The 72,089-nt window shown below is 38.7% G+C and overlaps 1 protein-coding gene and 1 non-coding gene across 2 annotated transcripts; both read left to right on the plus strand.

The window, feature by feature from the left end:
* Positions 1 to 33,235: 33,235 nt before the first annotated feature.
* LOC141619883 (uncharacterized) lies at positions 33,236 to 33,940 on the plus strand. The gene has a single exon (XM_074436902.1). It carries the CDS (start codon positions 33,236 to 33,238, stop codon positions 33,938 to 33,940), a length of 705 nt encoding a protein of 234 aa, XP_074293003.1.
* Positions 33,941 to 36,578: 2,638 nt separating this feature from the next.
* LOC141624420 (small nucleolar RNA R71) lies at positions 36,579 to 36,685 on the plus strand. The gene has a single exon (XR_012534226.1). It is a non-coding gene; the product is annotated as a small nucleolar RNA R71 (small nucleolar RNA).
* The last annotated feature ends 35,404 nt before the right edge of the window (positions 36,686 to 72,089 follow it).

Raw genomic sequence — 72,089 nt, forward strand, 5'->3', positions numbered from 1 at the left:
TTTTCTACACACATTTCAGAGCTCAGATGTGCAATATATGCCTATATTTCCCTATTTTCTTCTACTTTCGTGTTTTTGTACTTTATTGCAGAAATGTGAAGAATTCAACGGGAAATCAAGCCAAATCCGTCCCCGAGTGACCTGCATTGTAAATGACGTAAAGGAATTGCTTAAGGAACGAGCTTGGTGCGCAATCCAAGGCCCAAAAGACAAGTCCACGAGATTAAAGAAGTCAAGTAGCAGCTCAGCCAGTCGATCGACCAGCCTTGTCAGTCGATCGACCAATGCTCGGGTTCGAAGCTCTTTGTTTTCTTTGAGGAGCGATCGATCAACCACCTTTTCAGTCGATCGACCGGTTTTCTATTTCAGACGAGAATTAGATGACCGTGAATCTTGAAGCCCGTGAAGTCTAGGTTTAGGAAATAAGTTGTTGCGTTGATTGCTATATAACGTAACAGAGAACATCAAGTTTGATATCAAGTTTTTATCTAAGTTTTACATCACAATACAGTACTTTAAGTTTTAGTTTATTTCCGAGTAACTAGGGTTTGGGATATCGATTTTAGCATTGGAATTCTGCCTTTGTTCTTAATCTTTCCTCTGAATTCTCGGTATTGATTCTGCCCTAATCTTAGTTTATTGTTTCGCTTTCATTATTAGTATAGAATTGATAGTTAGTGCCCCAAAGCCAATTATCATATTTTCGTTGTTGTTATTTACATTAAGCATGAATACAGTAATCGTTGTCAGTTTATTTGTTGTTTTTACCTTCACCATGAGTAGCTAAATCTTTAGTGCTAGGATGTAGGCGAATTATGGCATAGGCGGCATTAAATCAGGGAGATCTGTCTCGCGTGTTGGTCGATCGATCGACATTGCGGTCGATCGGCCCGACCTCGTAGGGTTTTACTCGTTTTAATTGAATTTAATCTTGTATTTGACGAGTTGAATGCATGCGACAGATTAGATACCTATTTCGTGGTGACCCATTAGATCGAAAGATAGAGAAAGTTATTTGACCATCAATTAAATCGGCTAGACTGTGCTAAGATCGAAAGATAGGTATAGTTTAGACCATTAGTCGCTTTTCAGGACGAAAGTTAGAATTAGTGACATTAGGGACCTATAGCGAGATCGAGAGATGCTATTTGTTAAAGAGCGGACCGAGAGGACCTCTTTGTTTCCCGCCTTACCTATGTTTGATTCAGACCGACTTAGTTTGCTGCCGCCAAAGCTATAATGACCCGACCATCCTAGTGCCTTTCTTTTATCTGTTAAATTCGTATTTTTAGTTTATTATCTTTGTTTGCTTTTAGTCTTAGACCAATTCAAACCAACCCCCATAATTGTTACCTTTGACTGATCATAAAACAACAAGAATTTACAACTGCCTCCTTGTGGTTCGACCCTGTTACCACTAGCCTAGGTTAGTCTTAATAGGAAATTATAAATTTGATCTTTGGTACTCACAACGACGGGTATCACTTAACATAAAAACAGGAAGTTTTCAGATCTCGGTATTGTGTATAAATGATATTAGGGAGGGAGTATTTATAGTTTCTCTAAAAATCAGGTCAAAAGTTACAAAGGAAAAGAAAGATGTAGTCGGGGAGGCCAAGCCGGTTGACCGGCCGCCGGTGGCTTGACCGGTAGGGAGGCTCCTGTAAGTTTCTCTTCGAATCTTGGTTATCAGATATGCCAGTCAGTTGGCTTCCCGGCTTGGAGTATTCTGTAAACTTCCTTCAAAATCCAACTTCATCACAAGTCATCAGGTACCTCCAGCCGGTATACCGGCTGGCTGGCCGTGCCTTACCCGGCAGGGAGTCTCTTCCCTCTCCAAAAATTCCATCTTGTCTTCATAATGCAGTCCCAGCCGGTGAGCCGGATGCCGGCCTACCGGCTGGTGACTATTCTCTCCTCAATTTCTTACTTGGTTTCGTCATAGGGGTGGTCATAGCTGGTGGACCGACTGCCGGCTCACACCCCCCATTCACTTGAAAACTCAAGTTTTTGGTGAAAACTCAATTTTTTGGTGAAAACTTACAGAACGTTCCCAGCCGGCATAGGGATCGGCCGTCAGTCATCCGGCTGGGACCTCCTCTTCTTCAATTTTTCCAAACTTTTCATGTTAAACATCAGAAGCTTCGCAAGAGTCAAGGGGACTAGTTGCCGGCCAGCCGGTTGGGACTCCTTTTCTTCGTGTATTCTTCTTCTTTTCTAACTTTAAATCCCAACTCCTTCACTTAGCCTTGATTTGCGTGTTTTCTACTTTTACACCGACTCGCCTTGTCAGGATATGGGCTAAGCAAAGGTAATGCTCTTATGTTCCTTATTTACCTAAACGACATTGGTGTGACATCCCGTCACCAAATCCAATTCCACACAAGATGAATATTTGATCCAAATGCTCTCATGTCCTACCTAAATGCATGCAATATTTACAAAAAATGGTGGTTCTTGAGGAACTCCACCAAACCTATCATTTTGGAGTAGCTTTCAAACCGACTCCTCCTCGGGGAGGGGGTCCCCGAGGTAGAGTACTTCTATGGTACCTCTTTTATCTCCTTGGTAATACCACTTCACCCTTTGACCGTTGACTTTGAAGCGTCCACCTTCTTCACTCCAAAGCTCAAATGCACCATAGGGAGAGATGTCCATCACTTTAAAAGGTCCCGACCACCTAGAATGGAACTTGCCCGGGAACACTTTCACCTTTGAATTGAAAAGGAGAACTAGGTCTCCCACATTTATCTTCTTGACAACAACTTCGGCATCATGCCACTTCTTTATTTGATTTTTATAGATCCTTAAGCTCTCATAGGCTTCCATTCGCAATTCCTCTAACTCACTCATTTGGAGGAATCTTGTTTCACTGGCCGCATCAATATCAAAGTTCATGTCCTTCAAGGCCTACCATACCATGTGCTCTAGTTCAACGGGTAAGTGACAAGCCTTGCCATAAACAAGCTTGTATGGTGTTGTCCCAATTTGAGGCTTATACCCACAAGACATCTGATAGCTTTTAGGACCAATCCTTTCGGCTTTTGTTAGTTACCTTCTCCAATATTATTTTTATTTGGCGATTAGAAACCCCCACTTGCCCACTAGTCTGTGGATGGTAGGCAAGGGCGGTCTTATATCGCACTCCATGAGATTCAAAAAAAGCCTTGAAGGTGCTTTTTCGAAAGTGAGAACCGCCATCGCTTATGACAACTCTAGGGGTTCCGAACTTTAGGAAGATTGTGCTCTTAAAAAACTTCATCACTACCTTTGAATCATTAGTAGGAGATGTTACCGCTTCAATCCACTTGCAAAAAAAAAAAGCGACGGCCACCAAGATGTATTCATTCCCACGTGAGTTTTGAAATGGTCCCATGAAGTTGATTCCCCAACAATCAAATAGCTCAACTTCAAGGATGTTATTGAGCTGCATTTCATTTCTTTTCCCAATGTTTCCCGTCCTTCGGCATGCATCACACGATTTCACCAAGTAGTGAATGTCTTTGAACATGGAAGGCCAATAGAACCCGCTTTGTAGCACCTTGGAAATTGTTCTTGAAGTAGCCAAGTGTCCACCATAGGCTGAGTTATGAAGCCTATCAACTATATCAATGCCTTCCTATCTTGACACACATCTTTTAAACATTTCGTTCTCACACTTTCGGAACAAGTAAGGGTCGTCCCAAAAGTATGTTTTAGCATCATACTTCAACTTCCTTCTTTCTCTAGCATGAAGTTCATCCAAAATGAACCTAGTAACCAAATAATTTGCCAAGTCCGCAAACCATGGCACCTTTCCGCTTATCACTATTATGCTATCCTCTCTTAGCCATTCATTTATGAACCCATTTTCATCTTTTATTCCATGATCATCAACCGTGAGTCTTGACAAGTGATCGGCCACGACATTTTCGGCCCCGGATTTGTCTCTAATTTCAAGATCAAATTCTTGAAGTAGCAAAACCCACCTCAAGAGTCAAGGCTGCGCATCCTTCTTCACCATCAATTGTCTCAAGGCGATGTGGTTGGTGTAAACCACCACCTTGAACCCCACGAGATATGGTCGAAACTTCTCAATAGCATGGACAATTTTTGGATGTGGGGATTCGGATTATCCACGGGTTTGAAAATCGTTTGGAGTCACCACCAAATTTAAGGAAATTTGAAAACATTAAATGCGGTTTGAGTTCGTTGTCGAAATTACGTGATGGGAAGTTCGTTAATAAAACACCCACCCCCGCTCGTTGCAATAACGGCCTCTACTAAGGACTACGATGGCTAATTGGATAAGACTACGATCGTTGTATGAGTATGCAAAACACCATTTTGATCCTATCATGTGAGCTTGGTTTCTAATCGTTTAATGCATCTAATCTACTTTGTCCAAGTGATTTAGCATGTGAGGTTGATTTGAACTACGCTAACAAGCATTCACAAACATGGCTTAGATGGGAATGGGGAAGCCATTGGAGAACTAGCTATTACAACCCAGACGATTCTCGTGTTGCAAACAATTAAAATAAAGATACAACTTGAGCTAAATACAATTGCTAAAACACGACACTTGACTCACTTTTAGCAAGCCTATCTAGGTGCCTCAAAAACCATGCCAATAATAAGCCCACGACTCACATAGGACTTCGTCCTTAGCCTTATCATTATTTGTTGCACTCACTTCGATTTAATTGATTAAATACTTCAATTTAATCAATTAAAACAAAGGTTTTGTAAAATCATTTTGACTCAAAATAAAATACTTACTAGACCCATATTTTAAAGTACAAATTACATTGATTTGAAATAATTACAATAATTAAAACGATTAACTAACAATAACAATTGAAATAAAACCGCAATAATTAAATAAGACAAAGAAACCGAACCAAGCTCGGCACGAAAACCGAGATGACACACGGCCATACGCACGGCCTAAGGGAGTGGTCAACGTTGACTATTCTCGTCATCGAGTGCAATGAATTGGATGCTAAGCATGCGCAATTCAACTAGCGATAAATCATCATAGAAAAGATGAATTCATTAAATACTTTAAAGAACTTCATTTAAAATCCTATGTCGGTTTTGTATGACCTATGAATGTCTAATTCATTAATAGGCTTTCTACATATTAATTTGGCCAAGTTGAGATTTAACAATTGATAACGATACAAATAAACATGCAAGCATCATTAACCAGTTAAACATGCGATGTAATCTAACTATTCATAATTAAAAAAAACCAAAACATAAAACATTTGAAACAAAGTAATTACTTCGTAATTTAAACATTAAACATGTGAGATCGAATTAAACTAATTAAAATTTTATTTTAATTGATTTAAAACATGTTATCGTCATATAAATACAAACAATTTCATTAAACATGTTAATTATTCTAACTAAACATGTTATCGTCATAAATTGGAAAACAAGCATGCGATTAATATACTATCTATTCTAAACAGCAGTTAATCCATCATCAACATCATAATTATGAAACATTAACTAATGAAACGATAATTAAATGACGATAAAAAAAAACGAGATAAAAAGAGGCCTTAGGCAGTGACATACACGAGTGAAAGAGAGGAGAGACGGGATTTTATGCACCCTCAACTTACATGTAGATCTGGACACCACACGGGATCCCGTATGCAAGCTTTGCTATAAAGGCGCGTCTTCGACGGTAGTAAAACAAATTGATTTTGAAAAGCAATGAACAATTCGAAAAAAAGAAAGCAATTTCTCGAAAAAGATGCACTTCGTGCAACGATCTTTGACTGACGATTGTGACTTCGTTTCTTAACCAAAATTTGTTCCGAAAGATGTTCTGGAATCCTTGCGTTTCAAAGATGTGAACTTTAGCAAAAAAACAGAAGTAAAAATTCGCTTTGAAATGATTAAAAACGAACGGAAACAGGTGATGTCCACACTATTTAAAAAACACGATTTATGCTGTACTTCATACAAAGATTTTCAAACGAAGATTGTGACATCGTTTCTTGCTCAAATTTAAATCCGAAAATGTTCTGGAATCCTTGAATGACAAAAATTCAAACCTTAGCAAGAAACATAAGTGAAAACGGTTTTAAAACAAAGTAAAATGGACGAGAACAGTAGCTGTCCAAAACGTGGGAAGACACGAACATGGAGCAAATCGATGCTCTAATGTTCGTCTAATCCTTTCTATGAACCTTATGCTTTGTTTCTGGGTGTGAGAGAATTTTGAGGTAGATTTTTACGTGAGGTTGATGCTGATATGCTTAGGGTTTCTAGCTCTCAAAACCGTGTATGTGTGTATGCTTCTTTTCTTCCTTTTTTTTTGGAGTGTGAGGCTTGGTTTATATAGGAAACGGAGTAGGGGAGCTAGGGTTAGGTTATTTAGCAGGTGTATGGTTGGCTTGTGGAAGGGGGAAGAGAGTTGGGAGAGAATAAGGAAGGTGGAAGAGATAATTTGGTTATGGAAAGGATATGATTTGGAGGATTATTTCGGTTGTTATGGAGATTGTGTCAGCTGTTATGGGAGATAGCTTACTTGGGGAATAATCTAGGGAAAGATAGGAAAGGGAGTAGGGTTGGACTGAGCTTGCAAAAAGGGACGGAGGAGGCCCCTGTTTTGCCGTGCAAAAAAGGGTGCGAGTTTGGGTTTATGGGTGCGGGTTTTCGCTGGGTTTGGACGTGGGCATGGGTTGGGTTGAGTGTTGGGTTAATGGGTAAGGTGTGAGTGTTGGGTTGATGGGTAAGGGTGGGTGTTTTGTAGGTGTTGGGCTCGGGCAAAAACAAGGGAAGGAGGGGGGTTTGGTGTCGGGTTTGGGAAGGAAAAGGGGAAGGGAAAGGGTGTTGGTAGTGGGGTTCGAATCCGGGATGTGTGGGGGGATAGGTCGTGTGAGAGCAAGCTCGAAACTCGTGCCAAAGTCCGTCCAAAAACGACCTAAAACCGTCTTAAAAATCGAGTTAAAAACCGCTTGAAAAATCTAATTTTTCAAATTAAATAAAGCGATAAAAACACGAAAAACCGTCACAATCTCATTTCAAATAAATTTAAATAAAAAATTTGAACAATAATTTATTTTTTAAATAAATTATAAAAGTTTAAAATTTTAAATAAACTTGAAAAATATGAAAACAGAAGAAATAAATTTCATTTATTTCGAAACAATTCAAATTTCATTTAAATTATAAAACCGTCAAATGACGCTTGTCTAACATCACTAAACGAAATCCACTAACGAGCGGTGTAAGTAAACATGTGTCCTATCATCATCGGGTGTTTTGTCGGGATTTCTGTAAATTCCTATATCGACGGATACGGGTATCTATAGAGCCCCCACTTTGACTGAGGCTTGGAAAAGGCGAAAGTCAAAGTATACCCCAGGTCCCTCTCGACCTGAGGATTCCGCGGGTCATTTAGAGTCTATTAGACTTGCGTATGTAAGCTCGCCAGCCATAATAAGAGATCATACCTGAAACTTTGCTGGAGATTGCTTTTTGCTTCTGTTGCATTAAATCACCATCGTTGGTCATCAACCCATAAACTTGCATATATTGCAGATTGAGCCTTTTTCTTAGGCGCCTACGTATCCGTTGTGACGGAATCAAATCCGCATCGTAGTTCGGCAAATATTTGTTTTTTTCGAACTTCCAGCTTGCGAAGATGCGACGTATGAATCATAAATACCCTCGGCTTGCGAAGAACAAACGAACCAACCCGAATAAAACCATCAGCCTGCAAAGGAGTCATAAAAAAAGTACACCCCTGGCTTGCAAAGGAGTAGTAGAATGAACCAATATACCGTTCTTCGGCTTGCGAAGAAATAACGAACCAAATTACATCTTTGGCCTCCGAAGAAATAACGAACCAAACTACACTGTCGGCCTGCGAAGGAATAATCAACTGAACCAAATGAAACCCTTGGCCTGCAAAGGACTAACGAATCGGAATACACCCACGGCTTGCGGAGTAGTAACCAACTAAACTGGATAAAATCTTGAGCTTGCAAAGGGGCGACAAAAAAAAATTTTACACCAACGGTCTGGGGAGGAGTAATCAAATGATCTCTAGCTTGTGGAGAAATAACCAACTAAAGCTCCGGCTTGCGGATTAGCAACCCAAAATGATCCTCCGGCCTGCGGAGAAGTAGAAAAAATGATCCTCCGGCTTGCGGAGAAGTAACCAAAAATTTCCCTCCGGCCTGCGGTGATGAACAATTTTCCCCGGCTTGCGGAAATGATTTCAATGGGCCACTAACTTGTTAGGAAATGAGCAAATTAATCTTCGGCTTGTGAAGAAAGCCCCCATCTTGTGAGGAAATAAACAAATCAATCTTCGGCTTGCGAAGAAAGCCCCCAGCTTGTGAGGAAATAAACAAACCAATCTTCGGCTTGCGAAGAAAGTCCCCAGCTTGTGAGGAAATGAACAACTCTTTCTTCGATTTGCGAAGAAAGTCCCCAGCTTGTGGAGACAGGAACATCATTAATTGGCGCTTGGCCCAAAATTCGTCGTGCTTGGCCCAAAGTTATTCGTTCGGTGGCGCTTGGCCCAAAGTTCAACATTCGGTGGCGCTTGGCCGTATATTCATCATCTGTTAGCGCTTGACCCGAAATTCATATGTTGGCGCTTGGCCCGAAATTCAATATCTGTTAGCGCTCGGCCTGAAATTCGATATCTGTAGGCGCTTGGCCCGAAATTCGTCATTTGCTTTTGAAATTTCTGTTTAGAATTGGATCATTCATGTGATGATTTTCATTTGTTTCATCTTGATAACGGCCTCTGAAGCTAATGGCTTTAGAGCCCCCAGTTTGCAGTGGGTCTAAAGTTGAATACTTTAGAGCCCCTAGTTTAAGCATACCTGTTGTACTTTTGACACATATCATGGCAAATCACATAGGAATCATTTTGAATTTTTGAAAGCATAGATGGGTGCTCGACCTGGATCATAAACATTTGAATGGATAATGGGCCAGTGACCCAATCTGCTAGGCACACTCGACAGTTGAATGCTGACCATGATTGACTTGAGCTGGGACATACCCCTAAGTGTGCAGGATCTTTCAGAAAGAAAGACACATGGTTTGAACTGGAAATGGGCAGAAGGTATCGTAATCTCCCTAATCAAAGTCTTTGTCGAAATGTAGACCAACTATCAATTTGAACATCTTTGCCAACACCGTTAGATAGAGCCCAATGCAAGACTTGACAACTACTCACCTGAATCTCGATTCTTATCCTAGCCTAAACCGAGTACTAAGACTAACACAACAAAAGTGGCTTCATTTGGACTTGGCTAAGACCAGTAAGAAACCGGCAAGATGACAACTAAGATGATGGGTGGATTGAATCCCTTATTCTGAAAGACTGCCTACGTATTCACGTGGAGCAAAATCAAATCCGACATAGTTCGATCTATGGTGCATAAACTCGGCATCTTGTTTGTGTGTATGCATTCGAAGGTTTCACCTAATATATCATGTCGTATCCCGTTCTAGCCTGTAAGGTACCGTCAAATCTCGTGTCTGGGGTTAGGTGTAAAAGGCTTGGATATTTTGGGATGTGGAGCTTGGTAATAACAAGTTTGAATGGTTAACCATCATTCTGAAGGTTTTTTTTGTGGTGCTAAGGCCAAGGGCTATGGCTGCTGATGTGGTTGGAAATGGTGTCTCGGGTTTGATGAAACGCGAGTGCAAATGGGTGGAAAACGATGTGGGTTCAAATTTTCATGTCTGGACCTTAAAGGCGTGGGTGTAATGGAACAAGCTAGATGAATCCTCAAAATCTTTGACTATTCCCTTGCAACTGTCTCGAGAAGGACTTAGGAGTAGAAAGGTTACGAATGGCACTAACTTACTATTTTGGCTTCGCCCCATAAATTTTGACTAAAAGTGTTTTGGCACTTAGTTTCTTCTTCACATATCGACTCTTGGCTTTTGTAACTTCGACATTCAACCACGAGCCTTATGGTACTCGGCTTCTGCTTTGCACACTCATTATTGGCTTATGTAACTTCGACATCGGCTTCTGACTTCTGCAATTTCGACATTCTTGACCACTCATTTCTGTAATTTTGACATCTTCGACTACTCATTTATGTAACTTTGACATCTTTGAATACCCACTTCTGTAATATGCCATCTGCCACAACCTGCTTCTGTAACTTCGTCAGTTTTTTATTTTTTTATTCTCTTTTCTTTTTTCTTTCTTCTTCTTTTTTTCTTTGTCTTTTTTTTGCATTTTTTTTTTTGCATTTTTTTTTTATTTTTTTCTCATCTTTTCATTCTTTTTCATCTTTTTTTCTTTTCTCTTCTCTCTTTGAAAATGGTCTTCTACTCATTCTCCTATTCACAAATGGATATACCTTGAAAATTAGGCTTCACCAATTGAATTGGATCAGAACTAACAATTCCTTGTTAGAACGGGTTGGTCTCTTCTCTCATCGAGATGGGATCATTTTGTTGGGGAATGGGCTTGCTTTCCGTCATCGATATGGGAAACAAGGAACTAGTCCGTGTTTGTCATAGAATCATCTAAGAGTTTGTCATAAGCACTGGTTCTGATGGAGACTTTCTACCGCCAGATATGAAATAGGTAAACGAAACATACACGGGATCCTAAGATACCCTACCATTTACAACGGAATACATGTTTCTACCCAAGGTCACCCTTCGAGTGCGTTGTGCATTTTCATTGATTTGATAATGGAAACGGGATTGGAAACAGGATCAATTTCATTGATACTAGAAGGAGTTTGATATGTTGTATAAAAAAAAAAACCTTAGACTCGACTCGGACTAAGACTCAAATGTAGATTCCGACTCATAATCATTAACCTCGGTTTTGAACTTTTCTCCTTTCAAGAGTCGACTCAGATGCTCGGTTTGAAAAACGTTGGCCCCCTTTTGCAACTCGGTTTTGACTTCGGGAAAAACTATGTTACTCGGTTCAAAGATCGACAGAGTTTTGACGCTATTTGTAAATCGACAGAGATTTCACTCTAACTATCGAATCGGGATGCAAATGGACTGGACAGGATTTGACTTGAAACTGAACATTGTGGTTCATTTGTGAAAGATATAATGCAATTGGTGTTGGATTTGGGTCTTCGACTCAAATGGACCTCGATGTAACTTGAGTGGACTTGAAACAAACATGGTGGTTCGTTTGTGAAAGGTTCATTTGAATGGGTTTGGGTCTTCGACTCAAACTGGCTTGACATGAACTTGGATGGACTTGGCTTAGACTTAACCTATGAACTTGATGACTGTCTAAGACCAAGGAAATGAACCACACGGTTCATCTGTGAGGGGTCGAATGTGAATAAGGTGCATGACTCGGGTTTTCGACCCTATATGAACTATGACTCGACTCATATAATTGACCATTGACTCAAACTTGACTCAAAGACACTTTGATACAGGAAATGAGCTAAATGACTTACTTGTAAGGGGTCACATGGGAGAGGGGTCTAGACCTGACAAGGACTATGACTCAACTCAAACAACTTCTTGACTTAGACTTGACATCGACTCAGTGTAGCTAATCCGTGATTGAACCAACTTGGTTCATGGGCTCATAAACAAAAACGTCTTAGGTGTCCTAGAGGGCATTTTGTGGTTTGACTTTGACCAAAGGGTCGACACACTTGACTTGGACCCAAGAGGTGACTTGGGTGACCCACCAGGGTCGTGTTCTTAACATGGTTCACTTGAACCCAAGACATGACTAGGCTTGACTCGAAACATATTCTATGTTCAGGAAAAGTGAGAAATCGTTTCGGAATTAATTTGAAAATGGATGATTGAAAACGAGATTTTAAATGGGCAGCATGCCGGCTATAAAAAGCTCATTTTGGTCGAAAACCTATATCTATTTCGGCAGCATTCTGAGTTTGAAAACATGCTTGATTTGAAGACTGTTATCGAAAAACGGTTTTGACAAAAACAGTTGAAATTTTCGAAAAACATGGAGGATGATTATGTAGCACATAAGCATTCATTCGCATATTAATCGTGTATGAACCTAGACTCTTCTAAGTCTCGGCCGGCCTTCTAATTTGGTTCTATGCCAATGATCCACCTTATCAAAGAAAGTCAAGCCTCCCATAAGCAGCAGTGTGCAATATGGTAAGAGCAAGTACCTAGACATCTCGGCGTTATCATCTTGATACTTAAATCAGCATTGTGGACGTCACCTCCTAACCACTGAAATTGATCCAATGGGTTAGGTGGTCCTCCTAAAGTCTTAAATGGGTGATGCATGTGTGCAAAACGATTCATAGTGTTTGTCCTATTAGCCATCATTTTCTTTTTCAAGTTATAACTCCCTAACAGAGTCGCCAAAATGTGGATGTGGGGATTCGGATTATCCACGGGTTTGAAAATCATTTTGAGTCGGCCACCAAATTTAAGGAAATTTTGGAACCATAAATGAGGTTTGAGTTCGTTGTCAAAAGTACGTGATGGGAAGTTCGTTAAAAAAACACCCACCGTCGCCCGTTGCAATAACGACCTCTACTATCATGTCTACAATGGCTAATTGGACAAGACTACGATCGTTGTATGAGTATTTAAAACACCATTTTGATCCTATCATGTGAGCTTGGTTTCTAATCGTTTAATGCATCTAATCTACTTTGTCCAAGTGATTTAGCATGTAAGGTTGATTTGAACTACGCTAACAAGCATTCACAATCATGGCTTAGATGGGAATGGGGGAGCCGTTGGGGAACTAGCTATTACAACCCAGACGATTCTCGTCGACTCGATTTACAAACAATTAAAATAAAGATACAACTCGATTTAAATACAATTGCTAAAACACGATACTTGGCTCACTTTTGGCACGCTTATCTAGGCGCCTTGATAACCGTGCCAAATATAAGGCCACGGTTCACATAGGACGTCGTCCTTAGCCTTATCATTATTTGTTGCACTCACTTCGATTTAATTGATTAAATACTTCAATTTAATCAATTAAAACAAAGGTTTTGTAAAATCATTTTGACTCAAAATAAAGGACTTACTAGACCCATTTTGTAAAGTACAAATTACATTGCTTTGAAATAATTACAATAATTACAACGATTAAATAACAATAACAATTGAAATAAAACCGCAATAATTAAATAAGACAAAAAACTGAACCAAACTGGGCACGAAAACCGAGACGACACGACCATATGAACGGCCTAAGGGAGTGGTCAACGTTGACTATTCTATTCATCGAGTGCAATGAATCAGATGCTAAGCATGCGCAATTCAACTAGTGAGAAATCGTCATAGAAAAGATGAATTCATTAAATTCTTTAAAGAAGTTCATTTAAAATCCTATGTCGGTTTTGTATGACCTATGAATGTCTAATTCATTAATATGCTTTCTACATATTAATTTGGCCAAGTTGAGATTTAACAATTGATAACGATACAAATAAACATACAAACATCATTAACCAATTAAACATGCGATTTAATCTAATTATTTCATAAATAAAATAAACCAAAACTAAAAACATGTAAAACAAAGTAATTAATTCGTAATTAAAACATTAAACATCTGAGATCGAATTAAACTAATAAAAATTTTATTTTAATTGATTTAAAACATATTATCGTCATACTAATATAAACAATTTCATTAAACATGTTAATTATTCTAACTAAACAAGTTATCGTCATAAATTGAAAAACAAGCATGCGACTATATACTATCTATTCTAAACAACAATTAATCCACCATCAACATCATAATTTTGAAACATTAATTAATGAAACGATAATTAAATGACGATAAAAAAACGAGATAAAAAGAGGCCTTAGGCCGTGACATACACGAGTGAAAGAGAGAAGGAGAGACGGGATTTTATGCACCCTCAATTTACATGTAGACTTGGAAACCACTCGGGATCCCGTATGCAAGCTTTGCTATGAAGGCGCGTCTTCGACGATTGTAAAACAAATTGATTTTGAAAATCAATGAACAATTCGAAAAAAAGAAAGCAATTTCTCGAAAAAGATGCACTTCGTGCGACGATCTTTGACTGGCGATTGTGACCTCGTTTCTTAACCAAAATTCGTTCCGAAAGATGTTCTGAAATCCTTGAATTCCAAAGATTTGAAATTTAGCAAAAACTATAAGAAAAAATCGATTTTAAATGATTAAAAACGAACGGAAATAGGTGCTGTCCACACGAGTTAAAAAATACGATTTATGTTGTACTTCGTACAATGATTTTCAAACGAAGATTGTGACTTCGTTTCTTGCTCAAATTTAAATACGAAAGATGTTCTGGAATCCTTGAATGACATAAATTCAATGTTTAGTAAGAAGCATAAGTGAAAATGGTTTTAAAATAAAGAAAAATGGACGAGAACAGTAGCTGTCCAAAACGTAGGAAGACACGAACAAGAGAGCAAATCGATGCTCTAATGTTCGTCTAATCCTTTGTATGAACCTTATGCTTTGTTTCTGGATGTAAGAGAAGTTTGAGGCAGATTTTTACATGAGGTTGATGGTGATATGCGTAGGGTTTCTAGCTCTCAAAACCGTATATGATTGTATGCTCCTTTTCGTCCTGGTTTTTGGAGTGTGAGGCTTGGTTTATATAGGAAACGGGGTAGGGGATTTAGGGTTAGGTTATTCAGCAGGTGTATGGTTGGCTTATGGAAGAGGGAAGAGAGTTGGGAGAGAATAAGGAAGGTTGAATAGATAATGTGGTTATGGAAGGGATATGATTTGGGGGATTATTTCGGTTGTTGGAGATTGTGTGAGATTGTATGGGAGATAGATTATTTGGGGAATAAGCTAGGGAAATATAGGGAAGGGAGTAGGTTTGGATTGAGCTCGTAAAAAGGGACGGAGGAGGCTCTTGTTTTGCCGTGCAAAACAGGGTGCGGATTTGGGTTTATGGGTGCGGGTTTTCGCTGGGTTTGGACGTGGGCATGGGTTGGGTTGAGTGTTGGGTTAATGGGTAAGGTGTGAGTTTTGGGTTGATAGGTAAGGGTAGGTGTTTGGTTGGTGATGGGCTCGGGCAAAAACAGGGGAAGGAGGGGGGTTTGGTGTCGGGTTTGGGAAGGAAAAGGGGAAGGGAAAGGGTGTTGGTAGTGGGATTCGGACCCGAGATGGGGGGGATTTGTCGTATGAGAGCAAGCCTCAAAACACGTGCCAAAGTCTGTCTAAAAGCAACCTAAACCCGTCTTAAAAATAGAGTTAAAAACCGCTTGCAAAATTTAATTTTTCAAATTAAATAAAGCGATAAAAACACGAAAAACCGTCACAATCTCATTTCAAATAAAATTAAATAAAAACTTTGAACAATAATTTATTTTTCAAATAAATTATAAAAGCTTAAATTTTAAATAAAGTTGAAAAATATGAAAACCGACGAAATAAATTTCATTTATTTCGAAAGAATTTAGATTTCATTTAAATTATAAAACCGTCAAATAACGCTTGTCCCGCATCACTAAACGAAATCCGCTAACGAGCGGTGTAAGTAAACAGGTGTCCTATCATCATCGGGTGTTTTGTTGGGATTTCTGTAAATTCCTATATCGACGGATACGGGTATCTACACAATTGCAAGCATTTCTTTCTCGGTTGTGGAGTAATTGCATTGAGCTTGATCAAATGTCTTGCTTGAGCAGTAAATGACATGGTGTCTCTTATCCACAACTTTTCCGAAAACCGCTCCTACGGAATAGTCGGAAGCATCAAACATGATCTTGAAAGGGAGACTCCAATCCGGTGGTCGGATTATGGGAGCTGTCACTAATGCAAGCTTAAACATATTAAAGGACTCAAGGGAAAGTTGATCAAATACAAAAGGAGCATCCTTGAGGAGAAGTGAAGTTAACGGTTTTGAAATCTTTGAAAAGTTTTTGATAAACCGCCTATAAAAGCCGACATGACGAAGAAAACTTCTCACCCCTTTCACATTTGTAGGGGGTGACAAGTTTTCTGATGCGTGTCTTTTATATAAGGTTTTCACCTCATTTTTACACGCATTTCTGTGCTTTTTATGTAGCATCTGGCTACAAATACCCCCGAATGTTCTACTTTGGTCCGTTTATTGTAATTTGCAGGAATTGACCAGAGAGGAGCTAAATCGAGCCTTAATTGTCCCAATTGTATGCCTTCATGGAAAATAAGGAGCTGGAGCTTGGAAATCTAACACCTGGAAGACGCATGAGCTGAGTTTGGGAAGCAATTCAAGTCCTAACGTACCTATGTAGCTCGATCGAGTGGATAACTTCTATTCGATCGAGCGGTTTCATGTGCTACTGATAATTTCCGCCTAATCATTCATGGGCTTTTATAATTAGTCCATAGATTAGGTTTTAGAGTGGATTTTTAGTATAAGACTGAGGGAGAACACTACGTTACTCTCTCTCTCGGCACTTCGTTTATTTTTGGGGATCACACTTTGTCACTGTTCTTGGATTTTACTCTTCCTCTACACTTTGTTACTCGGATTCGGTATTATCAATCTAGTTTATTTCTCAATTTTATTTACTGCTTTGAATCCTTCTTCTCTTGTTGTTATAATTGCTTAATTGAATTCTTATTGTTCCATCATCATGTTCAGTCTTAATTATTTGATTATTGTAATTGTTAATCCAACGATTATGAGTAGCTAATTTCCCTATGCTAAGACTATAGGGGATCCATAATATGAAGGGAGAGTAATCGATTTACTAGGTTAATGCTGGTACCGTCTTTGTTGTTTAAATACTACAATTAATTGTAATTGCCTAATTGAGTCGACGCAGTTAGACCCTTATTCTTAGTGAACCTTGACCTGGACCGAAAGGTTGGAAGAGGCAGACTAGTGGCGAACAATAGAGTATTGCAGCGAGGGCGAAAGTTAAACTTTTTACACTTTAGGGTGAATTAAGGACCGAAAGGTGACGTTCGCTACCCCTTAGACCGTCTTTCGCATTGACTGGGACCTAGATTACTCGACGGATGATTGTGGTGAACCGTTTGTCTTAGCTGTTCTCCTTTATATGTTAAACTCCTTCCTTTTATTTCTCTTCTCCTTGTTCTTTTTAGTTTAGAAATCACATTTTATAAACCCCCAATTTGGTTGCTTGACGAACTTAGATTCAGCCGACAAATTCCTACCTCTCTGTGGATTCGACCCGACTTCCCTAGCTATTTTAGTTGGAGCCAGTTGGTTATTTTTGACAGGTACGCGACAGCCGTGTCAAATATTGGCGCCGTTGCCGGGGAGGTGGCGCAAACTTGTTGCTTTAATTAAGTTTGTCTCTCGTCTCAGGGAATTTATTCCTTGAGGCGGATCTCATTTTTGCAAAGCTTTGATTGGTTTTGCAGGTTAGTTGTTGCTTTGAAAGTTTAATTGCCAAAATGCCTACGATTACAGAGCATATAGAGCCATGTGGTAGATGTGGCGAGGAAGGGCACGACCTTTATGAATGTATGGCAAGTGTAGAGCGCGCCCTTGCTTATAAGAAGTACAAGCAAGGGGTCCCTTTCTCTCAGCTATATGAAGAGATAAAGAGCGTCTCTGCCCCCTCCACGCGAGCTCCTCTACCGATTCCTCCCTCTGCAAACGAACAAATTGCCGAGTTAAAATCCATCATGTTGAGTATGTCAAAGATGTCACAGCAATCTGAAACAGTTATATCGGAATTGAAAGAACAAGTCGCGCAGTTGACACTCGCGACAGACCAAGCCAAGCTTCTTCCAGTTTGTGATCCGGTCAGTGCAGTGAATTTTCAAAATGACCTCATCCATGAAGAAGACGAGGTTTTGATAGCTGATGATAACTCGGATGATGATTTAGACGAGTTTTTGAAGGAAATACTTGCTGCGTGTGCTGTAACCACTCGATCGAGTGACTCTTCTACTCGATCGAGCGGTTTTAATCATCCAGTCACTCGATCGAGTGACTCTGGCGGTCGATCGAGAAGTGCAGAATTCCAAGTTGGTCGATCGAGTGGTAATCTTACTCGATCGAGCAATCATGCTGAATAAACCACTCGATCGAGTGTTGAACATGGTCGATCGAGTGATAAAAGTACTCGATCCAGTGCTTTAAGTAGCGGAAATCCTAATTCACTATCTAACACCGCCACCGTGTCATCTTCCCCTGCTGTGGAGACGTCACGCATTGATAAGGGTAAAGAAAAGGTTGCGGGACCGCTCATCGCTACCAGGGTACCCTTCCCAAGTCGTCTGAAGGACGCAAAGATCGAGCAACAGTACGGTAAGTTTGTGGACATCGTGAAGAACCTCCAGGTAACTGTCCCTTTTTCCGAACTTTTTACTCAGGTACCCACTTACGCTAAGTTTATGAAAGATATTGTGACGCGTAGGAGAAATTTGAGTGAATTTGAGACGATTTCATTTATGGAAGAGTCTAGTAACTTGCTGTTAAATAAGGCCCCTCCAAAAATGAAAGACCCGGGCAGCTTTTCTATTACTTGTGTCATAGGCAATATGGTTATTGATAAGGCCCTTTGCGATTTAGGTGCCAGTGTTAGTGTCATGCCCCTTCCTGTCTGCAAGAAACTGAAGATGAGTCATTTCAAAGTGACTAACATTACCCTACAGATGGCTGATAGATCTGTTAGGAGACCCTTAGGTGTCTTAGAGGACGTGCCTGTGAAAATAGGCAAGCTCTACATCCTAGTAGATTTCATTGTTTTGGATATAGCTGAGGACACTCGAACCCAAATTATCTTAGGAAGACCATTCCTTTGTACAGCTGGGGCTGTTATTGATGTCAGACAAGGGCGTCTGACTCTTGCAGTAGGGGATGACGCTATCACATTCAGTTTGCCCAGTACTTTAGCCCACCCAATGATAGAGGACACTTGCTATTCGGTCGATATCATTGATGAGTCTATTTATGACTTCTGGTCGGGTTCTTTTATGAGGGACCCCCTAGAAGCTCTTATGCTTTTTGATGAGTGTGCAGATAGCCGAGACGACGATGACGCTGCGTTAGATTTGCTTGTTGATGATTTAGACGAGCATGAAGGAGAGCAGGTGGAACAAATGATCAGCACTCTTTGCTCCATTGAGGTAAAGGTACCGGAACGTAAGCCTCTCCCTTCTCATCTTAAATATGCTTTCCTAGACGATACAGAGCAATATCCAGTCATTGTCGGCACAAGCTCGGTGATGAGCGGTGACCTCTTTGTTAGCTGTACTTAAGAAAAACAGGAAGGCAATGGGCTATTCACTGGACGATATCACGGGGATTAGTCCCGATATTTGTATGCACATGATAGAGCTGGAGGAGGATCATAAGCCTTGCAGACAGGGTCAGCGCCGGCTGAACCAGAAGATGCAGGAGGTCGTGACGGCTGAGGTAATGAAGCTGCTGGATGCAGGTATTATTTATTCTGTCGGTAATTCTAGATGGGTGAGTCCAGTACAGGTAGTCCCGAAGAAAGGAGGGACAACTGTAGTTAAGAATGAGAAGAATGAATTAATACCTACTCGAGTAGTAACCGGTTGGCGGATGTGCATAGACTACAGACAACTGAATGCCGCCACTAAGAAAGATCACTTTCCCCTTCCTTTTATTGATCAAATGGTAGAAAGGTTAGCTTCTCATAAATTTTTCTGCTATTTAGATGGGTATTCAGGGTTCTTTCAGATCCCTATCCACCCAGACGATCAGGCTAAGACTACATTTACCTGTCCTAAGGGCGTTTTTGCGTACCGCAGAATGCCTTTTGGTTTGTGCAATGCCCCTGCCACCTTCCAAAGGTGTATGATGGGGATATTTTCAGAGTATATTGAGTCTATCATGGAAGTTTTTATGGACGACTTCAGTGTATATGGAAGTGATTTTTCTAATCGTCTGTCTAACTTGAGAAAGTGTTGTTGTTATTTTGTATTGAGGTTAACCTTGTGCTGAACTGGGAGAAGTGCCACTTTATGGTCAACGAGGGAGTTGTCTTAGGGCACTTGGTTTCTGATAGGGGAATAGAAGTTGATAAAGCGAAGGTGGAAGTGATTCAGCAATTACCACCTCCTGTTAATGTTAAGGGGGTGAGGAGCTTCCTTGGTCATGCCGGCTTTTATCGCCGGTTTATCAAGGATTTCTCCAAAATTGCTAAACCACTTACACAGTTGCTGCTTAAGGATGCCCCTTTTGTGTTTACTGATGCTTGTCTTTCTGCTTTTAACAGGTTAAAGCAGGCCTTAGTCTCCGCGCCGATCATACAGCCTCCCAACTGGGACTTGCCGTTTGAGATCATGTGTGATGCGAGTGACTATGCACTAGGAGCGGTGCTTGGCCAGAGGAAAGACAAAGCCTTGAATGCTATCTACTATGCGAGCCGAACTCTGGATGAGGCTCAAGTGAAGTACACTACCACTGAGAAAGAGCTGTTAGCTGTATTTTATGCCTTAGAGAAGTTTCGTACTTATTTAGTTGGGTCAGAAGTCACTGTTTTTACTGACCATGCAGCTTTGAGGCATCTCCTTGCTAAGAAGGAGGCTAAACCACGGCTACTGAGATGGATACTCCTTCTTCAGGAGTTTGATTTGCAGATCAAGGACAAGAAAGGAGCTGAGAACGTGGTGGCTGATCACTTGTCGCGGCTGGTGCGACAAGAAGGGGAAGATTCTCTACCTATTGATGATTCTTTTCCTGACGATACTTTAATTGCTGTTATATCATCTATTGTTAACCAAGAACCTTGGTATGCAGATATAGCTAACTTCGTTGTCAGTGGCGAGCTGCCGCCTGACCTCTCTCATCAGCAAAAGAAGCGTTTTCTTTATAACGCTAAGCAGTACTTCTGGGATGACCCTTACTTGTTTAAGGAATGTGCAGACGGTCTCTACAGACGGTGTATACAGCAGTGGGAGACCAAAATAGTACTAGAAGGCTGTCACTCCTCTTCATATGGTGGTCACCACGGTCCATCGCGTACCGTGGCTAAGGTATTTCAGTCTGGTTTTTGCTGGCCTTCCTTGTTTGCTGACGCTAAATCTTTTGTTTCAGCTTGTGATGCTTGCCAACGATCAGGGAACATTTCAAAGAGACATGAGATGCCATAAAACGGCATCCTAGAGGTTGAGGTTTTTGATGTCTGGGGCATTGATTTCCAAGGACCGTTCCCCTCCAGTAAAGGTAACTGGTACATCTTAGTAGCTGTAGACTATGTGTCAAAATGGGTTGAGGCAATTGCTTCACCCCATTGTGATGCTAAGACCGTGATAAAGATGTTCAAAAAGATCATATTCCCTCGTTTTGGTGTCCCTAGGGTCGTCATTAGTGATGGGGGGATGCATTTCAAAGAAAAGAAACTCACTTCCATACTGTCTAGAGTTGGTGTCCAACACCGGCGTGGTTTGGGGTATCATCCCCAAACTAGTGGTCAGGTAGAGGTCTCTAACCGCGAGTTGAAAGAGATCTTGTCGAAGGTAGTTTCTAAATCACGGAAGGACTGGAGTCTTAAGCTAGATGACATATTATGGGCTTATAGAACTGCCTTTAAGACACCAATTGATGCGTCACCCTATAGGCTAGTTTATGGGAAATCGTGTCACTTACCTGTTGAATTGGAATGTAAGGCCTGGTGGGCAATTCGTGAGCTTAATTATGATCCTAAGTTGTGTGGTCAGAATCGTCTTTTGCAGCTAGATGAATTGGAGGAGTTTAGGCTCAATGCCTATGACAGCTCGCGCATTTACAAGGAAAAGACGAAGAGATGGCATGACAAGAGAATCCTACCTCGGGAGTTCCATGTTGGGCAAAAGGTGCTGCTGTTTAATGCCCGGCTGTGACTATTTCCTGGTAAGCTGAAGTCCAGATGGAGTGGTCCTTATACGGTGACAGCTGTTACCAAATTTGGATATGTGGAGCTCGAAGATTCCGAGGGGCGTAGATTCAAGGTGAATGGCCAATATGTGAAGCATTACCACGAGGCGACTGAAGCAGACAATCGCGTTGAAGTCTTGCGCTTCGACGAGCTCGACGCACCAGTTAATTGATGCCAGAAAGGTCGTGCGGGACCTCTTAAACCAGCGCTCTCCGGGAGGCAGCCCGGACTGTTTTATTATGCTTTTGTCGAACCTTTTATTTTCCCTTGGCTTTACATTGAACTTTAGACACTGCTTTATGAACTTCCTACGTTGTTCTCTTGCTTTTTATGCGTCTTTTGCAGGTCCAGTACTCGATCGAATGATTTTGTGTTCGATCGAGCACTTTCTGACGCAGCTGTTACTCGATCGAGTAATATGCTCCTCGATCGACTAGATTCAAACCCGTGCTTACTCGATCGAGTGGTTCTTCACTCGATCGAGCTCTTCTAATGCACTGGTTCACTCGATCGAGCTGTTCCAAGTGCTCGATCGAATGGTTTCGACCTCCAGCTGTTGTTTTACGTCTGTGGAGCCACTGCTTGATTTCCTTTGACCTCCCATGTTCATGGTCGGTTTGGGGAGGTCCCTCCTTACGACGTTTTATAAGTTTTCCGACTCCACTTTTCCTTTTCCTTTCAGTTGCATTTCTTTCCCTATTTTTAGTACAATGAGGGCATTGTACGGTTTGGTTTGGGGAGGTATGCATCCATATCTGTGTCTGCATGTTTCCTTGCATTTATGCTTCCATATTTATTATTTCCGCATGCATTGTTGCTTGTTTCATAAAATTCAAAAATTTTCAAAAATTTCATGTTTAATTTGAGTCGGAACGTTTGAGCATTGACGCTACTTTGAACCCTTACTTGAGCCCTGCATACTCTTGACATTTAGTTGGCGTGATTATGTGCATAATCTACGAGTTTTTTGTTTCTCCCTTATCTGAACGAATAGACTTGATTCATTATATCGGCAAGCTACATTACATTCTGAGGTTAGAGCCTTATAAACTGGTGACATTCATGACCGGTTTCATTTAGGATGTGAGTAGTACTCTCTCTAAGACATGTAACATCAATTTGCATAAGCATGAGTCTAGTCTTCTTAATACCTGTATGCATTCGGTCTGTGGATGGTGACACGTGTTAGGAGAGGCAGTCCCCTTTATTTTATTCTACCCATGAGCCTCACATAGCCAAATCGCCCTTTTTGTCCCATCAACTACTTTCTAAAATACTTCCTACCCTAGCTGAACTAGTAACGAGTAGTTCTTGGAATGTTTATTGTAATATGGTTATATTATCTGATTTCCGAAGATGGTGGAAGAATTGAAGGGAAAGAAAGAAAGAAGGAAAATGTCGAATTGTTGAAAAAAAAGAAATGAAAAAAAAAAAAGAAAAAAAAATGAAAAGCGAAAAAAAAAAATGCGAAAAAGAAAAGAAAGAAAAAAAAAGACAGAAAAATTACATATGAAAAAGAATGAGAATTGTATGATGATCCACACTCCCATGCCGTATCTGTATTTTATGGGGAGTCGACGACCTTTGGTGTTTATGAGCTTAGTGCATAATTCTGCACCGTTTCATTTTGCTACCATGAGTACGAAGTTGGGATGCAGTCTATATTTGGATCCGTTGTTGCTAGCCTGGCTATTAACCCCACATATCCAAATTCATTTTAGCCCCTTCTTACCCATTGCCTCACTTACCCAAATGTAAGTCCTCGGCACGTGTCTTGGTCATTAGTATGGTTGGAATGCATATGTACGGTTGTAGAGACTCTATTCATGTTAACTGCATGCATGTTCTTATAGGTCGAGTTAGGTGAGTGTCTTACTTCTTCCTATCTTTCACATATATACTCACCTTGTGCCTGATTTTGAGGGACGAGCGACCCGTGAGAGTCCGATATCTTTTGAGTCTTGCAAGGTCGACGGTTCAGTAAGTTGAAACATTGATTTAACTCGTTTGTACTTTTCACTGCTACTTTGTCATGTTATCGCATTAAACTGGTTCTAGTGGATGATTTGTAGCCGATGCGTTGGTCCCGTTCCATTGTTCATCCTTAGTTGCATTCATATTTGCTTGGGGACAAGCAAAGGTTTGGTTTGGGGAGATTTGATGCGTGTCTTTTATATAAGGTTTTCACCTCATTTTTACACGCATTTCTGTGCTTTTTATGTAGCATCTGGCTACAAATACCCCGGAATGTTCTACTTTGGTCCGTTTATTGTAATTTGCAGGAATTGACCAGAGAGGAGCTAAATCGAGCCTTAATTGTCCCAATTGTATGCCTTCATGGAAAATAAGGAGCTGGAGCTTGTAAATCTAACACCTGGAAGACGCATGAGCTGAATTTGGGAAGCAATTCAAGTCCTAACGTACCTATGTAGCTCGATCGAGTGGTTTACTGCTCGATCGAATGCCTTTTTTACTCAAGGTTGATCGATCGAGCAGTTTGAGTGGTCGATCGAGGAGTTTATGCAAGGGGTGCTCAATCGAGTGAGTCATTACAGCTCGATCGAGTGGTTTGGTGATAATTTGCTCGATCGAGTGGATTACTTCTATTCGATCAAGCGGTTTCATGTGCTACTGATAATTTCCGCCTAATCATTCATGGGCTTTTATAATTAGTCCATAGATTAGGTTTTAGAGTGGATTTTTAGTATAAGACTGAGGGAGAACACTACGTTACTCTCTCTCTCGGCACTTCGTTTATTTTTGGGGATCACACTTTGTCACTGTTCTTGGATTTTACTCTTCCTCTACACTTTGTTACTCGGATTCGGTATTATCAATCTAGTTTATTTCTCAATTTTATTTACTGCTTTGAATCCTTCTTCTCTTGTTGTTATAATTGCTTAATTGAATTCTTATTGTTCCATCATCATGTTCAGTCTTAATTATTTGATTATTGTAATTGTTAATCCAACGATTATGAGTAGCTAATTTCCCTATGCTAAGACTATAGGGGATCCATAATATGAAGGGAGAGTAATCGATTTACTAGGTTAATGCTGGTACCGTCTTTGTTGTTTAAATGCTACAATTAATTGTAATTGCCTAATTGAGTCGACGCAGTTAGACCCTTATTCTTAGTGAACCTTGACCTGGACCGAAAGGTTGGAAGAGGCAGACTAGTGGCGAACAATAGAGTATTGCAGCGAGGGCGAAAGTTAAACTGTTTACACTTTAGGGTGAATTAAGGACCGAAAGGTGACGTTCGCTACCCCTTAGACCGTACTGCATTGACCTGGGACCTAGATTACTCGACCAGATGATTGTGGTGAACCGTTTGTCTTAGCTGTTCTCCTTTATCTGTTAAACTCCTTCCTTTTATTTCTCTTCTCCTTGTTCTTTTTAGTTTAGAAATCACATTTTATAAACCCCCAATTTGGTTGCTTGACGAACTTAGATTCAGCCGACAAATTCCTACCTCTCTGTGGATTCGACCCGACTTCCCTAGCTATTTTAGTTGGAGCCAGTTGGTTATTTTTGACAGGTACGCGATAGCCGTGTCATTTTCTATCACCGAAACTTTTGCTCCGTCAACTTCTATCCCCCTCTTCGATATGATGTGACCAAGCACAACTCCCTCTTCTACCATAAAATGACACTTTTCCCAATTGAGGACTAAGTTGTGCTCCTCACATCGACTTAATACATTAGAAAAATTGACAAGACCATGATCAAATGAGTCTCCATGGACACTAAAGTCGTCCATGAAGACCTCCATACTCTTCTCCAAGAAATCGATGAATATGGCCATCATACACCTTTGAAAGGTGTCTGGTGCATTACACAACCCAAATGACATTCGCCGGTAAGCATAGACTCCAATGGAGCATGTGAATGTTGTTTTCTCTTGGTCTTCCGGGTGAATTGGGATTTGAAAGAACCCGGAATAACCATCGATGAAACAATAATAGGCATGCCCCGGCAATTGTTCAAGCATTTGGTCTATGAAGGGGATTGAGAAGTGGACTCTGAGGGTGACAACATTTAGTTTACGGTAATCAATGCACATGCGCCACCCGGTAATCGGACGGGTAGGTAGGGAAGTTCCATCCTGTTGTTCAACAATGGTTACCCCACCTTTCTTAGGGACCATGTGGATGAGACTCACCCACTTACTATCCGTAATTTGGTAAATAATTCTCGCCTCCAATAATTTCAAGACCTCGTTTTTAACAACCTCCGCCATTTTCGAGTTTAATCTTTGTAGACCTTCTACACTAGGCCGACTTCCTTCCTCTAACACAATCCTATGCATGCAAAGACTCAGACACAACCTTTTTATGTCATCAATGCTATAACCTAATGTTTTTCTATGAACTTTGAGAACTTTCAAAAGTTTTTCTTCTTGAATAGCATCTAGGTTAGCATTGATGCTAATCGGGTAAGCCTCTCCCTCACCAAGAAAGGCATACTTAAGTGAGGGAGGCAAAGTTTTGAGTTGTACGTTAGGAGGGAGTAAGCCCTCAAATTTCTTGAGCACTTCATCATCAACTTCTTGATCTTCATCCATCTCCTCATCATGGATGATAATTTGGAAGGCTTCTTCCATTTCCGACTCTTCCCTATCCACTTCCTCAACTACTTCATCAACGATTTCATGTGTGCATGCTTGGTTTAGCTTTGGTCCTTTCACAAGATTACGAAGGTTAAATTCAACTTTATCGCCCTCTATTCTAAAGGTTAGCCGCCTATCTTTCACATCGATCAACACTCCTCCGGTAGCTAAGAATGGCCTACCGAGGATGATGAGGCAGGGTATGGCTATCCTCTGTAATATCGAGGACAACAAAGTCGGCGGGAATAATATATTTTCCAACCTTGACGGGTATGTCCTCAAGTACCCCCAAATGGCGTTTGACGGACCTATCCACCAATTGGAGAGTTATGCTAGTCGGGACCAAATCATACATACCAATTATCTTATAAACTTTCAAGGGAAGCACACTTACACTAGCCCCTAAATCACATAGAGCTCTAGATATGGGAACACCGCCAACTACACAAGGTATTGAGAAACTTCCCGGATCACCAAGCTTATGTGCCATTTTGTTTAAAAGGAATGCACTACACTCTTTATTCAACGCCAACATTTATTGCTCACCCAAGGTCCTCTTTTTTTACAAGATATCTTTTAAGAATTTGGTGTAGGGTGGCATGTTCAAAATCACCTCAGTAAAGGGTAGGTTGTAACACCCGCAAATTTTCTGTTTTGGCATTTATAATTTAATTAGCCATTTTATTATTTTATTTATATTTTTAATCCGTTTTTATAAAAATGCGGCTTTACATGCCTAATAATGTTAATATTAATAAAAATATCCGTCTTAAGTTTGTAGTAGGTTTGAGACGTATTTTAGTGGAAAATCGACTCAATTAAGGGTTTTGGGCTTAGGATGACCATTGAGCCTTTCTTTTATTTCTTCCCCTCCACCAATCCTACACTCCAAACTCTATCTTCTTCCTTCTACTCTAAAATTTCAGCAACTTTCCTCAACAAACAAACATAAAACACCATTTCTTCCATTTCACTAAAATCCCCATAACTTGCTCAATTCTTATCCGAATCAAGTGATTTTTGCGTCTATCGTCTCCTCTTTCCGTTCTCCATCCATTCCAACTTTCCTCTTCCCCTTATTCTGGCCGTGCATATAAGGCACGTTTTTCCCCCCGACTAAATCGTTTTCTTTGTGTTTAGGTGAGTTCTTGGACAACTCGGAGTAGTTTTGAGTCGGAAGTGTTTTCTTTGAAGAGCTAAAAGGTAACAGTGATAGGTTACTCGACATTATGTTGAATTTATATGTATTTATGTGGTTGTTTACTCATTTAGTGAACAAGTTTACATTTTTACTTGTGTTTGTACCATGTTTGTATGTGACGGTTTTATACAAGTTTTACTTATCTATTTTGAGAAAAGATGGTACCTTTAGATTCATGGTGAAGTGGGTAAATGAATTAGGTAGTTTATTTGAATGGAGATTACATGTTTCATGCTTAAAATTTTGTCTTAAGACGGCTTCACTAATTGTCTAGAAACCATGTGTATAGGTTGTTGATGGGTGTGTTTTGTGGACTGTTTTTGAGTCGGTTTCTTGGGTGATTTGAGCCAAATTGTTAATTCCCGTCTCTTGTGTATATACATGTATGATTTGGGTAACTAGTATGGACGAATACCACTTTACTCGTGCTTAGAAACCCGTCTTAAAATCACCCGTGTTGGACTGGACACGTGTCATTCCTGACCGAGGCGACCACCAATGCTGCTGAAAGTATGACAGATGGACCGGCGTCGAAAAATTAGGTGGTTTTGCCACTTGAATCACCCGATTCGGAGTCCGTATGAGTAAATGGCGACCGTTTTACCGTTTCAAGTTATATAAATATATATATCCTTGTGTCTGATGGTTGTTTATGCTTTTTATTCGTATCATGACTCAAGTTTTCCCTTATTGACTCGTATATGTTTATGGGTTGTTCGGATTTTGGTTTGTTTACGTTTTGTCTCGTGTTTCTTATTAGTTAATTCATTTGTTATCGGTTATTTATACTTTGTTCAAGTAACATGTACATGTGAAATAAAATGTTTATTCATGATAAGAAAGCATGAAATGATGTTATATGCTTCATATTTGAGTTCATATTCATTTCTTTACATTTTGCCATGTGTTTTGTATTACTTGTTCCATTTTGAGCTCAAGTGACATATAAATATGAAATATAAGGTTTATTCAAGTTATATAAGATTGAAATGGTATTATATACTCCACATATGAGTTCTTATTTGGTCATGGTCGAATCTTTATCAAGTTTCAAGTATGAAATGACTTAGTATATTTCATTTATGGGTGTACTTACTCATTTCCATGTTTCCATCATGTTTCAAGTATGAGTGATTTATTTTAAGTAACTACTTGTAATGAGTCGTATTCTTATGAAAATGTCATAATGATATACCGTATTGCTTGATATACCCTTACGCCTTACTTGTGCCGTTCTGCCAAGTATTGGTTTGCGCCGCTCTCGTGCCGTTCTGCCGGGAGTTCGTTGATTTATGTTTTTTCCCGCCCCTTTCGGACTGTTCTGCCGATTGCGGGATACCTCATATCGTATTCTGGTGACAATGCCTTTATGTTATACATTTTGCTTGACTTGTCTTTACGCCTCTTTCGGACTGTTCTGCCGATTGTGGGTTTAGCTCATATTTTCCGCGTCTTTCGGACTGTTCTGCCGATTGTGGGTTCTCGACTTCCGTTACGTCGATCGAGTCTTGATGCGGATCGCTTCGCCACATGTCGAATCGGGGACCGTTCGCCCGAGAGTCGGCGATTTATACTAGGACTGAGTCTTGGGAGTACCATTGTCGTCCTACCAGGGGAATTATATATTTATATATGAGTAGTAAAGGTCTTGCTTGGTTATAGATATCGGTGTTTGTCTTTCAAGGTAAGAGTTATGCCTTGTGTTGTTTGTCTTGGTCCTATCGGATACTAGGGGTGAGCTATAAGCCCTCTAGTTGCGATATGATCGTCGGGATTGATGCTCCCATCCGTTCTTATGGTGAGATGCAAGCCATAAGTATGAATGTGACATTAGTAGCCACGTGCCGTACAATGTTTGCTAAGAGGTTTTCCAAATAATGGCTACAGTTTCCATTCTTGTAATTTACATTGGTTGATCCCTTACCTAACTGCTTCACATGATTCGGATTCCAATCTCATATCTATGTTGTAATTCTTTGAAATACGTGCTTTTGCATGAATGATCGTATTCTTGTCTTTCATGTTATTTGATTGTCTCACATGAATAGTTGAATCTTTATTATGCTAAGGTTGGTCTTTCTTGTTCCATCTCATTTAATTGCCATGTTTAAATATAAACTTGATATTCATGTCTTTCGTAAGTATCTTATATGACTTACCTGTTTTAGTTCTTTGTTATGTTCGTTTTGACATTTTGTGGTTGGGAGAACCTTGAGTTACTCCCCACTGACTGTGGCCTTCATGTTTACATGAATGACAGGTATTAGTTGGTGCATTCATGGGGGAAGACATGTGTGAGCTAGCAAGCACTTTGGCCTTTTAGTCGGTTTATTAGTATTGTTTAGACTCACCTTTTATTGTATTGTCATTCGAGGGATATATTTTCCATCACCTTGACTATCACGTTTGTATAATTTAAACTTTATTTACGCATTCTTTGTTTGTGTTTGGTATTTTAATAAAACCGCGCTTTAAATTTTAAAAGTTTCAAAAATTCCCTATTTTTCCGCTTGAATTTACAACTTATATTTTCCGCGTTATCGCGGGGTGTCACATAGGTCACCTCAAGTTTTTCTAAAATTTCACAAAATTTTGTGTACTTGAAGTTTTCTCTAACTTTAGAGATCTAGTGGGATAGGGAATGTTATTGACAAGTTGAGAGTTAGAGGATACCTTTGGAGAAGTTGCCTTACTTGTTACCCTAGTGGATGGTTGTAGAAACACTTCCTCGGTAGCCTCCTCACTCACCTCCTTTGTATAAGGGAGGTCCTCAACTAAGCCATCATCATCTTTGTTCACTTGAGTTTCCCCGGTTGTAGATGCTCCACTTGTTGTCTTTCCTTTCTTGGACTCGCTCATCCTTCCCGAAGGAGTCATTGGTGGGCTTTCCCCGCCACCATTTATTACTAACCGCTTTCTTTTTGGATCAACATCAATTTCTAGATCCTTATAAGGGTCTTTAAGTTCAACCCACTCCTCAAGACAACCCCATGGGCTTGGTGGTTTAGCGAGGCATCTTTTGAGCTTTGGCCTTGGGCAAGTAAACCATTCGGCGGTCTTTGAGGGTTTGCTAAAGCTTGGGATGCCATCCGGGCCTCCATTTCTCTCATCTCCCTTTGAGTAGCACTTGACAAATTTTTCATCTCTTGGTTATGAAATGTTTGCATGTTCTTCATCATTCTTACCATTTCACCATATGATGGCTCACCCATTGGTTCTTGGTAGGGTTGGTTAGCGAAAGGAAGAGGGAACCCATAGTCAAAGCGATTGTTTGGGCCTTGATTGTTGTTTTGACTTTGGTTTCCTTGGTAATTTCCTCTAGGCCCTTGTTATACCCTTGTTGTCCTAGGAAATTTTGATTAAAACCTTGGTCTTGGAACACTTGATTCCATCCTTGGTTTCCTTGACTGTACCCAAAGTCTTGGTGCCCTTGATTTTGATTCCCAAAGTTTTGGTTTTGATTGTTGTTGAACCCTTGATTTTGGTTCTCAAAATTGTTTCCAAAGTTGTTCCTTTGATTTTGCCCTCCACCCCTTGGTTGAGAAAATCCGGGTGGGTTGGTGTTTTGAGCTTGTGGTTGAATATGTTGTGGGTTTTGCACATTAGTACTCATGTAGCTCATGTATGGGTGGTTCTTCATACCCGGATGGTAAAAATTCGATTTTGGGTTATAGTTGTTTTGGTTATTGTAGGAGGGCCTTGGTGGCCCCATGGGGTGTTTTAGCTTTGGAAGGCATTAACATCTTAGACATTCTCTTCATCACCCATGTTATATGCATTGTTAGCACATACATCAAAGGTGTGACCCATCTCTCCACGCAACTCACAAGAAGGTTCCTGAACGACCTCCTCCATGGGAGGACCATGGAAACCACATGCTTGATTCACTTGATTCGTTGTCATTTCCTCAAACTTCTCTGTGAGAAGATCTAGCTTGGCATTTGCTTCGGCATTAGAATTAGAATAAGAGATTCTTGCTTCAAAAAAAAGGAAAGTGATGAGAGAGAAAGTTAGAGAGATAAAATTCCCTCTAAATTAGGTTGCTTTTTGATCAAGCAATGGCTAGATCCAAAAAAACCCAAAAAATCATCACAAAAATACGCAGAATTCAACTCAAAAAAATACGCAGAATTCATCTCAAAAAAATCAAAAACACGATCCTAATGGATTAAAATCCATCAATAAGGGGAAATCTCATCAACATCAACTTCAATTCTCCTCTCAGGAGTTTGAATCTTACTTGGAGGAGATTTTGGAGGAAGAGGAGATTCCAGTAGACGACGCCGTTGAAAATACTGTTGAGGATGCTACGCTCGTTCAAATTACGCAGGCTGATGTTGCTGGTGAGGTTAATTTCTGGTCTACCTCTGTCTATTGTTTCGTTCTTGGAGCAAACCCTCCGAGCTCTGTTCTTACGGGGTTTGCGAAGAGGGTTTGGCAGGGACAGGGGATGGATAAGATTTCGTTCTTACCTAATGGCATCTTTCTTGTGCGATTTAAAACTAAGGCTCAACAACAATTTGTGCTGAATAATGGTCACTTGATGTTTGATAACAAACCGGTAATTGTCAATGAATGGAAACTAGAGACGTAATTAATTAAGCATGATGTTAAGAAAATTCCGATTTGGATGAAGTTGTTTGGGTTGGATGTTAAATATTGGGGGCTTGAAAGTCTTAAGAAGTTGTCTGGGATTATTGGAAATTACATTAAATGTGATGATTCCACGCTTCATAAGAACTTCTTAGGTTTTGCCCACATTATGGTTGAAGTTGAAATTGGACAGAAATTCCCTGATTCTATCAAATTTTTGGATGAAAATGGTAAGACTCAAACCCTAAGGGTGGGGTACGACTGGTTACCTCTCAGTTGTACTGCCTGTAAAGGGATGGGTCACCTTGCTGAGCAGTGTAGAAAGGGGAATGAGAAGCAGATGGTGAAAAGAGTCTGGAAGCCCAACCCAGTGGTGGTTCAGCAACAGAAATCTAAGCATGTTGCTGTCCAGAAACCACAGGTTCAGGCTAAGACTACTCAGAAGGAACCGGTCTTGTAGGTAGTCCATCCTGTCTCTGCAACTGAGACTATGCTGACTCCTGTTCTGGTTCAGAAAACACCCCTGGTGGAAAATTCTTTCCCTAGGCGTATCATAACCAAACTTATGAGGAATGACACTGGCAATAGGAGGACCTTCTCTTATAATGGGCTTTCTGTTATGGAATCCCTGTCACAGTCCTTACATAAGTCTCGGTTGGGGATAGTTGGAAGTATGAGGCATGAGAAGGGGGAGTCTAGTAAGGCTACTTCTGAATATGGATAAGATAGGAATGTGGAACATTAGAGGGATGAATCTCCCTACTAAGCAGCATGAAATAAAGAGATTCTTGCTTCAAAATAAAGTAGGTTTGTTTGGCTTATTAGAATCAAAAATAAAAACCAAAAACTGGAATAAAGTCAGAATAAACTTGTGTGCAGATTGGGCTATTTGCACAAACTCTAGTTTGCATAAGGGAGGGAGGATATGGCTCATTTGGGACCCAAACTCTTTTGATGTAGACATATGTGATGTTACAGTTCAGTGAATACATGCAAAAATTCATGATAAAAGTAGGAAGAAAGTTTTCTGTATGACTGTGGTTTATGGGTTGAACCAAGCTCATGAGAGAACTATGTTATGGAATAGTTGGAGGAGTTACCATAGTATGATCTCTGGTCCTTGGCTGGTGGGTGGTGATTTTAATGCAGTCATGGCTAGGGATGAGAGAATAGGTGGTGTACCTATTTCCAATGCTGAGCTTCAACCAATGTTACAGGCTATTCAGGCTTGTAATCTTGCTGATTTGAGTGCTAGGGGATCCTTCTTCACTTGGTCTAATAAGCATGAGAGTGATACAAGAGTTTATAATAGAATAGACAGGGTGTTTAGTAATGCTGATTGGAATGATTTATTCCCTGATGGGTATGTTCATTTTCTCCCAGAGGGCACTTTTGATCATTGCCCTTGCCTGATTCACTTGGAGGTTGAGCAACAAAGGAGGGGGAATTATTTCAAGTACTTTAATATGTGGTCATTGGCACCTGGCTACTCTGAAATTGTCAGGAATGGATGGCAAAAGGATTGTCAGGGGACACCTATGTTCAAGGTGGTCACGAAATTGAAGGGTTTGAAAAAAGGCTTGAAGGACCTCAATAAAGAGCAATTTGACAACATTGAAAATCTTACTCAAGTAGCTGAAATAGCCTTGGGTAATTTCCAGAAATTATTAAGAGATGATCCTTTAAATGAACAGTTGTGTCATAATGAGAAGGAATGTGCCAAAGGAAGTGACTGACTTAAAGAAGGCAAGGTTGCAGTTTCTTAACCAGAAGGCCAAGTGTGACTGGATGAAACTTGGTGATGAGAATACTTCGTATTTTCATGCTGCAATAAGAAGAAGGTCAAAAAATAGGGTGTTTCAGATTAAGGATATGGACAATAAGCTGTGTTCTGATCCTTTGTCTATCCAGAAGGCTTTTACTAATTACTATCAAAAGCTGTTGGGTACCTCAACTGCAGTACTTCAAGTTAACAAAAAATTGGTGCAAAAAGGAGCATGTTTAACTGAGAGGCACCGTGCTATTTTAAATGCTCCAGTGACTACTGAGGAGGTAAAGAATGCTATGTATGCTATACCAGGGACTAAGGCCCCTGGTCCTGATGGCTATAGCAGCCAGTTCTTTAAAGATAACTGGGAAGTTGTGGGTTTGGATGTGATAACAGTTGTGCAGGATGCTTACCATTCTGGGAAAATCCTGAAACAAAGCAATAACACGATTATTACCCTTATTCCAAAAGTAGAGGTGCCTGAAACAGTAATGCAGTTCAGGCCAATTGCTTGCTGCAATACTGTTTACAAATGTCTATCTAAGGTGATTTGTGGAAGATTAAATCAAGTGTTGCCAGATATCATTAATCCCTCTCAAAGTGCTTTCCTGAAGGGTAGGGATATTGTTGGCAACATTCTTATCTGCCAAGATCTGGTCAAGCTATATAATAGAAAAAGTTGCTCTCCTAGAATGCTCATGAAAATTGACCTACAGAAAGCCTATGATTCAGTTGAATGGGCATTCATGAATGACATGATGCTTGCTACTGGGTTCCCTGACCATTTCTGTCAACTTATTATGCAATGCATCTCAACCCCTTCTTACTCTTTATCTCTAAATGGAGACATCTTTGGCTTCTTTAAGGGCAAACGTGGGCTCAGGCAAGGAGACCCATTATCTCCTCTCTTGTTCACTTTGTGCCTGGAGTACCTGAGTAGAGTGTTGAAGGTTGTTCAGAATCACCCTGACTTTAAATATCATTCTCTGTGCAATAGGATTCAATTATCACATCTCTGTTTTGCTGACGATCTCATGCTGTTTTGTCATGGAAATAGAGCTTCTATTGCCTTGCTCATGAAAGCTTTTTCCTACTTTTCCAAAGCTACTGGCCTCTCTATGAATAGAGGAAAATCTAATTTCTATTGCAATGGGGTGGATAGCAGCTTGGTTAAAGAAATAGAGGAACTTACTGGAATGCAACATGGCTCTGTTCCCTTCAAATATTTGGGAGTTAATGTTTCTTCTAAACGTTTATCAGTTTTGGACTGTCATTACTTAACTGAAAAAATTGTTGCCAGAATAAGAAGTTTGGGGTCCAAGAAACTGTCCTATGCTGGCAGACTGGTGCTCATACAGCCTGTTTTAAGCACGTTACATAGTTATTGGGCTAGGATCTTTATCCTCCCTAAAACTATCATTGGTAAGATTGAATCTATCTGCAAAACTTACCGCTGGCATGGGAGTGATCAGAAAGAGAGTCTTGCACTAGTGTCTTGGTCTCAGGTCTGCAAGCCTCTGCAACAAGGTGGTTTGGGTTTGAGAGATCTGCATTGTTGGAATATTGCTGCTATTGGCAAATATCTGTGGTGGGTGGCAATGAAGACTGATCATCTCTGGGTCAAATGGGTTCATTTTGTATATATAAAACAGAATGGATGGCAAGATTATGAACCAGGTGTTGGGAGTAGTTGGGCTTGGAGGAAGATATGCCAAGTCAAGAATATTTATAAAGCTTACTTATTTGGTTCCTCTCAGGTAGAGCATTACACTCTCAGGCAAGGCTATCAGTGGCTTAAACCAGATGGTGCTAAAGTCAGATGGTATCCTTGGATGCTCAATAGTTGGATCATTCCTAGGCATACCTTCTTGTGTTGGCTAGTGGCTCAACAACGACTGCTTACTCAGGATAGACTGCTTAGAATGGGTATTATCCAAATCAACTGTTGCTTTTTATGTGGGCTTGAGGAAGAATCTCATGAGCATCTCTTCTTTGGATGCATTTATAGTAAAATTTGTCTGCAGTTGGTGAAAGATTGGTGCCTGTGCCCTTTACCTGATGCTGGCTGTATCAAATGGTGGATTGAATGGAGACATTCTTCTGCGTGCAGGAAGAAAATCGTGGCAGTTATTATGGAAGCCTGATGGCTCAGATATGGCATTGCCGTAATCTCAGCAGATTGGATGGACTGATTTGGCATCCTAATGTTTTATGTAGTAAGGTCAAACATGATGTTGTAATGAGACTTGGACAGTGTGTCATTAAGTCTAGAAATAGTAGAGTCATTGGCTGGGTTAACTACTTAACTTCGGCTTAGATAAGTAGTGAGAATGGTTAGCTGATCAATGTTGTATGGCGTGTGGGACATTTATATTTCTAATGATAATACTTACATTTCCCAAAAAAAAAAAAAAAAACAGCTACTTATCCTCAAAGCATTTCCTCTTGACCCGTAATTAGCTTCCGAGTCAACCATTTTCTTGATGAGGGCCGAGCCTTCGGCATCTCCCAAATGGTCAAATAATCCCCCCGCGGAGGCATTTACCATCTCCTTAATTCTCGGTAATAGAGTTTGAAAGAACGTTTGAGTAATATACCATTCGGGAATGCCATGATGTGGGCAACGGGCTATAAGGTCTTGGAACCTATCCCAAGCTTCTCCCAAAGATTCTCCATCTTCTTGTTGAAATGTGGTGATTTCGTTTTGGTGCATGGCGGTTTTAGAAAAGAGGAAGTACTTGGCAAGGAATACCTTGGCCAAGTCATCCCAAGTAGTGAATGTATTTGGTGGGTGAATGTTTAGCCACCGGTCCGCCTCGTCTCTCAACGAAAAGGGAAACAACATTAACCGCAAAGTGTTTTCGGGCACTCCATTTCTCTTCATCATTGCAGTTTTACCCTTGAACTCCCTAAGGGGAGCATGGGCATCCTCATCAATGTTACCGCAAAAGCAATCCTTATCAATCAACCCGAATTAAGCGGGGTGGATTTTGAAGTTGTTAGGAGCCAAGGTACCAAAGTTGATTGGAGAAGCGGAATCATCCGGGTTTGGCCGGTTATGGTCTCTTAGAGCGGCCATTTGTGGTTCAATAAGAGGTAGATTTGGTGGAGGTTGAGGTATTGTGTTTTGGATTTGGGTGTTGTAAAAGGAGTTTTATTCAAAAGGATCAAGTGTGCCGATTGTTTACACTTAAATGGTGGCTTCAAGGTGCATTTGGGTGGATGTGCTAGCTTGGTTAAAAGTTGCCAAGTTGGAAATCCTAACCCTGGCTAAGGTCCTTGTCCTCAAAGCTCTATAGAGCCTTTCCGGTTCCGGGTCACTAAGCAAAGGTTTACCGTCTCTTCTAGGCATACACATCAACAAATAGTTCGTCTCCTAGTGTTTTTTAGACACTAGGGAAGAGCAATAACACAAACATTCTACAAGAAACAAGACGCTACTCAAACAAGCAAACAATAACACAATGAGTAAAGCCTAGACTCTAACTAAGTAAAATCTAACACCATCCCCGGCAACGCCGTTTTGATGAATGATTTTTGTCGTCAATTCTCACACCAAAAACAATTTGCTAAACTCCTAATTAAAGTAGTATAATTAGGGGTCGTTCGCAAAGATGGCGGGGACTTGTACTTAGTTTGTTCAAATCGAGTTTAGCCTAAATAATCGAAAGGGTTTGTTTAACTAATTAGTAGAATGCAAAATAATAACATGAAATAAAGCAAGACAATAAAAGAGATGAGTTTAAACAAATTTATAAAAGCTAAGACTTCCGGGTTCACTTAAGTAAGGTAGAGGTGATTATAGGTTTAACAAGTTATGGGTAGTGGTTTGGCCTAGGTTTAACAACTAATTCCTTAGTAATCCCAAAATCTTTCACAAAGTTTTCACCTTGCTTCCAATTCTTCATACACACACTATCAAACATCCCCTTTTCATTCTCAATCAAGTAGATGTTAAGCATTTATCAATAAAAGGTTTGAACTTTCATACAAACATTTTATCAAACACTTTAAATGCATGTGTATAAAGACCAAACTTTTATCCACAAACCATATGTTAACAACTCATATTCACCAACTTACCCTTAACCAAGACCCCCCTAAGTCTTAGAGAGGACTACTCACACATAATAACAATTGACATGTAAATAAATGAAGAAAACAACATCAACATAGCAACTAACATAAACTACTTCAAACAACAATTAAAATGAAAAATGAAATAGAAATGTAAACAATTGAAAACTAAAGTAAACAAGGAAGGAAATTATACCAATACTTAGGAAAGATTTAAGCTTTGGATTATAAATGGAAGGATTTCTTCAAATCTTCAATTACAGCCCAACTACTAAGATGCAAACTATTGAATTTTACTAGATCTAAACTAAATTAAGGAGCAATAAAGGAATAATTAGGGAAAGATTAAATCTTGATTATGGAAAGCTTAACATAAAAATAGGAATTTTTCAGATCTAGGGTATTGTGTACAAATGAAATTAAGGAAGGGGTATTTATAGTTTCTCTAAAAAATTAGGTCAAAAGTTACAAAAGAAAAGAAAGATGTAGTCGAGGAGGCCCAGCCGGTTGACTGGCCGCCAGTGGCTTGATCGGCAGGGAGGCTCCTGTAAGTTTCTCTTAAAATCTTGGTCATCAGATATGCCCAGTCGGTGGGCCGACTGCCGATGGGCTGCCCGGCTGGGAGTCTTCTGTAAACTTCCTTCAAAATCCAACTTCATCACAAGTCATCAGGTACCCCCAGCCGGTGCCCTACCAAGCTGGGAGGCTCTTGTATCTTTTCTTTTTTTTTTTTCTTCCTTGGCTCAATGAGGGGGATTCCCAGCCGGCAGACCGGTTGGCGACCAAGCGGTTGAGGCCCTTACTCAACGCTTTCTCCCCTTTTTTCTCAATGCCTTGTTCAAATCGACCTAGCTTGCTCCCATTTCTTCATTTCCGTCTCAAATCCTAAAAAACGAGACACAAACTCATAGGACGAGAAATTGGGACCCAAGATGAAAGCAAAGGTATACAAACCGTCTTAAAACATATAAAAAATGCATAGAAAGAAGGGGGACAACATGGCAAATTACGTATGTATCAGTTATATTTGCATATACCTTAGAGGCTTTGGAGCGGTTTTCGCCTTAGTTGTCGCCATTTCTTGTTGTCTAGTTTTTAACATTTATTAGAGTCCACTTTTATTTTTAATTGGGTTGTACTATTTGGGATTGTCATTTGAATCCCTTAACTTGTAACTTAATTATCTTAACTATAACTTATCTAGCTTCTATTCATAACCATCTACAAAAAAGATGTTTGACCTAGAGAGAGAAAGAGGCTGCCGTCTTCTCTAAGGATGATCATAACATTGATTTTGGTGCAATCATGGCTAAGAAATCAACTATTACTAATAACACTAAACAACTTACAAGTACAAATTAATATGTTACATTAAGTGCTATAAGATCTGAGAAAAATAAAATATTGAAGGGTCCGGATGTTGATGTTATAGGCAAGGGTAGGAACATCCATGAGATCACTGGAATTCTTGAATATCAATTGGAAGATGGCATGGTGGAGGATGTGGAAGAAGAATCTGATTCTGAAAGTGAACCTACATATCAAAACAAGGAAGATGAGATCTGGAATCAACGACATGGTAGAAAAGTAATGCAAATTGTGGAAGAGGATACAAAGGACTTACTTCAATTGTCGGATGATGATGTTCAAAGTGAATTAGATTATTGGCAACACGCAGTATTTGGCTTTATTGTGGGGGCAAATCCCCCATGGCAGATGAAGAGTCTATCGATCCGATATATTTAAGAGAGGAAGGGGGGGGGGGGGGTGAATTAAGTATATGTAAATGTGCCTACTTTTTCGATTTGTCCGTATGAGCGTGGTGTGTTAATTAATTACTCTAAGTTTATGGATTAAACTCGACTAACAAACTAACAATTCAAAACTTAAATAACGAGATAAAGAAAGATGCAAAGGATACACGATATTTGAAGTGGTTCAGCTTCACACGTCGAGGCCTACGTCCACTATTCTCGATTTATAATTTTAGTTCCTTTCTACGGATTACAAAATTATCAAACCACTCGTACAACTAACTCTAGTTGTAACTGAATTGAGTACCGTTAAATACTTGGTTTTGTCTATCTCACGTTAATAAGAAAGTGTTTGATTGTTCTTCTAGTGTTCACAAAATGAACGAGTAAGAAACAATATTTAAGCGCTATTATCTTAAACGATACTTAGAAATAATTGTAATATAAGATAGTACACGACTTTTCAAAAACAATTTTAACTTGCAAAAAGAATAATAAACTTAAATACGTTTGCAAAGGATGTTTTATTCGAATATTGAAAAGTAGTTTAAATGAATTATTATGTGTAGTATTTATAGTAGAGAGAAGATCTAGGTTTTCTTCTAAGAAACCCTAGATGCCGTGTGGATTGTTGCACAAGGAAGAAATTAGGTTAAATCTAATTTAATCATTTACAACTCATAAACTCTTGGAAGATAAGAAAGAATAAAATAAAAATAATACAAGGAGATAAGAAATCTCTAACAAATATTATTTTGATTTACCATGATTTTTATCCAAGCAAGAAAAAGATCTTAATCCATTTTTTTATTCTAATAAAATCTTAATAAAAGAAATGGGATAAATATAAGGAGATAAAATATCTTTAATAAATATTTTATCTTAGATCTTTACCTAAACCCTAGATATGGTGAGGATCTCGTGTAGATTAAGGAAGGAATTAGATTTATCTTCTTCCTATTTTAATTCAACAATATTTTAGATAAAAGATATAAAATAAATATAAGGGGATAAATATCTCTAATCAATATTTATTTAAGATTTTTACCATAAAACCCTAGATACCATATAGATCACGTGTGAAGTATATAGTAAGTAGGAGATCTAATCTTATTTTTTAACCTAGAAATATCTTAGTAGAAGATATGGAATAAATCTAAACATCTTTAATAATAATCTTAGTTAGATTTACCCTAATCTTTACTTGCACATGGAATTTCACACGAGTAGGAGACGGCTCATAAGCCTACTACATCTAACGTGAAACCCTAGTAAGGTATTAGGTTAAATAAATTAGGGTTTAGATAAGAATAAGTAGAAAACCCTAGTTAGTCACCAAGCAACAACCCATAAGTTGTCACATAAGTCGACCAAACCAAAAGGTAACTATCTATTCATAACAGAATTTAAGTACAAAGTTCGATACAGTATAAAATAGGTTTGTCATTTAAAGAATATAAAGATAAGATTTGAAAAACTATTTTCAAAACAATTTTAAAGCTCAAGTCGTGAGTTTTCATTACTGCAGCTCAATGTTATAGCTAAATCACCTATAACTTTGAGTTTGGTAGGCAATGTTAAAACCAAAACAGGTATAACTTTATTTACCAAAATCATTTCTTTAAATACCGTTATAAGACGATGACCTACTCTATCTAATCTTCCTGGAGATCTTCAATGTAAGATTCATCTCTTCAATTTGATTATGAGCTCTTCGCCTCCTCTTGAGCTTCACTTGATCAATACTTGGGAACATAATCTTTAAACTTGATCGTTGACTTTGCTACTTGATCATGAAATCTTCTTTAATGTGAACTTGATCAACCAGTAGCTTTACATGGGAACTTAGGTTGTTTACTTGAATTCACTTGGACCACAAATCATCATATTGGTAAATTGTAATTAAGTCCAATCTATAAAGACTAACAAACAATTACGAACAACAAGTATATATAATTTATAACACTCTTGTCATCATCAAAACATAAACCTATATGGCTATAGGGTCAAACAAATTCCCTCTTTTTGATGATGGCAAGTCTCATGTGATTTGTGACTAAAGTTCTAGTTCCCCCTCAACTTAATACTATCGAATTATAGTTTGTAGAACGCAAGGTCTCAACATTTATGATAAAAACAAAGCACCTAAAGGACCTTAATAGATTAAAGGTCTTGACAAGAGCAAGCTTAGGCAAATACTAAATCATGATCATTTTTCCTTCTCTTGACTTCATATAAAAGACGAGAACAGACTGAAAACACCTAGAATAATATTAACCGAGGCAAGAAATTTTAAGCAAGACAAGTGTTATAGCATAAGAACAAATTCAACGTACGCAAGCCCTAAATATAAAGTGTGTAATACAAACCAAGTTGAGTAGAAATTTTGTAAGAGAGAATGAAAATAGTCACTCACCTAACTACGACCTACAAAAGCATGCATGCAATCTAACATGATAGATATCTCTAGTGACCGTACATATACACTCCAACCAAGTGAGGTCCAAAACACATGCCGAGGACTTACATAGTAATGTGAGGTGAGGTAATTGGGTAAGAAGGGACAAAATAATTTGGATATGTGGAGGTAAAAGCCAAGCTAGCACCGATCACAACCAAAAGTAGCAATATTCCACTTTCCAACCCAACATGAAGGATGATGCACCATGCCAAGTATGCCACAAACTCACTCACATCAACAAGTACTTCTTCTTAAGTAATATAGAAATGATAAGCATAGGAGTAATAAGAGATTTCGGCCTTTCCATCTTTTATATCATTTTTCTCCTTTTTTTTTTGTTTTTCACATTTTTTTTTCATTTTTTTAGTCCATCTTTTTCTTCCTTCCTTCCATATCCATCACAAAAGCAACAAAATTGACACCAACAAAATTTCCAAACTCACCAACAAGACTAGCTTGGTCAGGGTAGGCCATATGGAATGTAGTTGAATAAATGGGTCAAAACAAGGCAAATTTAGCTAATGTGAGGTTAGTGGGTAAAACGTAAAGGAAGGGTTGCCTCTCCACATGTGTCACCACCAAAAACTCGAGTGTATAGAGGTAATAAGAGACAAATTTCTTGCTTATGCAATTTGATGTTTGATGTTGAGCGAGTCGTTAACTCCATCAAACACATTTATATTCTCAACAAACAACTAGATAGTTGTTAAGTCGAGGTCGATCCACGGGACGGTGTGCTTTGGGTTCTAAGTCTATCTATCTCAACTTATGCTAGTGTCACAATTGGTTTAGGTTTGTAGTTGTATTCTAAGCTACAACAAGGAAATGTAAACAATTAAAAAAAAGACAAGTAAATAGAAATGAAGATGTAAACAAATGATTAAAGATACTAGGGTATCATTGGATCATAGGAGAATCATGGTAAGATAGCTTAAATGAGTCACATAGATGCAAGAAATTATTATTGTCGGAATCAAGTTAGTGTAAATCTTACAATTCCTAGGGAAACTTAGGTCTCGGAGTCGATTCGGTCAAGACTTTACAACACCTACAAGTCGAGTTGGTTTTCCCTATTCATGATGAGATAACATAAATGAGTCCTAGGAAGATTTGGGTCCCGGAGCCGAGTCGGTCAAGACTTTACAACACCTATAATCGACTTAATTCTTCCTATTCAACTATATGCATGGTCTAACAAAACTTGAGTTGGTTTATGTCTTACAAGTCTTGTTGAAAGAATAGGAGAATCATGCTAGGTTGTCAATCAAGCAATTCATCAAACATGACATGTGCATAATTTGAAAGTACATTAAGCAAGCATTCATATGACATCATTAAGCATGAAATTACCCCATAATTACTCCCCTAATCCCCCCACTAACCCTAGCTAAGAGACTACTCACAAAATAACATGATTATCATGCTAATAATTGCGTCACACATCATAACATAGGTAAACAAGATTATTAAGCAAGATATTAAGCAAAGGATTAAGAAGTAAGTAAAGATATTAAGAAAGTTACCAACTTGGAAAGTAAACATGAACATAAATAAAGGAGGATCCTTGTATAAAGATGAAAATTTGTCACATAGTCTCCAAATACATACCCATGAAATCAAAATGTAAACTATTGAAGATTGAAAGAACAATTGTTGAAAGATTGAAGTGCTTTGGGGAAAGATTATAGACTAATCTACTCCTAATCTAATCTAAGGAGGCTTAATCCCCACTATGAGGACTTTATTCCCACTTAGAGACTTTATTCCCACTTAGAGGACTTAATCCTCAATTTATTACAAAGAGAGTATATATATAGTGATACAAGGATTAGGTTAACTAAGGGCTTAAATGACGATTAAGCCCTTTAATTTACATCCAAATTAAAGCCTTGCAAGTCCTAGGAAGGGACGCTCGACCTCTTACTCGAAGATAATCGTGTTGTATGGGGAGACGCCCGACCTGGCATGGGGGACGCCCGTCCATAGCTTGAGGACGCTCGGACCGTCTTTGGGTCACCCGTCCTCAAGGGCTTTTCTTCTTCTTCTTCTTCTTGCTTGGCTGCCTCATGATCCGTGGGGATCATTGAGGAACCGTGGGGGTCCTTTGTCATTGCCCATTTCCTTATTTTATTGACTTAGGCCTTTAGTGTTAATCTCCTCTTCGTTGCTTGGTCGTTATATGCTATCAATTTAGCTCCGCTTCACTCCATCTAGCCAAGTTAGTGCTCTTCTCCTAAGGACACCAAACCTCATAGAATATGCATAGAAGGAAGATAAAGACAAGAAACGACTCTAATACATACTAAAAAGCATAGAAACTAGGCTAGTTAGGGGACTAAATATGCGTAAATAGGAGTCACATCAATGTTACATGCCATGTAAGGAGTACTACTCACATCCTAAATGAAACCAATCATAAATGTCATTGGTTTATGAAGGTCTAATTCTTAGAATGTATAAGTTATGAACAAGAAATATGGTTTGTATACAACACAAAATATAACAGACTAGAAAACGGAATATTCTCATAAGATAATAAAATACTATACAAGAATATACTTGCAGCGGAAAATACGGACACAAACATACAATCTCGTTTTAACTAGTCAGTCATACGGTTTGGAAATATTTATGATAGTTTAGGTGTCACCGATTAAACCAATTTCGAACCGCAAAGTCTTAAAACGTGCTCTAGCCAACGCCTTTGTCAAAATGTCAGCCCACTGTTTTTCAGTGCTACAAAATTCAAGTTTTATGTTCCCCTTTTCTACGTGGTGACTTAAGAAATGGTGTCTAATATCTATATGCTTAGTACGTGAGTGCTGCGGTGGGTTCTTAGAGATAATAATAGCACTCGTTTTATCGCATAAAATAGGAATGCATCCAACGTTCACACCATAATCAGATAATTGTTGCTTAAGCAATAAAAGTTAAGAACATACTAAGGCAGCAGCAATATATTCGGCTTCAGCAGTAGATAAGGCAACTGAATTTTGCTTCTTTCACCCCCAAGAAAAAATTCATGGTCCAACAAACGTAGCGATGCCGGAAGTGCTTTTTCTATCAAGCGAACAACCTGCATAATCTGCATCTGAATACGCTATGAGATCGAAATTACACTCAAGAGGATACCACAGATATAATTTAGATGTACCAATTAAATACCTCAAGATTCTCTTAACTTCTTTCATATGTGATTCTTTAGGGCACGATGGAAATCGAGCATATACGCATACACTAAACATAATATCTTGACGACTTGTAGTTAAATTAAAAAGTGAGCCAATCATACCTCGATAAGTCATTCCATCAACAGATTAACCATCTTCGCCTCTAGTTAACTTCGTATCTGTGACCATTGGAGTGGCCTTTGGATGAGAGTTTTCCATACCAAATTTATTCTCTTGTTTGTTGGATTTGAAGCCCTAGGAAGAATTTGAGTTCTCCCATCATGCTCATTTCAAATTATGAGGTCATCAAATCTGAAAAATACTTACACAACGAATTATTAGTTGATCCAAAAATAATATCATCAACGTAAATTCGTAGAACTAATAAATCGGAACCCTCGTATTTTAGAACATGGTTTTGTCAACAGATCATCTTTTAAATCCACTATCGAGTAAACATTTAGACAATCTATCGTACCAAGCCCAGGGAGCTTGTTTAAAACCATATAAAGCTTTATCTAATTTATAAACGTGGTTTTGAAACTTTTCATCCAGAAATCCAGGGGGTTGCTCTACAATGACTTCTTCATTCAAATAACCGTTAAGAAATGCAGTCTTATCGTCCATTTGAAATAATTTCATTCCTTTGTGAGCTGCAAAGGCTATTAATAATCTGATAGCCTAAAGACGGGCAACGGGAGCAAAGGTCTCATCATAATCAATCTCTTCTTGTTGATTGTAACCTTGTACAACCAATCTAGCTTTGTTTCATACAATAACTCCCATGCCATCCCACTTGTTTCTAAACACCCATCTTGTACCAATAAAAGACAGATCGTTAGGTCTCGGAACTAAGTGCTAAACTTTATTCCGTTCGAACTGTTGAAGCTCTTCTTGCATAACAACAATCCAATTAGGTTCAGCAAGAGCTTCTTTTATATTGGTTGGTTCAATGGTGGAGAGAAAGGAGTAGCAGAAGCAAAAGTTGTTCAACGTTCTACGAGTTTGAACTCCCTTCTTTAAACTTCCAAGAATACTCTCCATGGGATAAGAATCCTTATATCTCCATTTCTTAGAAGCTAGAGGCACATCATTATCATTTGAACCGGGTTCACCATCTTCGAATAACTGAGATCCAAGATTTGTTCCCCCTGAATCCAATCCTGGGGTTATAGCAGAATCAGGTATAACTCTGGATTCTGTATCTTGGTTTGGATTCGAAATTATAGCTTCATTAGTTATAACTTCAGTTTCCAAATTCTTGTTTTGAGAGGAGGTTATAGTATCTTTTACTATAGTCTCAACTCTCTTTCTCTTGTCATTTAAAGGACTTCCAAGTTCATCATTATTGCCTTCAATTTCTTTATATTCCTCATCTAATTATGGAGGATCATCTCTAGATAGACGGAAATCAGGTTCATTCATATCTTCTTCCTCATCCTGTTCAGCTTTATCAAACGTATTATTCTCATCAAAAATAACATGAACACTTTCCTCGATGCATAAAGTTCTTTTATTAAAAACTTTATATGCTTGGCTATGATAAGAGTATCCAACGAAAACAGCTTCGTCACTTCTGGGATCAAATTTGCTTAATCCTATTTTTGCCATTATTATGGACGGAAAATTTACTCCCGAAGCAACGTGGATGAGAAATGTTAGGTTTTCGTCCTCTAAGAAGCTCATAAGGAGTCTTCTTAATGATAGGTAAAATCAAAGTTCAATTATGAACATAGCATGCAGTACTAATAGCTTAAGCCCAAAAATTACGAGCTAAACCACTACACAATAACATACTACGTGCCATATCCTCAAGGGTTCTATTCATACGTTCAATAACACCATTTTGTTGTGGGGTTCGTGGTACAGAAAAAATTGTGACCTACACCATTTTCCCTACAAAATTCTATGAAAGAATGATTATCAAATTTGGTGCTATGATCGGTACGTATAGAAACTAATTTTGATTTGTACTTATTTTGTACAAGCTTCGTTAGAACTACAAACTCATCGAAATTTTTATCTTTTGAATTTAGAAAGATAGGCCAAACATACCTTGAATAGTCATCAACTAGAACAAAAACATACCTGGATCCGCCTTTACTTCTTACCTTCATTGGGCCACATAGATCCATATATACTAGTTCTAGTGGTTCTTTGATGCTTACCACTCTCTTAGGTTTGAATGACTATCTCACATGTTTGCAACGAGCACACAAGTCACATAACGTTTCTTGGTCAAATTTGGTTGACGACAACCCTTCAACCAAATCCCATTTCTTGAGTTTATTCAGAATTGTAGAGCTAATGTGAGCAAACCTTTTGTGCCACAAACACGGAACGTCTAAAGTAGATTTCATGCATGTAAACGAGTTAATAGGAATTGTATTCAGATCAATCATATAGACATTCCTTTTACGATGTGCTTCAAGAATACCACTACTTGTTCCTTCAATTATTATTCGACAAGTATCTGAATGAAAAATAACTTTATTTCCCTTGTCGCATAATTGAGAGATACTGAGTAGATTATGCTTGAGTCCTCTAACAAGGTAAACATCACTAATTGCATGAGAAGTAGAAATACTGACCTTACCAACACCAACAACCTTAACTTTCTTGTTATCTCCAAAGGTAACCTTACCTCCATCAAATGGTTCAAGTGAAAGAAACAGATTTATATCTCCAGGAATATGCCTTAACCAACCGCTATCAAGGTACTATAGATTATTTTCTTTCATCACAACCTGCAAAGAGATTAAATACAGTTTTTAGGTACTCAAGCAAGGTTGGGTCCTTTAATGTTAGTCACCCTATAGATTAGATCTTTTCTAACCCAGACTTGTCAAATGGTTTTTCGTTTGATAGATGGATGGTTTTTTTTGGAGGTGTCATAGTCTTAGGATAAGCTCTAGGTAACTCTTGTGGTTGCTTTTCAGGTCGTTTCAGAGGAGCCTTAGTCTTATAAGACTCTTTAGGCTTCTGTGGTTGTTTAGGTTCATTGTTCTTTTTATTGTAATTAAAACTCATATCATAGAACCAACGAAAGTTATTATTTTTTTTCATTTAGGTTTGGTTCATCCGTAGGAATATCATTTTCTTCAACTACTGTGTTAATTGCTTTAACAAATTGAATGCCTTTCCTTAAATCTTGTACGCGTTTAACACAGTTGTCTTGAATATGTCCCGTATGACCATAGAAATTACAAATCAATTATTCAGGTAAATTAACATATTTTCTCTTCCTGAAATCTCGTTCGAAAAGAGTTTATTTGCATTTAGAGTGGTCTCTACGACCATAACACTCATGTCCTAAACCCATTTTCATATTATTATCTGATTGCTTAGTTAGAAAATTTAGGACTTTCGTGCTTCCTTCCCATTTGTCATGAAACTTCCTAGCATGTAAGAGCAGATCATTTAAGGATTGAATTTCTTTTAAACATTTGGAATGATCCAATTCTACATCTTTAGAGGGATTATTCTCTTTATAGTTGTCACGAAAATCTTGGACACTTTTGTTAAGAACTCGTACCATCTCAGAGTGTAGCTTCTTAATGTCAGATAGTAGAGTTTTAGATTCTTTCAATTGTTGATTAAAAGAATCTATTTCCTTCTTTTGATCTGAGACTATAGCTTCTCTAGCTGTTGCCTCAGATTCTATGAGCACTTTGACATTGCTCAATTCTAAGGTTATAGCTTTATTTGCTATAACCTTGGCTTGAAGATGTTTAATGTTGAGTTTTAGTTCTGAGGTTATAGCTTCATTAGCTATAACTTTAGACTCAAGAGCTAATATCTCAGCATTTGTCGAATCTGAAGTTGTAGCTTTATTAGCTGTAACTTTAGATTTAAGCTTCTTGGTTTTAGTGTTTAGAAGGTGATTCTCTTCTGCAATATCTAGAATCTGTTCTTTCAAAGCTTCCAGTTCCAGATCTTGTTCGTGACACTTATCAAGAGATTGCCTGAAGAATTCTTTTAACGCACTCTTAGATAACTTTTTGACTTGTTTTTTAAGTTCAAGATAACTTACCTCCTCTTCTTCATCTTCTGAGTCAGATTCACCTAGAAGACAGTACTCTGAACTTTAGTCCATGCTATCAACATCGTTGTCGAAAATTAGGTCAAGACTAACACTACTTAGACAAAGATTAGCAACATCTTCATCTTCAGTCCATAATTCTTGCCATCAAAGACGGGACACTTTAGATACTTGGAATCCATTTCACACGTGTAAGGCAACGGAATAAAAACAAAAAAATAAAAAGAGATAGACGAATCAACCTCTTTGCGATTAGGCAATCAAGAGCACGAGGCTCTGATACCAATTGAAGAGTCTATCGATCCGATATACTTAAGAGGGGGGTGAATTAAGTATATGTAAATGTGCCCACTTTTTCGATTTGTCCGTATGAGGGTGGTAAGTTAATTAATTACTCGAAGTTTATGGATTAAACTCGACTAAATAACTAACAATTCAAAACGTAAATAACGAGATAAAAAAATATGCGAAGGACACACGATATTTGAAGTGGTTCAACTTCACACGTCGAAGACTACGTCCACTATTCTCGATTAATAATTTTAGTACCTTTCCGCGGATTACAAAATTATCAACCCACTCGTACAACTAAATCTAGTTATAACTCAATTGAGTACCGTTAAATACTCGGTTTTGTCTATCTTATGTTAATAAGAAAGTGCTTGATTGTTCTTCTAGTGTTCACAAAATGAACGAGTAAGAAATAATATTTAAGCGCTATTATCTTATGACGATACTTAGAAATAATTGCAATATAAGATAGCACATGACATTTAAAAAACAATTTTAACTTGTAAAAAGAATAATAAACTAAAATACGTTTGCAAAGGATGTTTTGTTCGAATATTGAAAAGTAATTTAAATGAATTATTATGTGTAGTATTTATAGTATAGAGGAGATCTAGGTTTTCTTCTAAGAAACCCTAGATGCCGTGTGGATTGTTGCACAAGGAAGAAATTAGGTTAAATCTAATTTAATCATTTACAACTCATAAAATCTTGGAAGATAAGAAAGAATAAAATAAAAATAATATAAGCAGATAAGAAATCTCTAACAAATATTATTTTGATTTACCATGATTCTTATCCAAGTAAGAAAAAGATCTTAATCCATTTTTTTTATTCTAATAATATCTTAATAAAAGATATGGAATAATTATAAGGAGATAAAATATCTTTAATAAATTTTTTATCAAAGATCTTTACCTAAACCCTAGATATGGTGAGGATCTCGTGTAGGTTAAGGAAGGAATAAGATCTATCTTGTTCCTATTTTAATCCAAAAATATTTTAGATAGAAGATATAAAATAAATATAAGGAGATAAAATATCTCTAATAAATATTTATTTAAGATCTTTACCATAAAACCCTAGATACCATATAGATCACGTGTGAAGTATATAGTAAGTAGGAGATCCAATCTTATTATTTAACCTAGCAATATCTTAGTAGAAGATATGGAATAAATATAAATAACCATAAAGATATAAAATATCTTTAATAATAATTTTAGTTAGATTTACCCTAATCTTTACTTTCACAAGGAATATCACACGAGTAGGAGACGGCTCATAAGCCTACTACATCCAATCTGAAACCCTAGTAAGATATTAGGTTTAATAAATTAGGGTTTAGATATGAATAAGTAGAAAACCCTAGTTAGCCACCAAGCAACAACCCATAAGTTGTCACATAAGTCGACCAAACTAAAAGGTAACTATATATTCATAACCCAATTTAAGTACAAACTTCAATCTACTATAAAATAGGTTTTTCATTTAAAGAATATAAAGATAAGATTTGAAAAACTATTTCAAAACAATTTTAAAGCTCAAGTCATGCGTTTTCATTACTGCATCTCAATGTTATAGCTAAATCACCTATAACATTGAGTTTGGTAGGCAATGTTACAACCAAAACAGCTATAACTTTACTTACCAAAATCATTTCTTTAAATACCGTTATAAGACGATGACCTACTCTATCTAATCTTCCTAGAGATCTTCAATGTAAGATTCATCTCTTCAATTTGATTATGAGCTCCTCGCCTCCTCTTGAGCTTCACTTGATCAATGCTTGAGAACATAATCTTTAAACTTGATCGTTGACTTTGCTACTTGATCATGAAATCTTCTTTAATGTGAACTTGATCAACCAGTAGCTTTACTTGGGAACTTAGGTTGTTTACTTGAATTCACTTGGATCACAAATCATCATATTGCTAAATTGTAATTGAGTCCAATCTATAAAGACTAACAAACAATTACGAACAACAAGTATATATAATTTATAACACTCTTGTCATCATCAAAACATAAACCTATATGGCTATATGGTCCAACAAATTCCTCCTTTTTGATGATGGCAAGTCTCCTATGATTTGTGACTAAAGTTCTAGTTCCCCCTCAACTTAATACTATCGAATTATAGTTCGTAGAACGCAAGGTCTCAACATTTATGATCAAAACAAAGCACCTAAAGGACCTTAATAGATTAAAGGTCTTGACAAAGAGAAAGGTTAGGCAAATACTAAATCATGGTCATTTTTCCTTCTCTTGACATCATCGAAAAGACGAGAACAGACAGAAAACGCCTTGAATAATATCAACCGAGGCAAGAAATATTAAGCAAGACAAGTGTTATAGAATAAGAACAAATTAAACATACGCAAGCCCTGAATATAAAGTGTGTAATACAAACCAAGTTAAGTAGAGATTTTTTAAGAGAGAATGAAAATAGTCACTCACCTAACTACGGCCTACAAAAGCATGCATGCAATCTAACATGATAGATATCTCTAGTGACCGTATATATACACTCCAACCAAGCGAGTTCCAAAACACATGCCGAGATCTTACATAGTAATGTGAGGTGAGGTAATTGGGTAAGAAGGGACAAAATAATTTGGGTATGTGAAGGTAAAAGCCAAGCGAGCACCGATCACAACTAAAAGTAGCCATATTCCACTTTCCAACCCAACATGAAGAATGATGCACCATGCCAAGTATACCACAAACTCACTCACATCAACAAGTACTTCTTCTCAAGTAATATAGAAATGATAAGAACAGGAGTCATAAGAGATTTCTACTTTTCATCTTTTATATCATTTTTCTCCATTTTTTCCCTTTTCACATTTTTTTTTCTTTTTTTTAGTCCATCTTTTCTTCTTTTTTGGTGGAAATGTAAGTAGTATTAAAAAACGTCCCAAAAGGGATCTCAAAGTCACCATTACAACCATTTTGATATAATCCTCAGGCGAGAGGACTATGCCAAACAAAAAATACCTAACAACAATCTAGCTTCTCATTGTCAATACAACAAAACACCTTACATTAGGCCCATTTGTTCACACCAATTACTATCTACTAAACGAACATGGCCCATTGCTACTGCCATAATGCGCAATTTGCCCTCCTTTCTGACATGCTGTATGAGAGAGCCCGGATGCATCACTTACTTGTCCAGTCGACAAACATTTCTCACGTGCCAGATTCCATATTGAACAGCTACAATCAAAGAACTAATCATTAGTCTCTGAAGACCTGATAACTTCCTCTACATAAGTACCTTCGCAGCTGAAATATCATCTGTCATTGTTAACAGCAACCAAGAAAAAAGAAGCTGATAGCACTTTTTTGTATACTCACAATCTTGAAAAAGATGTTGATGGCTCTCAGTGTCCTTGCTACACAGAAAGCACACTCTAGAATTAGCAACCCCTATTTTCTGCAATCTATCCAAGGTTAGTAGCCTGTGTCTCTGCAGCAGCCACAAAATGAAGCAATGCCTTGGAGTATTGAACCTGTTCTAAACAGCCTTTGCCCATACCACTTTTTGTTGTGATTGTTGAGTAAGCCAATCATAACCTTTAGAGATTGTATACACATCATCAGAATCCATCCATTTTCCTTGATCATAAGCATCTCTAAATCTATCCTTAATCTCACAAATCTTTCTCCAAGCCCAAGAACTAGATTGAGTAGGTTGATAATCTAACCAGGGAGCACCCTTAATATATATCTTATCAACCCACTTAATCCAGAGATGATCTTTCTTGACAGTTATCCACCAAACCAGTTTACCAACAGCAGCTAGGTTCCACATGTGTGTATCAATCAGGCCCAAACCCCCATACTCTTTCCTTTGACACAAAATAGACCAAGCAACTAGAGGAGCCTTTGTGTAACTCTCATTGTCTTCCCATAAAAAGTTTCAAAATAAAGCTTTTATTCTATCCTTGACCCCCAATGGGTAAGACAAAGATCTGAGACCAATAATTGTACATAGTTTCCAAAACAGACTTGACTAAAATTAATCTCTCAGAGTAGGAAATTTTATTTTTATCCCATCCTCTAATTCTAGTCAACATCTTATCTACTAGAACATTGCAATCAATCTTGGACAATGTTTTATGAGAGATTTGGACACCCAAATACTTAAAAAGCAGAGACCCCTTTTTAAATCCAGTGTGTCTCAAAATAGCCTCCTCAATATCAGAAGAAACTCCATTCATTACAATATTTGTCTTATCAGTATTAATGTGTAAACTAGAGGCATCGGAGAAACATTTAAAAACCTCAGTAATAGCAACCACAGAGCGGATATCTCCTTTGCAAAAAAGGAGGAGATCATCAGCAAACATAAGGTTGGTTAACTGTAGTCCTTTGCAAAGTGGGTGGAACTTAAAACCATGCATAACACTAATCATATGAATAAGTCTACTTAAATATTCCATACAAAGTGTAAAAAGAAGGGGTGAAAGGGGGTCACCTTGCCTGAGACCTCTTTTACCCTTAAAAAAACCATTAGTTTGGCCATTAAGAACACTGGAATAAGAAGTAGATGTGATACAAACCATGATCCAGGTAATAAATTGAGGAGGGAAATGGAGACTAGTGAGCATCTGCCTCACAAAATGCCATTCAATAGAATCATAGGCCTTCCTCAGGTCTATTTTCATCAAGCACCTGGGGAGAGGCATTTTTCCTGGTATACATTCGAACTAGGTCTTGACTAATCAAGATATTCCCAATAATACTTCTATCCTCAATGAAAGCAGATTGACAAGAGTTAACAAGATAAGGGAGTACCTTAGCAAGCCTAGCACAAAAGACCTTGAATATAACCTTGTAGATTATATTGCAACAGGCAATAGGCCTGAAATCCTTAATAGTCACTGGATTATCAAGCTTTGGGATGAGAACCAAATTAGTACAATTTAACTGTTTAAGCTGTAACACTCCCTCATACCAAGATACCTTACCAAGGACTACCCTAGTATGAAAGGCTGTTACCATCTCGGTTGCCCGAGGTTAGTATATCAAAAGCAACAATCCAAACAAACTTTAATAAAGTATAAAGAGTTTAACGATTACATAATCTTAGACCAACTCAAAATAAAAGCGTAAGGAACTCAATACATCTGAAATCAAAGACAGCTAAACTCGTAACAGCGGAGGCTAGATTCGAAGTGATGACTCCCCATGACTGTCCCATAGCTAAACATCTGCATTACCTGTCATAATCTGCTCACCATTCCCGAATGGATCACCGCAGGTTTTACAAAACAACAACACGGGGTCAATACCGCTCAATCAAGATAAGACAAACAATTAATGTAACCGGTTGATCATCCTCCATCCCCGGTCTCCCAATCTCACACAGTAACCGACTACACACCGAAGTGTGTAGCCCTGCCAGATTACCCATCGCAACAGGTAATCCTCGCCGCCAGTGGGTGACCGCATCCCATCCCCACCTAGTCCAGCTCATCAATGAGCGACTAACAATCCCTGTCCCTTAATGTGCACATCCCCTCCCGTGACGGGTTCCACGGAGGGCGAACTAGGGTGTGAAGCCACTCCCGCAAGTGACTCCACCACAATCACACACACAGCATCACAGCTGTCACAACACCACAACCGTCACAACACAACCACATCACCACCGCCATCACAACACCTATACTCCGATGATGAGCAGATAACAACAATTACAACACAAGCACAGTCTTAAATCAATTAACAGTAACTGAGTAGGGAAATCCTACCTTTTCGCAATCCGCTTACGCTACAATCAACCATACGAATGCATAACAAATACCATATCGTCACCTACACCAACAATCACATAATACAATCACTAACTGCAAAACCCCCATTTCCCCCAATTCATAATCAAGAACAAACCCTAAAATATAAATCAGTGAATATGAAGATGGGAACTTACCGACGATGAATCAAAAGGAATGAATGAAATTGCTATGATCACCCACACACAAGGAGAGATTCGGAGATGATTAGGGCGTCGTAGAATGTTTTTAGGTTTGTAAAGCGTAATTAGAAACTGTCTAGCGTAATATGTATAATGCCCTAATCATTTCCAAATCAAACCGCGGAGAAACACTCGACAGACCGGATACTCGGTCGAGTATAGAGTATACTCGGCCGAGTACCCTCTACTCGGTCGAGTATTCCATATACTCGGCCGAGTAATCCTAGGCAGTAGCCAAACAGGGACCACGACACAGTTTACTCGACCGAGTAAGCCATACGCGGTCGAGTACCAGCCTATAAAATCCATAGTATTACAGTCTTCCCCCCTTAAAAAGAACTTCGTCCCCGAAGTTCCAACCCAACCTATAAAACATGGACACCTAACACTAACTCCACCAACCACGCTTACTAGATAACATATCCTCTCGATATTGACTCCATAATATTATCGAATAACCACAACATAAGTGTTGCCAACTCTGTCTCACTACTATAACGCTCACTAGCACCTCAATACCAAGACAATCTACCAAACAAGATCAACCATCAAAACGAAATGTTACATTCTACCAGCCTTAAAACGAACTTCGTCCTCGAAGTTTACTCACACACATAAACATCCTCACACAATCCGTTACTCTCACTCATAAACATCATACTACTACGAGCACTGCCATTACCTGTAATAAAATCGACAATCACACAAATCCATCCTTATTCTGCACCAACACTTAAACTTCTAATTGCAACCTGTATGACCATCAAACTCTCTTGTCGTATCCTACTCCTCTTAAGATAAATGTTACGTCCTCGTAACTCACTAATACTAGGTCCTTTGCTATACCTCCCATAATCCTCATTACTACTGCATGACAACGATAACCCACTATAACCTCAACACCTACAACCATTCCTAAATCCAGGACTCTCTTTCTTTAACAGTTCTCGTGCCTCCAATTATTCTGCATTCCCATAACATATATCATAAAATCCTCAGTATGACCACTACTCCATCTCTTCTACATTACCACTACACGACATACTTCTATATACATATACACTCATCTCCACAATCTTATCTCACAATCCTCAAGTGTTACACATACTTACATTAGCTTCTCAAGTTCATCTTCTTTATTACCACTACTCCCTTAACTTGACACGATACTAAGTCCTAAAACTCCGTACTCCTTGTCCCAAGGAAAGGTGCTAAACCACTTGTAGTTTCAAGTTCAATACCATACATGTTCCGCAATTCTCTTGCCACAATTATGTCCACCAACGCCTTATCTAAAACAAGATTAAAAGTACTCCAACAACCTCTCACTACTGTGTCCCATTAACAGAATATTATTATACCATGACAACCACAAAACCATACCTCACTCTCTTTCATATCATACTCTATAAAAACAAATAGGACCATACCCATACCGACACTCGTAAGAAACATCGGGAAACAACACAACGGTCTATATGCCCCGACCGACACTGACAAGAAATAGCAGTAAACAAACAACGATCTATGACGACACGAAAATACTCGTATCACAACACGAATTACCGTGCACAGTACACAACAACCACATCGATAGCCATCACAACTTTTACAATCTCATATCACTGACTCATCACAACTTCCTTGACCACAAGACTTTCTTAAAACTGCTCTACCAGATCACGACGCAACATATTAGACGAGATCACAAAATACCAACCTTATGAATACTATCCATACCATGACTTGAGACCGGAACCTCACACCATTACTTACAGATATCATACATACACATATAAGTATAACATATGACGCGGAACACACATATAACGACTCGTATCTATCACGCCACACCATTACTCGTGAGGCCAGGACCTCACACAAAGTTTTACACACCTCATGGACCCATAATCGAATATAACTAGACAATCCTGATCACGTAAGTTACCACTTGACAATGAATACCTCTCATCCGGACTTAACTCAAGTGCCTTTTATAACATATCCTCTCATACACACAATTATCACCCCTCCGGCAAATGTAGCCATAACATTATTGCTCAACTTCCAGCGAACACCTCATATAATACATCTTATACTCCCTCACAACCAAACATACTAATAACCTCCACAAGATCAACCTCATTAGGACAGATAACTTCCCTAAAGTAACATCATCCTCAATCGCTTGTGACAATACTATAACGCCAACATCCTTCATGTGATTACTCTCTTACTATCACTTCTTAATATAACAATCTGTTTCCTCTCTTTGGTTATCATCCCAAATAACGAACATTCAATCCATCAACAAAATCTACCTCAACATTATTCCCAATTCTATCCTTTATCATATCGTTACCTAACTCTCCACCAAAATCTCACTACCAGCTTCTTATTACCTTAATACCTCGAAACTCACGGCTAACATGTCGTCCTGCTCTCCTATATAACTATTAACTTACACCCTCTAGTGAGGCTATCGTACATATCCATAATTTCCTACCTTCATGCTCCTTAACTCCGGTCAACGTTCTCTCAACTTACTTCCATCCCTCTTTCCCCCTTTTTACTCAATAATACCAATTAATAATTCATCTCCTTTCTCTTTCTACCTAACACTTTAGTAATCCGATTACCTTCTTGTTACTCCATAACTCAAATTCCAGTAATTCATATCGATACCTTCTCTTTATTTCTTATCACTTATCTCCTCCCATTATACTATTCACTCGAACTTTTTACCATCAAGTCTACACACTAACGGTTATTCTTCAATAAGCCGTATCTCCCTGTCGTATCTCTAAGAAACCAAAAATTCATCTCATACCGTTAATTGCCCAAAGAATTACACACTAGGCTCACCTCTTGATATTCCAAATTCCTAAATCAACCACTGTCTACTCATCACGGCATAACTTGACCTCACTATAAACTATTCGTTTCCATCTCTCTATAGCAACCTTTTATCACATATATCCTTAAGCAACTCAATCCAAACCGTCTCCCTCCATAAATCTTTACACATCCCAATACTTCACTATTCGTATCCCTCATCTCAATCTTACATTCTCACGTTTGTTTACACTTACATCACCCTTGCCCATATGCACTTACTTTTATATTACTCAACCCACGACTATATCACTCATCATATCTCACAAAACATGCTCCTTGTCTCGATTAGCTCATCAATCTAATCTTTTCTTGTTCCACTATCCCTCACAACCACATATAACTCATGTCCTTTTTATCCAACACCTATCCCTCATACGCCGGCATCCTCCCTATCATAGCATTTGGTAACTTACGTATCAAGACCGTCACATATATAAAAGAATGCATTAAGACACAAAACATACGTGTGCACATACCCCACGACTCAAAAAAATGTAAGAACATAGCCACCGACTTAAAAATTAAGGTTAAAATATAGCCACCGATTCAAAATAGCCGCCCACTGAGGTAATCGGTCGAGTACATAGCATACTAGGTCGAGTACAGGATACTCGGTCGAGTAACTATATTACTCGGCCAAGTTTTCGACTCCAGAAGCGAACGTAATTATCAGAGAGGATTACTCGGTCGAGTATTCCCAATACTCGACCGAGTAGCCCTTACTCGGTCGAGTATTACTTTACTCGGTCGAGTACCAACACAATTCTCAGCATCTTCCAGTTTTCGTAAAACAGTCATATCTCACTCGTTACTTGGTCGTTTTGGGCGTGTGACCTATCGTTAGAATCGTAAGAAGACAAGATATCACCTCAACTTGGAATCACAGCCATACCATTTATATAACTCGACTTATGACAGTTTTAAGACTACCCTTCCGTAATCGGTTTTCATACAAATCAAATTCTCTCAACCAAAACAATTTGAACATGCATAAGGCAACAACAACAACTCAATACTTCAAGAAACCAGTACATAGATGCACTTTTATCATACCTACATGAAAATTAAAAACCACATAAACTTAGGATAACATACTTAAGCATGCAATTCTATATACTATGCATCGCTACCCAAAGTTAAGCATATTACGTCATAAATCTGAAAGCCACATAGTAAACACGCAACATGCCAATACCTTTCATGCCAAAACCGTTTCAACTGATTTCACACATCAATTCCATCATGCCTTTCTACCACTTTCACAATGTCCTTCACAGATTTTCACACATTACACCTTCTACCACATGTTCCAAGCATTCAATTTCGACACACCACACGCATGAATCAAATAAACACACAACACAGTCCCCCCCGGTGACCGGCTTGAGATCGTAAGGGCCTTAATGCGACTTCGGGACATCTCCCAAGTCTTTGCGGTAGCTCCAAACAACTCTCCCCGGGTTCATTTTATTTAGACTCCCTAAGTTCATTGGGTTCTTTTTTTTTTTAGGTGCCGGAATCGTCGACTCTGATACCACTTTGTAACGACCCCTCATACCAAGGTACCTTACCAAGGACTACTCTAGTATGAAAGGCTGTTACCATCTCGGTTGCCCGAGGTTAGTATATCAAAAGCAACAATCAAATACAACTTTAATAAAGTATAAAGAGTTTAACGATTACATAATCTCAGACCAACTCAAAATAAAAGCGTAAGGAACTCAATACAACTGAAATCAAAGACAACTAAACTCGTAACAGCGGAAGCTAGACTCGAAGTGATAACTCCCCATGACTGTCCGATAGCTAAACATCTGCATTACCTATCATAATCTGCTCACCATTCCCGAATGGATCACCGCAGGTTTTACAAAACAACAACGTGGGGTCAGTGCCGCTCAATCAAGATAAGACAAACAATTAATGTAACCGGCTGATCATCCTCCATCCCCGGTCTCCCGATCTCACACAGTAACCGACTTCACACCGAAGTGTGTAGCCCTGCCAGATTACCCATCGCAACAGGTAATCCTCGCCGCCAGTGGGTGACCGTAGCCCATCCCCACCTAGTCTAGCTCATCAACGAGCGACTAACAATCCCTGTCCCTTAATGTGCACATCCCCTCCCGTGACGGGTTCCACGGAGGGCGAACTAGGGTGTGAAGCCACTCCCGCAAGTGACTCCACCACAATCACACACACAACATCACAGCTGTCACAACACCACAACCGTCACACCACAACCACATCACCACCGCCATCATAACACCCATACTCCGATGATCAGCAGATAACTATAATTACAACACAAGCATAGTCTTAAATCAATTAACAGTAACTGAGTAGTGAAACCCTACCTTTTCGAAATCCGCTTACGCTACAATCAACCATACGAATGCATAACAAATACCACATCGTCACCTACACCAACAATCACATAATACAATCACTAACTGCAAAACCCCTATTTACCCCAATTCATAATCAAGAACAAACCCTAAAATATAAATCAGTGAATATGAAGATGGGAACTTACCGACGATGAATCAAAAGGAATGAATGAAATTGCTATGATCACCCACACACAAGGAGAGATTCGGAGATGATTAGGGCGTCGTAGAATGTTTTTAGGTTTGTAAAGCGTAATAAGAAACTGTCTAGCGTAATATATATAATGCCCTAATCATTTCCAAATCAAACCGCGGAAAAACACTCGACAGACCGGATACTCGGTCGAGTATTGAGTATACTCGGCCGAGTACCCTCTACTCGGTCGAGTATTCCACATACTCGGCCAAGTAATCTTAGGCAGTAGCCAAACAGGGACCACGACACACATTACTCGACCGAGTAGGCCATACTCGGTCGAGTACCAGCCTATAAAATCCATAGTATTACAGTCTTCCCCTCTTAAAAAGAACTTCGTCCCCGAAGTTCCAACCTAACCTATAAAACATGGACACCAAACACTAACTCCACCAACCACGCTTACTAGATAACATATCCTCTCGATATTGACTCCATAATATTATCGAATAACCACAACATAAGTGTTGCCAACTCTGTCTCACTACTATAATGCTCACTAGAACCTCAATACCAAGACAATCTACCAAACAAGATCAACCATCAAAACGAAATGTTACAAAGCAACTGTCCATAATTGAAGAAGTCCTTGACTGCCTTATACATATCAGCCCCAACAATGTCCCAACTTTTCTTAAAAAAACAGTTGGAATAGCCATCTGGACCAGGGCTCTAGTCGTCAGGTATAGAGAAGATCAGGGTTTTAATTTCCTCATCAGTAGGCCCCTGAGATAAAGCCTCCCAATCAGTCTCCAATATCCTCACCCCTTATTCAACAACATGTGGATAGAATTGAGAAGAAGGATAATTTGACCCAAGGAGCTGCTCATAGTACTTCACAAAAGCTTGTAAGATATCATCAGGAGTCTTACATTTATTCCCCTCAGTATCCTTAATGAGAAGTACCTTATTTTGAATTTGCCTATGTTTAATGGCTTTATGAAACATGGCAGAATTTGCATCACCTTCCTGTGTCCAATTCACCTTGGCTTTTTTCTTAAAAAGTCATCTTTTGCAATGGAAAACATAAGGTAACTCTCTCTAGCTCGATAGTCTATATCCATTAAGCTTGTGTTACCAGGATCTAGATGAAGTCTTTTTTGACACCCCAGTAAGAATTTATAGGCAATCTCAGCATTCCTCTCAATGTCTGAAAACAGGCTTCTATTCAGCTCTTTAAGCAAAGGTTTCAGAGATTTAAGCTTCTGAACCAACTTGAACATTGGTGAACCAGCATAATAAATTTGCCATCTTTTATAAACCACAGAATGAAAATCAGCAACTTTACTCCACATATTGAAAAATTTAAAAGGTTTCCTCCTAACCATGGAACTTGTAGACCCCTCAACAACACAAGAACAATGATCAAAGCTCCCTTCAAGAGCAAAGTGGGCATAATAGTCAGGCCAAACCTGCAGCCAACTATCATTCACTAAAACCCTATCAATTCTACTAAACACTCTAGTAGCACTAGGTTATTTATTAGTCCAAGTGAAAAAGGCTCTAGTGGTTTTAATATCCTTTAAATCACAAGCTGCCATAGTATTTTGAAAAGGAATAATTTCACTATCCTTAACAGCAAGGCCAATTCTCTCATTAGCATACATCACATTGTTGAAATCATCCAAAACTATCCAAGGTTCCCTAATATTCCAACGGTTAAAAGCATCCCATAAAGGAACCCTCTCCTCAACCTTATTAAAACCATAAACATAAGTAGTATAGAAAGTTCTATCATCTCTTAGATTTTTAACCTTTAGATGAATAAATTGAGCACCCATATCAACCACATCTACTCTAATTATTTGACTCTGCCACAGGACCCAGATTCTGCCCCCCCAGAATGACAGCTATGATTAGTAATAAAAGACCACCCATTACACACATTTGATGCTACTTCGTTTAGAGAGCCAGGTTTGACCCTGGTCTCAAGGATCCCAAATAAGACAGACTCAGACAGACACAAAAACCATTTAAGGTCTCTTTGCTTGGTGTCACTATTGAGGCCACATTCCATACTCCTAACTTAGTCATGGGAGGAAGAAGCCATCGCTCCCCCCCTATCAACCAATTTAGACTCAGGAACCATTATAGAAGTAAAATCCAAAGTCAACTCACCTTCCTTTACCCCTGGCACCCTTGACTTATGTCTAGTCACTCGATTAATGATCCTTGCTGGAGTATAAGTAGACAAAAGAGGCATAGATGTATTTGCTGGAGTAAAGAGCCTTGAGATGTTATTGATTCTCTCCTCCATCTGAATTCCCTTATTTCTTTTATCTAAAATAACACCAACTGGATTAGGCAAAACTGGATACTCTTTAGGGTCAAGCTGTATCACTGGAGTCTCTTTTTTCCTCCATCCTTGGACAAGGATCTTTGCCTTCGGGGCTAAGACAGGCTTCTGAACAAGCCTATTCCTACCCCTACACTTCACAGTTTGATGACCAATCCCTTTGCATCCATCTTTTTCTTCCTTCCTTCCATATCCATCACAAAAGCAATAAACTTGACCACAACAAGACTTCCAAAACTCACCAACAAGACTAGCTTGACAAGTGTAGGCCATATAGAATATAGTTGAATAAATGGGTCAAAACGAGGCAAATTTAGCTAATGTGAGGTTAGTGGATAAAACTTAAAGGAAGAGTCGCCTCTCTACATGTGTCACCACCACAACCCAAGTGTATATAGGTAATAAGAAACAAATTTCATGCTTATGCAATTTGATATTTGATGTTGAGCGAGTCGTTGTTCACTTCATCAAACACATTTATATTCTCAACAAACAACTAGATAGTGGTTAAGTCGAGGTCGATCCACGGGAAGGTGTGCTTTGGGTTCTAAGTCTATGTATCCGAATTTATGCTAGTGTCACAATTGGTTTAGGTTTGAAGTTGTGTTCTAAGCTACAACAAGGAAATGTAAACAATTGAAAAACAAGACAAGTAAATAGAAATGAAGATCTATACAATTGATTAAAGATACTAGGGTACCATGGGATCATAGGAAAATCATGGTAAGATAGCTTAAATGAGTCACATAGATGCAAGCAATTATTATTGTCGGAGTCAAGTTAGTGTAAATCTGACAATTCCTAGGGAAACTTAGGTCTCGGAGCCGAGTCGGTCAAGACTTTGCAACACCTATAAGTCGACTTGGTTTTCCCTATTCATGGTGAGATAACATAAATGAGTCCTAGGAAGGTTTGGGTCCCGGAGCCGAGTCGGTCAAGACTTTACAACACCTACAATCGACTTAATTCTTCCTATTCAATTATATGCATGATCTGACAAGCCTTGAGTTGATTTATGTCTTACAAGTCTTGTTGAAAGGATAGGAGAATGAAGCTAGGTTGTCAATCAAGCAATTCATCAAACATAACATATGCATAAGTTGAAAGTACAATAAGCAAGCATTCATATGACATCATTAGCCATGGATTTATCCTATAATTACTCCCCTAATCCCCCACTAACCCTAGCTAAGAGACTACTCACAAAATATCATGATTATCATGCTAATAATGGCGTCACACATCATAACATAGGTAAACATGATGATTAAGCAAGATATTAAGCAAAGGATTAACAAGCAAGTAAAGAGATTAAGAAAGTTACCAACTTGGAAAGTAAAGATGAACACAAATAAAGGAGGATCCTTGCATAAAGATGAAAACTTGTCACATAATCTCCAAAAACATACCCAAGAAATCCAAACGTAAACTATTGAAGATTGAAAGAACAATTGTTGAAAGATTGAAATGCTTTGTGGAAAGATTAAAGACTAATCTACTCCTAATCTAATCTAAGGAGGCTTAATCCCCACTAATAGGACTTTATTTCCACTTAGAGGACTTTATTCCCACTTCGAGGACTTAATCCTCAATATATTACAAAGAGAGTATATATAGTGATAGAAGGATTAGGTTAACTAAGGGCTTAAATGATGATTAGACCCTTTAATTTACGTCCAAAGCTTTGCAAGTCCTAGGAAGGGACGCTCGACCTCTTGCTCAAAGATAATCGTGTTGTATGAGGAGACGCCCGACTTGGCATGGGGGATGCCCGTCCATAGCTTGGGGATGCCCGGACTGTCTTTGGGTCGCCCGTCCTCAAGGGATTTTCTTTTTCTTGTTGCTTGGCTGCCTCGTGATCCGTGGGGATCACTGAGGAGCCGTGGGGGTCCTTTGTCATTGCCCATTTTCTTGTTTTATTGACTTAGGCCCTTTAGTGTTCATCTCCTCTTCATAGCTTGGTCGTTATATGTTATCAATTTAGCTCTGCTTCACTCCGTCTAGCCAAGTTAGTGCTCTTCTCCTACAAAGGACACCAAACCTCATAGAATATGCATAGAAGGAAGATAAATACAAGAAACGACCCTAATACATACTAAAAAGCATAGGAACTAGGCTAGTTAGGGGACTAAATGTGCGTAAATAGGAGTCACATCAATGTTACATGCCATGTTAGGAGTACTACTCACATCCTAAATGAAACCAATCATGAATGTCATTGGTTTATGAAGCTCTAAACCTTAGAATATATAAGTGATGAACAAGAATTATGGTTTGTATATAACACAAAATATAACAGACTTGCAAACGAAATATTCTTATAAGATAATAAATACTATACAAGAATATACTTGCAGTGGAAAATACAGATACAGACATACAATCTCGTCTTAACTAGTTAGTCATACGGTTTGGAAATATTTATGATAGTATAGGTGCCACCGATTAAACCAATTTCCAACCGCAAAGTCTCAAAACGTTCTCTTGCAAACGCCTTTGTCAAAATGTCAGCCCATTGTTTTTCAGTGCTACAAAATTCAAGTTTTATGTTCCCTTTTTCTACTTGGTCTCTTAAGAAATTGTGTCTAATGTATATATGCTTAGTACGCGAGTGTTGTGCTGGGTTCTTAGAGATAATAACAGCACTCGTGTTTTCGCATAAAATAGGAATGCATCCAACGTTTACACCATAATCAGATAACTATTGCTTAAGCAATAAAAGTTGAGAACATAGCAAGCAAGTAACAATATATTTGGCTTCAGCAGTAGATAAGGCAACTGAATTTTGCTTCTTTGACCCCCAAGAAAAAATTCATGGTCCAACAAACGTAGCGATGCCGGGAGTGCTTTTTCTATCAAGCGAACAACCTGCATAATCTGCATCTGAATACACTATGAGATCGAAATTACACTCAAGAGGATACCACAGATATAAGTTAGATGTACCAATTAAATACCTCAAGATTCTCTTAACTGCTTTCATATGTGATTCTTTAGGGCACGATTGAAATCGAGCACATACGCATACACCAAACATAATATCTGGACGACTTACAGTTAAATAAAAAAGTGAGCCAATCATACCTCGATAAGTTGTTTCATCAACAGACTAACCATCTTCGTCTTTGGTTAACTTCTTATCTGTGACCATTGGAGTGGCCTTTGGATGAGAGTTTTCCATACCAAATTTCCTGATTAGCTCTTTGATGTATTTTTTTTGGTGAATCATAATTCCTTTTCTTGTTTGTTGGATTTGAAGCCATAAGAAAAATTTGAGTTCTCCCATCATTCTCATTTCAAATTCCGAGGTCATCAAATCTGAAAAATACTTACACAACTTATTATTAGTTCCAAAAATAATATCATCAACGTAAATTTGTACAACTAATAAATCGGAACCCTCGGATTTTAGGAATAGGGTTTTGTCAACAAATACTCTTTTAAATCCACTATGGAGTACAAATTTAGACAATCTGTCGTACCAAGCCCTGGGAGCTTGTTTCAAACCATATAAAGCTTTATCTAATTTATAAACGTGGTTTTGACACTTGCTATCCAGAAATCCAGGGGGTTGCTCTACAAAGACTTCTTCATTCAAATAACCGTTAAGAAATGCAGTCTTAGCGTCCATTTGAAATAATTTCATTCCTTTGTGAGCTGTAAAGACTATTAATAATCTGATAGCCTCAAGACGAGCAACGGGAGCAAAGGTCTCGTCATAATCAATCTCTTCTTGTTTATTGTACCCTTGTACAACCAATCTAGCTTTGTTTCGTACATTAACTCCCGTGTCATCCAACTTGTTTCTAAACACCCATCTTGTACCAATAACAGATCGATCGTTAGGTCTCGGAACAAAGTGCCAAACTTTATTTCGTTCGAACTATTGAAGCTCTTCTTGCATAGCAACAATCTAATCAGGTTCTATAAGAGCTTCTTTTATATTGGTTAGTTCAATGGTGGAGAGAAAGGAGTAGAAGAAGAAAAAGTTGTTCAATGTTCTACGAGTTTGAACTCCCTTCTTTAAACTTCCAAGAATACTCTCTATGGGATAAGAATCTTGATATCTCCATTTATTTGAAGCTAGAGGCACATCATTATCATTTGAACTTGGTTCACATTTTTCGAATGACTGAGATCCAAGAATTGTTCCCCCTGAATCTAATCCTGGGGTTATAGCAGAATCAGGTATAACTCTGGATTCTGTATCTTGGTTTGGATTCGAAGTTATAGCTTCATCAGTTATAACTTCAGTTTCCAAATTCTTGTTTTGAGAGGAGGTTATACAACTCTCTTTCCCTTGTCATTTGAAGGAATTCCAAGTTCATCATTAGTGCCTTCAATTTCTTTATCTTCCTCGTCCAATACTGGAGGATCATCTCTTGATAGACGGTAATCAGGTTCATTCATATCTTGTTCCTCATCCTGTTCAGCTTTATTAAACGTATTATTCTCATCAAAAATGACATGAACACTTTCCTCGATGCATAAAGTTATTTTATTAAAAATTTTATTTGCTTTGCTATGATTAGAGTATCCAATGAAAACAGCTTCGTCACTTCTGGGATCAAATTTGCTTAAAAGATTTTTGCCATTATTATGGACGAAACATTTACTCCCAAAGCAACGTAGATGAGAAATGTTAGGTTTTCGTCCTCTAAGAAGCACATAAGGAGCCTTCTTAATGATAGGTCTAATCAAAGCTCGATTATGAACATAGCATGCAGTACTAATAGCTTAAGCCCAAAAATTGCGAGGTAAACCACAACACAATAAGATACTGCGTGCCATATCCTCAAGGTTTCTATTCATACGTTCAACAACACCATTTTATTGTGGGGTTCATGGTGTAGAAAAAACTATGACGTACACCATTTTCCCTACAAAATTCTATGAAAGCATGTTTATCAAATTCGGTGCCATGATCAGTACGTATAGAAACTAATTTTAATTTGTACTTATTTTGGACACGCTTCATTAGAACTACAAACTCATCAAAAGTTTCATCTTTTGAATTTAGAAATATAGGCCAAGCATACCTTGAATAGTCATTTACTAGAACAAAAACATATCTGGATCCGCCTCTACTTCTTACCTTCTTTGGACCACATAGATCCATATGTACTAGTTCCAGTAGTTCTTTGGTGCTTAACGCTCTCTTAGGTTTGAATAACGATCTCACATATTTGCAACGAGCACACGAGTCAAATAGCGTTTCTTAGGCAAATTTGATTGACGGCAACCCTTCAACCAAATCTCATTTCTTAAGTTTATTCAGAATTGTAGAGCTAATGTGAGCAAACCTTTTGTGCCACCAACACAGATTGTCTAAAGTAGCTTTCATGCATATAAACAAGTTAGTAGGAATTGCATTCATATCAATCATATAGACATTCCTTTTACGATGTCCTTCAAGAATAACACTACTTGTTCCTTTAATTATTATTCGACAAGTATCTGAATGAAAAACAACTTTATTTCCCTTGTCGCATAATTGAGAGATACTGAGTATATTATGCTTGAGTGCTCTAACAAGATAAACATCCCTAATTGCATGAGATATAGAAATACCAACTTTACTAACACCAACAACCTTACCTTTCTTGTTATCTCCAAAGGTAACCTTACCTCCATCAAATGGTTCAAGTGTTTGTGTCTACTGAGGCTGTCTTCTTACAATGCCAGTTTATTTCTAAGAGACAGAGTGAGAGAAATTTTGAACATGATGAAGTTCAAGAGCCACAAACCGAATTAGAGACGCAAGAAGACGCTCCTTCGTCGTCTAATTCTGTTATCATACCTCAACCAAGGAGGTCGGGTCGAGTTTCTCGACTTCCTGATAGATATATTGGACTTATCCAAGAGGATGGGAGTCTTGATGTGTTACTTCTTGACAGTGACGAACCCGCCACCTACAAAGCTGCAATCTCTAGTCCTAATTCAGCTTTAGGGCTTGAAGCCATGGAATCCGGATTTAGTTCTATGCATGAAAATCAACCTTGGAACTTGGTGGATTTGCCTGAAGGCGTGACACCTCTTCAATTCAAATGGATCTTCAAAGTAAAGAATGGCAAAGAAGGACATGATGATGTCTACAAAGCTCGGCTAGTTGCAAAGGGTTTTACCCAAGTTCAGGGTCTTCACTATGATGGAACCTTTCCCCCTGTAGCCATGCTAAGATCCATTCGGATATTGTTAGCGATTGCCGCATTTCATGACTATGAAATATGGCAAATGGATGTAAAGACCGCTTTTCTAAATGGGCATTTAGAAGAGGAGGTGTACATGTTGCAACCTGAAGGTTTTGTAGATCCTAAAAATCCTAACAAAGTGTGCAAGCTTAAGAGATCCATTTATGGTCTTAAGCAAACATCGAGAAGCTGGAATCATCGATTCAATCATGTTATAAGAGAAGATGGTTTCACTCAAAGTGTTGAGGAACCATGTTTATACATGCAGTTCAGTGGGAGAAATGTTGTGTTCCTAATATTGTATGTGGATGACATACTACTTATTGGAAATGACATTCCAATGTTATCCTCCGTCAAGGAGTATTTGGGAAATCATTTCCAAATGAAGGATTTAGGAGAAGCACAACGTATACTTGGTATCCGGATCTATGGAGATAGACCCAAAAGGATATTGGCATTAAGTCAGGAATCTTACGTTGACAAGATTCTTCGACGTTTCAACATGGATAAGTCTAAGAAAGGCTTAATTCCTATGGGTAGTGGAATCCTTTTGAGCAAGTCTCAATCTCCTTCCGAACCCGAAGAGGTTGAACGCATGAAATTGATTCCCTATGCTTCCGCTGTTGGATCAATCATGTATGCCATGATATGCACTCGTCCAGATATCTCATATGCTTTAAGTATGACAAGTAGATATCCAGAGAATCCAAGTGAGAATCACTGGATTGCTGTGAAGAATATCCTTAAGTACTTGCGAAGGACTAAGGATTCTATCTTAGTGTTTGGAGGAGACTCCGAGTTATGTGTTAAGGGTTACACAGACTCGAGCTTTCAAACAGATAGAGATGACATGAAATCACAAGGTGGATTTGTGTACATGCTCAATGGTGGTGCCGTCAGCTGGAAAAGCTTCAAGGAACTTGTGATTGCGGATTCTACTACGGAGGATGAGTACGTTGCAGCATCAGAAGCTGCCAAGGAAGCTGTATGGATTAGGCAATTTGTGGAAGGGCTAAAAGTAGTTCCTACTACCAAGGATCCCATTACTCTCTATTGTAACAACAATGGAACTATCTTCCAAGCTAGAGAACCAAAGTTTAGTAATAAATCTAGACATGTACTCAGAAAGTTTCATATTATTAGAGATTTTATTGAAAGAAAGGAAATTGCGATTTATAAGGTTGGGACGGATGATAACTTAGCTGATCCGCTCACCAAGCCTTTATCGCAGGCGAAACATAATGGACATGTTGTATCCATGGGGCTTAAACGTATGCCCAGTTTGTACTAGACTATTTGATATGAAATAAAATGTTGTTTTATTTGTTCATATAGAATAATCGCATTTGTCTTTTAAATTTTAAATTAGTTTCCATTACTTTGTCATATCCAAATGGGTTGTTGAGAGAATATTGAACCCCATTAAAGTGAACTAGATTGACCTAGTAATTGCCCATAGTTACTTATATGAGGTGACATCTCGAAGCAACTAGAGTGAGATGTGATTGATGGCAAATTCAAGTGCCATAAAGTCATGAGAGATGACTAGTCGATCACATAGGCAGACTGTGAGGGACACTCTGTCGGGCTAATGACCGCTAATAGTGTTCTGGCAATTTTATAGCCTGGTCGTGGCCAGAGCTACTATGATATTCTTATGAGTTGATTCTTTGACTAATGAATGTTCGCCCCAGATGGCACAGTTTCAGAGTGACTTTGATTTATGTTCGGCGACCTTCGTAATTGGGGTCTTATGGGCATATTTTGGGTCATGATGAGCTGTAGCTAATCCAAGGGAAGAGTGCAATAGGAATTGTCCATCCCCGTCAGGGTTATCTTATATCTCAAGGCCACTCGAGGAGCAATGAACTGGAAATGCGTGGCCACGCTCGGAAGACATCTATGGTAGATAAATTCCGGTCAGACAGTTATTCTCCAGATTGAGAAAACCACTCGCGATATGATCAAATGCAAGTACGACCTGCAAGACACCTTGCATTGAGTGGGAGATAGTAATAGGAAAAGAGAATTGGTGACGCACACTTGTCGTGGACAAGTGGGAGATTGTTGGAGTATGTGTCCTCGACAATAATGCGATCACATGTTTAAATCTTATATTAAGAATACACAAGGGATTATAACATTTTATTATCAACTGATCCACATTTATCGGTAATGGTTGGCTGACTAGAGTTTGACATTACTGTCGTGTGACGGCGGTGATCAGTTGATCCCTTTAGGTCAAACTTTTAGGGTAACACTCTCAATCGATAAATTAATTAATTGTATAATGATACGAGTTAATTAATATAACACCCTTATTTATTCAGGAGCCTTTAGCCAGACATTCCCAAATAAATAAAAC

Source organism: Silene latifolia, chromosome X (genome assembly GCF_048544455.1).
Source record: "Silene latifolia isolate original U9 population chromosome X, ASM4854445v1, whole genome shotgun sequence".
Classification (NCBI taxonomy): domain Eukaryota; kingdom Viridiplantae; phylum Streptophyta; class Magnoliopsida; order Caryophyllales; family Caryophyllaceae; genus Silene; species Silene latifolia.

What these genes read in the sequence shown, in the direction of transcription:
- LOC141619883 (XM_074436902.1), top strand. Translation starts at nt 33,236, where the DNA reads ATGACTGTGGTTTATGGGTTGAACCAAGCTCATGAGAGAACTATGTTA.